This window comes from Paramisgurnus dabryanus, chromosome 19 (assembly GCF_030506205.2).
Source record: "Paramisgurnus dabryanus chromosome 19, PD_genome_1.1, whole genome shotgun sequence".
NCBI lineage: Eukaryota > Metazoa > Chordata > Actinopteri > Cypriniformes > Cobitidae > Paramisgurnus > Paramisgurnus dabryanus.
This window is the reverse complement of record NC_133355.1, coordinates 34858826-34919773: the sequence shown is the minus strand read 5'-3', so window position 1 is coordinate 34919773 and position 60948 is coordinate 34858826. Positions and strand designations below refer to the sequence as shown.

The 60948-nt window shown below is 35.8% G+C and overlaps 4 protein-coding genes across 5 annotated transcripts; 2 read left to right on the top strand and 2 right to left on the bottom strand.

Annotated features, from left to right (window-relative positions):
• The first annotated feature begins 238 nt into the window (after positions 1-238).
• On the top strand, positions 239-8292 carry kdf1b (keratinocyte differentiation factor 1b). 2 transcript variants are annotated; one of them, XM_065268159.2, is made up of 5 exons: positions 239-596; positions 1246-1322; positions 1434-2363; positions 4880-4948; positions 6873-8292. In XM_065268159.2, the coding sequence occupies exons 3-5, from the start codon at positions 1511-1513 to the stop codon at positions 6947-6949; spliced, it is 999 nt and encodes a 332-aa protein (XP_065124231.1). In that variant the 5' UTR covers positions 239-596; positions 1246-1322; positions 1434-1510; the 3' UTR covers positions 6950-8292. The 2 variants fall into 2 exon arrangements, with proteins under 2 accessions (XP_065124231.1, XP_065124229.1); XM_065268157.2 differs by lacking the exon at positions 1246-1322 and having other exon boundaries at positions 244-596.
• Positions 8293-13737: 5445 nt separating this feature from the next.
• On the bottom strand, positions 13738-15255 carry nr0b2b (nuclear receptor subfamily 0, group B, member 2b). Its single transcript, XM_065268177.2, has 2 exons — positions 14751-15255; positions 13738-13973 (listed from the first exon to the last, which is right to left on the bottom strand). Exons 1-2 carry the CDS (start codon positions 15253-15255, stop codon positions 13738-13740), a joined length of 741 nt encoding a protein of 246 aa, XP_065124249.2.
• Positions 15256-16944: 1689 nt separating this feature from the next.
• nudc (nudC nuclear distribution protein) lies at positions 16945-25101 on the top strand. The gene is made up of 9 exons (XM_065290823.2): positions 16945-17143; positions 17589-17666; positions 21047-21256; positions 22150-22224; positions 22882-22995; positions 23217-23411; positions 23735-23818; positions 23990-24108; positions 24593-25101. Exons 1-9 carry the CDS (start codon positions 17072-17074, stop codon positions 24642-24644), a joined length of 999 nt encoding a protein of 332 aa, XP_065146895.1. The 5' UTR covers positions 16945-17071; the 3' UTR covers positions 24645-25101.
• A 10269-nt stretch (positions 25102-35370) lies between these two features.
• Positions 35371-38538, bottom strand: tbxta (T-box transcription factor Ta). The gene is made up of 8 exons (XM_065291002.1): positions 38312-38538; positions 37701-37965; positions 37443-37577; positions 37278-37339; positions 37083-37141; positions 36650-36823; positions 36344-36467; positions 35371-36240 (listed from the first exon to the last, which is right to left on the bottom strand). Exons 1-8 carry the CDS (start codon positions 38494-38496, stop codon positions 35982-35984), a joined length of 1263 nt encoding a protein of 420 aa, XP_065147074.1. The 5' UTR covers positions 38497-38538; the 3' UTR covers positions 35371-35981.
• Positions 38539-60948: the final 22410 nt, after the last annotated feature.

Here is a 60948-nt window from a genome sequence, read left to right as displayed (position 1 = left end):
TTTCTGTTGTGTAGTGTACATTTTCCCAAAAATCGTCCAGATACATGTTGCATACTGCAGAAGGAGCTACAGAATAGTGTTGTAGTATACTATTGTGCATAAGTACACGTTCATGAAACCATAAATGAGATACATTGGCGCCATCTATTGGTTTAATTTGAACAATTGCTGCGTTCATTGACTGAACAATAAAAATATTTTTTTTTTTAAATAAAAAAATCTCTGAGTTGATATTAGTTCGGTTGTGTTTGATATTTAGTCCACGTGCACAAAAATAAAATGTCTTCGGATGTAACAAAACATAAATGAGATCAATGTCTTTGTGAATGGCGTCATCGCTGTCCTCAGTCTACCTGTTGAGTCAGGTGCGTTTCTATGAAAGTGTTCATAAACAAAAGGGCGACGGGGATGAAGATCAGACGACTGTCGGCTCAGTTTTATTTAACCTTCTGCACTTTATACTCGAGACTGTGAAGACTTTTTTGCAATATTCCCGGTATTATAGGGAAATCCTGGATAAATAAACTTTATGAGCTTTCCGGACTTCCAGGAGACCTGAGTGAAGCCGTCAGACTGCGACATTTCCTCCATATGTTGTGAGTAAAGTCAGATTTTACAGAAAGATTGTTCAGTTTTATTAATTTTACCAAAATTAAAATGTCTTCTCAGTAATATTGTAGTAATGTTTATTGCCTATAATCACATACTTCACGTAATGTAACAACGGCGTGTTTGTTTGCGGACAGTGTGCACTTTGTAGCCTGAGTAACTTATGCAAATAAGCAAGGGTTTAGGTATTAAAGACAACGAATAAATAACAATAAATGTTGTTCAAATATCTAAGACGGGTTTTTATGTTTGTCACGTAATTCGAAGTGTTTAGGAAATGTTTACGTTTTTCAGGCTGTTTAAAAATGATTATTTTTTTATAACTATAAACACAGGTTTTAGGTCTCGTGTAGTTTCTGAAATTACATTGATTGTAAAGTGTTACACGTTTATATTGGTTATAGGTAAAAAAAATCCTTTGAGTAGTTATTTATAAACGACATAAATTTGTAATATTTAAAATAATGTAAGTACTAGTGTCGTGTACTGTTTGTTTAGGTTTATATACTGTAAGTAGCTGCCTGTCACTTGTTTTGTACACATCCAATGAATGAATAAATGTAGAAACGGGTTCAAAATAAAAATACTCGTACTTATACATTTCTCTTTGTTTCACCTGCACTTCTTCTGCTGAAGGTTTTACTTTCACTTCTGAATCAACTTATTAATACTGAAAACAGCCAAAGAAAACAAACAGAATTGGCTCTAAAATGGTTTGTTTACATCTCTTAGGAAAATATAACTTTGCACTTTCAAACTGCCTCCATCCCAAAATTACAAAATGAAATGTTTATTCCTATCCCAATTACGTCTCTCTTTAACAGACCTTGAAGTCTCAGGCCAGCAAGAAGTATTTGTAAAAGCAATCGCCAGAGGTCTTTCTGGGCCGAGGGTCGGTCACATGGAGAGCACCTCATCCTGGGCTACTGGTCCCATTGAGGAAGGCCCATACCAAGAACGTTCTGTGGACCCACTGGAAATCCAGGACCTTGTAGTATGCCCCAAGGTGAAACACAAAGATGCCAATGGAAATACCACTGGGCCAGAGACTGTCAGCTTTCTTCCTGCCAAAGAAGAGCCCGTTTCAGGCAATTGCGTGTGTGTGCCTTGCGCATCTGTGACCAGCTGCAGGAGATTGTTTTGTAGCGTATTGACTTGTGGACTGTACCGCGTATGCCAGCGTTTGCCATGTCTGAGTCCAAGCAACAACACAGCTGTCAGCACACAGGTGGAAGATCGATCAAGCACTTCAAACGTTGAGAATGGCTTCTATTCTGACGTCTGTATTCGTGGCGTAAAGGTGGACACCTCCATCATTGAAGAAGATGAGGGGAATGTGTTTGTTTCCAATTCCAAAATGGAGATGGACAGTCCAATTTACTTGAGTAGCTTACCGGAAGACTTTATTGATGGCGACGAGGCAGAGGATGTGGATAAACTCATTACACGTAAGCTTATGGAGGTCTTCTCCGAGTTTGAGATCAACGAGCTGGCTAGGTGCACGTCGGACTCTATGTTCCTCCGGCGTTCACGGGAGATCAGTCAGCTGATCTCGGATATCGTGGAGGAGCACAACATGAAGGAGCAGGAGGCCGAGTGCAGGTTGGTGCGAGAGATCATCCGCATCAGTACGCGTAAGAGCAAGAAGAAGCCGAATATCAGGCCGAAGGAACTGCAGCGAGACAGCGGCAATGATACCTGGAACAGCAAAAGAGCCAGCCAAAAAAGCAGCATCAATTCCATCAACGACGGGAGTGAGTGCCAACCACATTTCTTTCTTTTAATCACTGTACAGTCATGAACCTTTTGAAATGGGCCGAGCCTCATTCTCAGTGGCTTTCTTTTCTTCTGTGGAACACAAATGGTGATTTGATAATAAATGTCCAAGCTGTTCTTTTCCATGCATTGTAGGGCTGCAAGATATACATATATATATATATATATATATATATATATATATATATATATATATATATATATATATATATATATATATATATATATATATATATAAAGAGTTTAGTTCCAAAATGCAATAAATCCATTTTGACAAATTTCGGTAAAAACGTGTTTTCTAAACCACCAAAGTGACAAGATGAAAACCACAATTTTCTGTTACAAACTTTCACATAGCATCTTTAGGTTATTAAAACTAAAAAAATTCAAATCCATAATTACATTTTCTAAGATTTACAATAAAAACTGATTATTTTTTTCGGCAAAATGCAATAAATCCATGATTCATGATCTATTGAATCAATAAATAAATGTTCATTCATCTTTGCCATGTTATATTCATTTAATGGCATTAATGAAAACACTTGCTTTGTCATATTAAGAACACTGTAATTGCTGCTGTTATCCTTGGGACGTCGTCGCTGAACTTTTTTGACAGCGAAGAGCTGTAAAATGTTTTGGTCCTGTTCGATTTTCGTTGACTTCGCGTAAAATCAAGGCTTTGAACTGGTTCACAGAACGAAAACGAAAGCCAGAAACTTTTGATGTTTTGCAAGGAACAGAAATGAAACCAGATGTGGAGCGACTGTTTATGCTGCATCTTCTTCCCGAAGCGCCGTTTGGCATTCGTCCTCCTTCTGTGTGTGTGCGCGTGGTTAAGGGCATACAACAAATCTAGGCAAGTCAGAATTACAGTTATGCCGCTTACATAATGTAGCCTTTTTAATGTTTGATAACAAGATAGAGACTTAAGGAAAATTATGTAGACTAATAATTTAAGTTTAATGTCCTAATGATCAGCCTACTTATTTGTATGCCCCACAGCTGACATGAAACCTTATTAACCGGTTCTGGAACTTTTTTTTTTTGTTCTAACCAGTTCAGGAACGTCAACTTTAGGGTTGAACCGGAAACGTTAAAATACTGTTTGGGTTCGGTACGAACCAACTGGGAAAAATTCTGGTTCAAAGCCCTGCGTAAAATAATCGAAAGTTTTTCATAAGGTCCCCTGTGTTAATGTGTTAGCATGACAGAAGCTTGATGTTGTCGTGTGAGAACAAGCAACAGCCGGCATTTTTCTGTCTCCCGGGTGTCTTTCATGTAAATTATTAGATTTTAATGGCTTACGTTTCTTCTTCACCACAGAAAACCACCACAGGTTTATCAATGCCATCAAAGTATTATTTTGTTTTTGTTTGTTTGTTGATCAGGAAGTACATAGTAGATGATAGGGTGGCCATTCGTGCCAGTTCCGCCGGACACGTCCCGAACATGTTTTCGGGTTCGTTCTCCGGAAGTCACGTTGCTCGACCGCATACGTCATCGAGGTTCTCACATTTCAGTTAAAATATATTAGAAAATTAAGATTTATTTCTTTTAAGACATACAATCATTGTAGATTCATTCTTACCTTGAAATGTAACGGTTGCTTTTCTGAAATTAAACCCAAAATATTAAACCTTGATGACGTATGCGGTTGACCAACGCGACTTCCGGAGAACCAACCCGAAAACATGTTTGGGACGTGTCCGGCGGAACTGGCACGATTGGCCACCCTAGTAGATGAGGAAAACCAGGATTCTGTGTGTATTCAATGCGCCACCATGTTTGTTTACAGTGGGTGGAATGGTGCGCTGTGATTTGTTGAGCGGATTTATTGCATTCTGCAGAGTGACAGAATAACACGGCGGATATTGGATTTTGCGTAAAATTAAGAATGTACTTTTTAATACTGACCTGATACAATACAATAGGGGCGGCAGTGGCCTAGTGGTTCATGTAGGTTGTCTACAAACCGGAAGGTTGGTGGTTCAATCCCCGGCTCCACTGGACCAAGTGTCGAGGTGTCCTTGAGCAAGACACCTAACCCCAGCTTGCTCCCGACGAGCTGGCTGGCGCCTTGCATGGCTGACACCGCCGTCGGTGTATGAATGTGGGAGTGAATGGGTGAATGTGAGGCTAATTGTAAAGCGCTTTGGATGGCCATAGGTCTGTTAAAAGCGCTATATAAATGCAGTCCATTTACCAATACTGATTATGGTGGTAAAAAAAAGGTGTTTATCGCGTTTTGGAAACAAAACTATTCACAATGTTTCGTATTAATTGAATGATTTAATACTTCTAAAAGTTTACAGAGAAAGTAATGCTTTGTTTTTCCCAGAAAGTTAAAATATATATATTATAATGTGATTTGATTTAACAAACGTAAGGCATAATCATATTGCATATTGTAAATCGTATATTAACATGCATGAATGAAATGATGAAAGTTGCTGCTTGGTTAACAAAACAATTCTCTTATTTCTTATTCTAGAGCTGCAAATTTCACTGGAGAGGTCAGACGACATTGAAGCCAGGAAGTTACGCAACAACAGTATACAGGGTATGCTAGCCTTGACATTTTGTTTTAGTTTACATTGTACGCGTAGGTCGTGTATGCGCCCGCAAGAGAATATAATATGTAGCCCACGAGATGCATCGCATTTTAACGCAATGCGCATGCATCCAACACACCTGAAAATCCTAATCAAAGGCTGCAGGTTCATAGATATGTATAATAAAGGCTAGATGTCTCGCCCGCGCTGCCGGCCAATGGAGGTCGACGTCCACACCTGGTGGCCTTCTTGTCTCAGTCAGCTCGCTCACTCATAGCATTGTGTTTTAATTTTGCACGTACTTTTAAATAACCGTAACTTGCTTGATTTTCTACCGATTTTCACACGGTTTGGTTCGTTATAAACGTCAGAGATGTACCTATGACCTTGTATACTTATAAATAATGTTCATGAAACATGTTCAGCATCCAGAATTATAGCCATGTTAATAACATTGTATGAAACCAAACCGTTTGAAAATCGATAGACAATTGAGAAAGTTATGGTTATCTTCAAGTGCATGCACCATTAAAACTCAATGGTACGAGCGAGCTGACTGAGACAAGATGGCCGCCGTTAATGACTCCACCGTAAGACATCTAGCCTTTATTATATATATCTATGTGCAGGATGACTTAGAAATGACTTTCAGGTGTGTTTGATTAGGGTTGAAGCTAAATTTTGCAGGACAGTGACCAATTAGGAACAGGAATGCCCACTCCTGGTCTACACATACGAGTCAATTAAACTATATTTTGCAAGGCTATGTGTTTGACCATACCGAGCGACTTTGTGTGTCTTGATCAGTTGTGACCCTGCCTTTAAAATAAACATGGAGTTATGGTGATAATGCAGGGCAGGCAGCACTTGATGTGACTATTAAACAGTGGATAGTGGAGGTGGCTGAAGTTCAGATGAGAAAACATATGTGATCTGAACCACCAGATATATGTTTACACTTGACCATATTGCGTCATGACATGCATGTGACAGACACCAAGTAAACATTAGAAGGAAACACTGAGTAAACTTTAAATAAGCAGGTGATAAGAAAGACAAACTAAGCACCCATTAATTTTTTCTGCATTCAAAAGTTTCTCATTTCTTTCTCGTAATTGTTTGGTGACATGACGTGTACAAAATGTTTCAAGAGATAAAACTAAACACAGACCTCAGCCTGAGCTCTTGCTAACTTAGCATTCAGTACGTTAGCATAGCAATGCTGTTGGCTGTTCCCTGTGTACATATTAAAGGCTGTTGAGAGCTTGTCACTGCTCTGGAATGAATGAAATGGTTTCTTTTCTTGTTTGTTAGTTTGAGGGGTCCGTGATGTAACCAACCTTATTGTCACAAACAATGCTCTCTTGTCTGCACACCATAAGATCGATTACACTCCTCTGAATTTGAATGTCTTTCTTTTCCTCATCAGTGAAGTTTACCCCTCCCTCTCTGCTTGCTTGATGTTGTTTTCATGCTCTACAATGTTGGCAAGCTACACTTCTATGCTAATAAAAATGACTGCATTCAAAAATGAGTTATGAAGTAAATAGTTTACAAAATAAATCAAACTTTGACTTAAAGCAATAGTTCACAGAAAAATAAAAACTCTTGTCATCATCGTCAAGTTGTAAAAATGTCTTTTTTCAAAATATTTTAATTTGTGTTGAGCAGAACAATTGGAATATCCAAACAGATCTGGGGCACCATTCACCCAGATTTGTTGGTTCTTCAAATTCAGCAAAAAAAGAAATTCATAAGTTTGGAACAATTTGATGGTGAATAAATGATGACAGAGTTTTCCTTTTTCTGTGAACTATCCATTTAAGCTGTTTATGCATTTAAAGGGCTCATGTTATGAGGATTGATGTTTAATTAAGTCTTTTTTATTTATTGCTGCTTCATATTTTATAAATTTTTCTTTCTTTTCCGCAGCTTACTCAAGTTTCAAGGACACAGGTGTGCCGGTCACACCTGATACTCCTTTACTTCACAGCAGCATACAGGCTTGAGTTTTCTCTCCAACCTTACTCTGGACAACAATTTATTTTTCAAACTGTCCATCTTTTGTCAGAGTTTTATCTAAATTCATTTTTAAGTAAATTTAGAAGCTGTAATTTAAGGAGCAGTCATTATGGTCTTTTTTGGTCGAAGACAGAAATGGGATTATGCTTCTATTTACATTTTTCTATCTCTCAAACCATGTTTATTTGCCATGTGTGAGTTATCTTTACATGCACTGTCCAGAAACAACTTATGAGTGAAGAACAGTTGCTTGGAATGAAGAATAATAAACAGCCTGACCTCTATGGGTGAATCTCATCGTAATTGTCATATTTTACCCCAAAAAACATCAACCACTGAAAGTCTACGTTGATGAGGATTCACTTCTCACATGACATATTATAGAGATTGTTAATCTCCAGTAGTTTACTATAAGGCAAAATAGTTTAATTGTACAGCATTTACATTCTGGTAATATGTGTTGTTAGATAACAAAACATCCATTGTGTCAAGACAGTAAAATGTATAGGGGCTGTTTCAGGGACAGGTTTTAGATTAATCTAGGCTTTAGTTATATTAGAAAATTTATGAAGTTTTTACAAACATATCTTACAAAAAATATTGGTGTGCATCTTGAGACAAAACAATTGCACGTTATTTATGTTAGGATATGTCAGTGCAAGATGTTTTTAAATTAAAACGGCTCAAACATGCATTTTAGTTTTGGACTATAGTCCTGTCCTGGAAACCGCCACATAAAGTAATGTCTTAATGCATAAAATCTTTATGTTCCTAAAATAAGGCTTTATTCGTTTTGTGCAAAATGATATAGATTTACATAATTTTCTTTTGATTTTTGTTGTGGATAAACTAGCCAAGATGTTTGGGAAATAGCTAACAGCCAATGTTGGACCAAAACAGTGAAAAGGATTAGTTCATAGTGCTTGAACTCACCTCTGAGTTCTTCCGTGCCTGGTGATGCTAAAAGTCTGAATGTATTAGTCAAATGCTGGAGCTGCAGTCAAAGTGTGTGTGTGTGTGTGTGTGTGTGTGTGTATGTGTGTGTGTGCGTGCGTGCGTGCGTGCGTGCGTGCGTGTGTGTGTGTAGAAGGAAGTCAAAGAAATGCTCTTGAGCCAAAGTGATAGCATAGGCTTTATGGGATAAGCATGCTAGATTGTTTGGATAATTGCCTATGCTATTTAAATGTACATAAAAAGCTACATAAGCACTTCACTTGTCATGAGACTGGACTATGATTGATTTTTTTGTGTAATTGTGAATGCTGTCACTATCTGTAATGGATGAAATGGATTTCAAAGTTTAGAATAAAATGTGTATTTTGCTCAGCGACCTGCAGCCAGCCTACTTTTTTGTTCTACTGAAGTATAAAGTGAGAAAATGACATCAGAGCAAAGTTTTAATGCCCTTCACACTGTATTTGCATGTGGGATAAGCTACGCTCAAAAAAATAAAAAGTTGAATTTATTTAAAAAAAACTTTGTCAAGTGGGTTCCACATAGCTTTGTTAAGTAATGTCAACAAATAAAATGTAAGTTGTATTTACTAATAAAGTTTGTGTAAAATTGACAATTTAAATGTTGCATGGACTAAAGAAATCCTAGTAAAGTCACTATAGACCCCTTCAAGGTTTGTAAACATTGAATGAAGATCGGGTGCGCGCGCAGCATGGGGTCAAACTGTTCATACCATCCAGGCTTTATAATTTAATCTAACAGGGCTGAAAAATGATGACTTACCTCAAATGAAGTGAGCGCTACAAACACAAGCCTCTTTGATATTTGCATTGTCCCAGTCTGCACGTTAATTGCTTGCAGCCGCAGATGTTGTATTTTTTTTTTTTTTGAGATTCTGCAGGAATCGCAAAAACTTAACGGAAGACCTGGTGCGATTTTCAAAGCCCACAACGTAAGTAGGCATTTTTGACGATACCGAATAATACGCAACTCAATCTGCTGTCATGACTTTTCTGACCCCGACATGCGCAGTGGGAACCGCCTGTGATGTGAACCGTGAAGAGGTCTATTACGAAACCTTTAACTGATGACAACAAAATTAAAAATAATGATTTAATAACTCCATAACAACGAATCAATCAATCAAAGTGCAGTTGCTCAATACAACCTTTATTTAATTACAGTTTATCAAACATATCACAAACATATTTGAAATGCAATGTTACATTTCAAACCGTTTGTTGGTTTGTTTTGTTCTAAAATATATCAGAACAAGTTCATTGACTCATACTTGGCCACTTATTACTCATGTACCTATCTAATGGTGCTACACTTCTGCAATTGCCAGAACAATAATTTACCCATAATACACTGCAGCATCATCATCAGCCAATGAGATGCAAGTCTGTATTGGTTTTATTAATCTGTTACTTTTACGCAACAATGTTATATTGGCTGAACAAATAATTTTGAAGTAAAGTCTTTTGCTGAAAATACTAAGTTAACGTAATTATATGCAGTTACTTGTGTTTGTTAAGTAAAGTGAACAAGAAATTATTTAGTAAAACTGACTCTGATTTTATGGCGTAATAGCACTTTTGGGAGTACTTCGACTCGCCTGAAAAGTCCGCTCCCCTTCTCCCTCTCATAATAGGAGAGGGAGGGTGTTACTGCGCCGCGTTATTCCTGGAGGCCCACTGCTCTGCGCATTTTGTATAGCCGTTTCTCAAAACCAAGTACGCCGAACTCGGACTTGTGTCCTTCGTAGTTCGAACTTGCAAGTTCAGACTCGGAAGAATGAACTCCTGACGCGAAATGCATTCTGGGAAACTTCGCTGTCATAAGTCCACACAAGTCTCCTCTGATGCATCCTCGATAAAATGGGCGGATCAAGAACACATCCGGGGATTTTATGTGAACTTGGGCTTGATGCAAACTTTGAATTGGAACAGTACTTGGGCCGCGACTGATGACGTTTCACAAGTCCACAAGAACACAAGTACAAACAAGAACGCATATTGAGAAACGGCTTATGTCTCCCTTATTTAACACACCTGATTCAAATCATTAGCTCATTAGCAGAGATCTCCATGAACTGAACTGAGGCCAGCAGATAAGAGAGACATACAAAATGTGCAGAGCTGTGGGCCTCCAGGAACGGAGTTGAGAAACACTGCTTTAAACCATGATCCACTGCCAAATAAACCCAAACAAATTGATGTCATGCAATCCTGTGGTCAGTTTGGTGGCTGCCTTCTGTATATCTGTCTGTCATCTAAATTGTCTATAAATAATCTAGTCTGTCCGTAGTTTAAAATCCAATCAAATTCAGATGTTAATTTAAGTATAATTAAAAGAAAACCTAATATTTTTATTTGATTTAAGTTATTTTCTCATATGAACAATATAAGTTTTATTCCTCCTTCATGGTTTCAGGGCTCTGTTATGTGAATGAAAGATTAATTAAAGTGATTGAAAAATGTCACTATGTCCAGGAAATCCTTGTTTATGTTTTGTGAATCTTCACAAATGATTCATATTCTCCAAATAGTTTTGTACCATCGAAACTACTAAAGCTTGTCATACCTGATTCAATACATGTTCAATACGGACACCAGTGATTCTGTTTCTATATCTATTTATACCTTTTATAGTATCAATGATTTATGCACATGAATAATCAGATAAAGGCATCTTTGTGCCACACAGCATTGAGATCTAATGCTCAATTCAGATAAAATCTCAGATACAATCAGACCTCTGCGGTAACAGCAAACATTGTCAGCAGGTTTGACAAGTTTTTGTGGAATAACAGTGTCTTTGTATTGTTGGGAAATGTTTGTGCACACAGTGGGAGTTGCTGTTTCCAATTATAATTCATCTTTCAATTTATGGAATTTTTTTCATGTAATATTGCACTGTTTATTATAACCAATTTATCTGTATAAGTTTTTTTTTTATTCTCGTGCCCTCATAAGCTTCAATGAAAATGTGGTGATCATTCTCAGATGACTTCAGTAAGACAGCTTAGGCAGAGCATCCTTTAACTCCGCCCCCATTCACTGTCAGCCTGCTGCCAGTTCTGTCTTTGAATAAAACACCTACTTTTCTATATCTAATCAAAGCACAGTGGAAAAAAACAAGCCAGCTCCACTATTTTCCTCGTGTGATATTCTGTTGTGCTCTGAAATATGTCACAACCCAGAAGTAAAATTGATCGCGATTTCTAGTTCAGGGGGACTTTAAGGACAGCTGTTTCAAATAATCCAAGGCCTAAAAACATCCTCTAGAATCTTAAGTCGCCTCATGATAATCAATTCAAAGACAATAAAATGGAACAACAAATATCATCTTAATCAGTTGGTTCTCATGTTTAATGGGCTACACAACATGACATTAACAGATATTGTGCAACTGGCAACATGACATTAAAGTGATACTTCACCCAAAAATAAAAATGTTGTCATCGTTTACTCACCCTTATGTTATTACAAACCTGTATAAACTTCTTTGTTCTGCTAAATACACAGGAAGATATTTTGAGCAATGTTTGTAACCAAAATGTTTTTAAGCACCATTGACTTCCATAGTATTTTTCTTTCCTACTCTGAAAGTTAATGGTGTTCTGTTCTCTGCTTCATTACAAATATCTTCATTTGTGTTCAGCAGCAAAAAGAAATGCTATAACTTTAACATGGTTGTGCAACTGGCCAAATTGGGTGTTTTGTATTTCATATTTGTTTACACTTTTACTTGCAGAAGCTTTATAGTTATACTTACATCTATTTTGCATTTTGGGTGGCTAGTGAAATGGGCGTAGTAATTATTGTAATTATGGTATCAATACTTCTTGATAAAAAATGTTTTGTCAAAAAATGTTTGACTACCACAATACATTTAAGCATGAAGTCTATGTTTTCAATAAGTATTACTTTCCACATTGATTTTGGGGTGATTCTTATAACAGCAGTCCTTGTACTTGACATTAATTTAAAAAGTTTAACCTTGTAAAAATAAACCATGTTTTTTGGTAGTAACCATGTTTTGTGGTGTATTTTCAAAGACATGGTTTTACTACAGTAACCATGGTTCACCAATTCTTGCACTTCATCTCATTTAATCCCCATCTACCAGGAAAATGACTTTGTCTGTTACTCAGATATTGTCATCATATGTATGAGTTTATATGGGTCAAACTAGTTGTGAGTTATCCACAATACAGATACAGTGATGGAGGTAAAGAACAGTAGGCAGGAGATGAAGTAAAATGAGCAGAATTTGTTGAATAATCTTAGTTGCTCAGCCTGACTAGATACAGATTCATCAGGTGTTGTTATACCAAGCAAAGACAGTGGAAAATTACTGCTTCACAGAATTGCCTTGTGACATGTTAATAACCTTGAGGTGGAGACTATGATCTACTTGTGAAGACAATACAGACACCGGAAAAAAATCTTAGCTGTTGTACATTAAAAAAATGTATGCTGTGCAAGTCATGAACATATTTAACATTTTGAATACACTTGAATTTATCAGTTTAGGTCAAGCAAAACTTGTCTAAGGCCTTGTTTACATTAAAGCATTTTTGTTTTAATTCATTGTTTAAAATGATAACAATCCTCATCTGGCATTTCAGATAAGATTTCGGTCGTTTGTATTAAATTTCATATAATTTTATTTTATTGAATGTCACTGTTGTGAGTTTATGCTGCACGTGAAGGAAGTGGACTGAGCGCACTGCTGGAGGCAACTAAAAACTGAGCAATTATAAGACTATAATCCACTATGATAAAAACTAACTACAAACTTGCCTTGCCAAGTGCACAATTTACAGTGCAAATCTTAGTTTAAAGGGGACATTTCACAATACTTTTTTAATATGTAATATAAATCTTTGGTTTCCCCAGAGTACGTTTGTGAAGTTCTAGCTCAAATAAATAATTCATTATAACAATTATTTTCTCTCTCTTTCTCTCTCTGCACTAAATGTCAGTGCTCTGCTTGGATAGAGCCGATTAAGGGGCGGTATTATTATAATAAGATCCCCCTTTGACATCACAAGGTAACCAAATTTCAATTACCCATTTTTTCACATGCTTGCAGAAATTGGTTTACCAAAAATTAGTTAGTGGGTTGATCTTTTTCATATTTCCTAGATTGATAGAAGCACTGGGGACCCAATTATAGCATTTAAACATGCAAAAAGTCAGATTTTCATGACATGTCCTTATGATATGTCTTTAACATAATGAAATCGCTTTTACTTTAAAAATGATGTACTGTCTCATTATATGCTCACATAAGGGGTGAAAACATGTAGTATATACTTGTTTTGTGCTTGGGTTTTGTGTCATGAATAAACACACAATGTGCTGAAACTTTTTATTTTAGACCGCTGAAACTCTGCAAAGCATGCAGTCACAGTTGTTGCTGCTGGTCATTGTCATCTTTCGGTAGGGATTAGTGTGACTGTGAATAGCAGGCATAACCATAGCAACAGTAATGCATCTTAAAATGAAAATGCAGTTTTGTATCATACATTAAACATTAAAAACTATTCAAAGTTACATGCAACAGCACTGATTTTTGCTCTGTGTACTGTCAAATCAAGACATGACTTGAACGTTTTACAAGCAAATTCTTTCATAGTAATTATAATGTTCTTGTAGCTCATTTGGTAGATCATTAGCAACAGGTTAAGGGTTTGATTTCCGGAAATACCGAAAATTGTATACCTTAAAAAAGTCACTTTGGATAAAAGCGTCTGTCAATGTATGTTAATGAACATAATAAAACAAGATAACGCTGCAATGCTACATTTTTATTGTGAAACATCATTGAAGAGTTGTTGGAGATGAATTTGGCCTGTGATGGGTCTGATAAAGAGTTCTGTCACCAGGCTTTGAGCCTCTGTCTGTAGAGAGCTGGCTGTGGTCAGGATGTCTGTGAATCTGTGCTGATCTCTGGGGTGTCCTGTAACATTAACCGGGAGCAGAGCTCTCTCCAGCTCCTCATGATGTTCTGCTATTACTGCTGAACTCTGCAGCCCGGGAACACCTGAAACATGACAACATTTGCATGTAACAGATTTTTTTAATTGTTAAAATTAAATAAACACCTTTATTAATTATGTACTTTCTACAATTTAAATTATGTTAACAATGTGAATAATGGAATTATTCTCAGTGCCATTAAACTTTCTAAACAATGAAACTTATCTGGTGTAAATCATCTTGAAATAAAGTTTTTCTTTTTGAAATAAATGCTGAGTAATTATTTTCAAGCAGTAAACCAGTTACTGGCAGTTATTGTGAACTCCAAGATAATGGAGTTAATGGAGAACTACAAGAAAAAGATCCTGAACTCGTAGAAAGAATGTGTTAATTTTTTACACATCTTTGTGCGTTAAGCTTTTAACACATTCTGTGTAATTTCAACACATTTTGTCATTTTGTGTTGATTTTGTGTTAAAATATAACACAAGTTGTGTTAAATGTAACAAAAAATGTGTTGTTTCAATAATAAGACAGAGATGGGTGGATTCTGGGACAACGCAATAATGTGTTGTTTTTAACACATTCGTTTTAAAAATATAATGCTTGTTGATAGTTCTTGTTAGTTAATGCATTAACTCAATTTAAATGTGTTTTATTTATTTCTGCAGCAAAAAGGTTGAGACACTGAAATGTCATAATTACAGTTTGGGGTTGTGTGTATCTAGCTATAAGCATAAGCCGTAACTTTAACAAACACCCCCCAACAGGATTATTTATATTTCTAGGATACATTTGTTTGTTATGATTAGTGGTTAGGTACTGAATGACAAAATCTTACCTGGATTGAATAATATGGCACCCTTGATATACACATACTCTTTTATACTCGGGTCTAGGCTCCAGAGTGTCTTTAGGAAAGACTTGAGATTGTTGACTTCTGCCAGGGTGGGTAGGTAGCGGTGGTTTCTCTCTGGGCTATTCAGCAGTATATTTCTGAGGATGCTGGCAGCAAGGAAGTCCTGCACCTCAAAGGAGAAGCCCTCTTGAGCGAGTCCTAGGATGAAGAGTGGTACCCAATGGTTGTGAAGAAGAATGAGGTGATCATTAACCGGCAGATGTTGGAATGAAGGTAAATTCTTCATAAAGTGAAAAGTTTTCATCAGGACCATAAAAGCGGTGGTACAGGTGGTCTCGGGGTCTCTTAAGCACACTAAACGCTCACATTGACAGCTGTGCATCCCTGAATAACTCCTGTGCACTGCATGACGTTTACGTTTTTGGCCTAGGATGCTAAAGAGAATTCCATGTTTCCTGAATTTTGAATTGTTACAGTCTTTTTTCATTTTCACTGATGTAATGCCTATTTTATACAGAATAAAATCTGTTGACTTTTTACTCCACACTAGACTAACTTCAGTTTGAGTCTGCAGTCTTATTTATAGCACCACATATAGACCGTAACTAATCTTCAACCTTGACCTCATTGACTCTTACACATCAGAAAGAAAAACTCTGGACCGTGTACCATTTTCTTTAAAGAAAAACTCGGGCTCAGCATAAGAACTGTGGAGGTTAATGACATTTATGATGTTTAACTGATTAACCTGTACCAGACAGAGTGTCACATTAGTGCTCTGGTTTGTAACGTTTAGTAATCTACTGGATAATACAGATAATATGTATTCATAAGAGATTGAAGTTTTGTAAATCACCGTTGATTTAGGATCAAGATGTCAATGGCTATAATAATTCAATAATATTTTTTTAAATTGATTATTAGTAATTTTATTAATGTTTGTGAAAGGTAATGGTGTTATGTGGGTGATTTAAAATGATTTCTTATCCACAGCTGTCCACACACTCTCGGTCATTTACCTATTATTACACTTATTATCAGCATTCAAGTTCAAAAAGCAGCAGTCTGGCACTATAAGCAGAAGGACGATGATATTAACCTTTCAGGTCTTATATTTGACAAACATTTCATTATAAGCTGTGTGAAATTAGCATTCTACTCCCATGGAAAAAAAATAAGAGACCACTTCAAAATAATTTTTTGTTTTTTTCTAAATGTACTATTTATGTGTTTAAGTAAAATGATAATTTTTGTTTGACTATGCCAACCACCGACAATTTTTTTTAAATATTCATATTAATTGAAAATTGCAATGGACAAAAAAATTGTCAAAATAACAAAGATGCAATATTTTCCGATTTTAAATAAATACTGCAGAGAAAACATGTTCAAATCAGTGCTTCAAATAATGTTTTTTCATTATTACATAATGTATTTTAGGAAAAGTGAATATTTGATTGAATTACTCTGATCTTGGCATGCTTTCAGTCTTTTATATTGCTGTTGAATGACTTTATGTCGCTCCTGAGGTTTGCTATTGTTGAAATTCAACAGACGCTGCACTAAAATTGGTCACAATACATGCGGAAATGATGATTTATTTTCTCTTAATTTTTTCCTCATCTGTATGTTAATTTATCTATTCTATTTGATCAGTCAAAATAATATTACGACCAAACATCTGATTTTGTCACTGAAATCTAAGTCATTTGTGAAAAGAGCATTTCATAATGAGGGAACAGATGTCTTCTGCTATAACAATATTAGTTGTATTATTTATTAAAATCACAAAGTATAGACCTATTTAAGTATATAGTGTGATAGCAGTGATATACACAAGTATGACATGCTTTTAGGGGCTCATAACATATTGAGTACTAATGCCATTCATAAAAATTACACTTTAAAAAAAACAGTAAATTAAAAATAAACTGCTTAAATCAATGAATGGACGCATGGAATATGATACAAATTGTACATTAGTATAAATCTAATATTTATAGCATTTATAGCAAAAAATGTAATGCAAAATCAAACGTGATTTATCATCGTGTCTGTCTGGTCTGTGGTGTCTAGAAGGTTCTGCGCATGCATCTGTTCCTCCGCTAGAGCGTTTGAACGCAGTCATCTGATTGGTTGGTACGTTTGCGCTACAAAGATGTCTGATTTGATAGGCCTTAAGGATCACGTGACCATGATTGTATCTAGGAAGTAGTCACGGCAACGCACCGGCTGTAGTGTGACTCGTAATATCAAATTATATTTATTGTTTGTGTCTTTTATCTGTAACAAAGAGAAAGAAGATGGGTGATGATGAGAAATATGATTCGATGTTGCTGGCGATGGCGCAGCAGCATGAAGGCGGCGTTCAGGAGGTAATGATGACATGTCTAACTCGTGCACGAGCAAGCTAGCAACTGTGCTAACTGACGTGTGTTACCTTAGTCCTTACCTTATATTTACATTAACTACAGTATACTTAACTCTTTATTAATGAGTATAGAACAACACATAATTGTATGAGCTATTTTATAGTTAATAATTTAAGAATGACTATGTGGTTTGGAAGATAGTTCCAGTAAGTTAAGTGGATATTATGATGTTTGTCTCGAAACATAGCAAGATATTTATCTAAAGTACATACCTATATAGCATTTTATCACCCTTTGAAACGTTTAATTTTCCTCTGGTAGTCTTGTAGAATTTAAAGCAGCCCACTGACTAATGTATATTTGTTAATTTGCTTTAATTAAGATTAGATTATCTATGCTATGGCATCATTTCATAATTTCACTGAATCTTCTTTATTATTTTTAACAGTTGGTGAACACATTCTTCAGTTTTCTAAGGAGAAAAACAGATTTCTTCACAGGAGGAGAGTCTGGAGCACCAGAGAAGGTGTGGTGACGTTTATTACTATTAAAAGTGCAGTGTGTACATTTTAGGAGGATCTCTTGACAAAAATGCAATATAAAATAGTTATGTATATTATCAGTGGTGTATAAAGACCTTACATAATGAACAGTATTGTTTTTATCACCGATTTGATCTAAATACACTGCGGGTCACCTTACATGGAGGTCATGATTCTACGGTAGCCCTAAATGGATAAACTGCAGAGTGCGTTTGGTCACTACGACAGCTGTGTCTCATTTCATTTAATTTCGAAGGTTGTATCCTCACGAGGACTCGTCCTCTGAAGAATGTGGTCTACAGAGAGTCCTCAACTAGAATTAAACGAGACGTCCCTTGTAGGATACACAGGCATGAAAGGGAAACAGGAAGTATCACGTTGCTATGCCAACACATTTACGGCATGTCATTAAACTAGATACAATTAACAATTATAGAATTTCTATAGAAATCTGGCTCAATGAACCGGTTCAAAAAGCTGATTAATAGTTTCCTGTTGTCATGCTATGATGCTGCTATGGATATCTTCATTGTATACAGTGAACAATATGAAAGTGACCACGATATGTACAATACCAGAGGGTTAAACCAATGAGTTATTTCTTGCCTTGCAGCAAAGGACTCTTGTAGACTTTTTAAATATCACTAAACACCTAAAACATGCGTACCACACAACTACCAACTGAGATAATACAACTTAAAACAAAAGCAAGCTTGAAACTACTTGGATTTAAACACCAGGGGCCTCATTTATCAAACGTGCGTACGCACAGAAGTGTGCGTAAAGTGTGCGTAGGAACAGTTTTACGCAAAGTGTGGAATTTATCAAATTGCACTTATACGTAGAAATGTGTGTAAAAATACGCACACCTCTGAGTATGCGTACGCACAGCATCTAGTGGTAGAATAGCGATACTACATAGGACCCTATTCCAGTGGTAAAGAAGTGTCTATTTTTTATCCACAAGCAGGTGTTAAAAATTATCAATGTCAGTATGGTAACAGCAAATAAGTATAATGATTTATTTGTGATATGTATCTGTATCTGTGAAAGCTCTACATGTGATTTGTATAAATTAAGTCTCCGACAAATGCTTGACACAGCGCAATGGATTATCTTGCGTTATTGGAAGACTTGGCAAATAATCCATTCCGCCGGTAGCGCGTTTTCAAAGATCGCGGCAATGATGCTGGTTATATATGCTGCTGTCCAAGGTGGAAAGTTGTCTGTCCTCCTCCAGTTGCACTCGTTTCACGTCGGTGTTCTGTGACGCGTTTTTTTTTTTTTTTTTTTTTTTTGCTGTTAATTTAATGTCAAACCACTTTTTTTATTTCTGGAAGTGTTCTCTCCTCATATTCTACGGAATTAAACTCACTGGTAACATGTTCACATGTAGATTTGTTTTCTTTTGTTAGTCATTCCTCCCGCACTAACTACCAAACAGGATGTGTTATTAGGATTTAACCTCATCCACCAGTAACTTAATTTCTATGTCTGTAAAATTCCTCTTTTACGCTCTCTTTGTCATTATTGCGATGAGGGAAAAAGCACAACCACGTGACATATAACGGGAGGTGTTGTCACCATATATGGTTCATTGGAGGCGTTTCGGAATGCAAATGACTATGAACGTGCACGAGCATGGTGCTTAAGAACAAGTGGGATTTATCATCAAGGATTACTTACTGATGTGCATACGAACCACGTGCGCACGTTTGATAAATCCCATTTTTTTTACCTTAGGCACATTCTAAATTTCATTCGTAGGTACAAATATAGAACATTTTCTACGCAATGTTGATAAATGAGGCCCCAGATCTTCATTTGTATGTACATTTGCTGCCGCGGCCATTTTTTTAAAAACGTTGTTGACGTCAACGCAAAGAATTGTGGGCTATCTGCAGCAGCAAAGGATACACCTCATGTATCCTCCGAATTCTTGTGATGAGCGTATTCGAAGGTCACCTTTAGAGAGTCCTAATTACATTTCTCAAATGAGACAGCTTTTATGGCCCTGTCCCAAATGGCACACACCGGATTGTGGACCTCCTCAGAGTCCACACTTTAATGACATCATGTAGTGCAGACCCCAGGGGCCTTGACACGAGTCCAAGAGGGTGCACCGAAATTGTATTTTGGGACAGACTCGAGCGCCATACCGGAAATAGAAAGAGAAGTTGCTCATCAGTGTGAACTCCTCCCTTCCTTCATCTGATTGGTCTGATTTCTCTTTCGCAAGGACTTCTGGGTTGGTAAAGTGTGCGAAGCCTGCTGCAGTGCAGGCTTTCCCAAAGACTGCATCAAGGGTTCAAAGGGGCGCTGTTGAGCACACTTTGCAGCGTTAAAATGACAGATGGGACACCCTACTGACTTGTAGACTAAGCAAGCACGCGCAATTTAAGGCCACGAGAGAGAAAGTCCACATGAAGTAAGCCATTTGGGACAGGGCCAATGACGTATGCAACCTTAGACTGCGATCTAGAGGACACAACCTGTGATACGAGACACGGCTACAGTCTGAGGCCCTGCCCCAAATGGCACACTCCGGAATTGTGGTCCTCCTCAGAGTCCACACTTTGTTTACATCATGTAGTCCAGACTTTAGGGACCCTTGATGCGAGTCCACGTGGGTGCACCGGAGTCGCATTTAGGGACAGACTCGAGCGTCACACCGGAAATAGGTAGAGAAGTTGCCCGGTAGTGTGAACTCCTCCCTTCCGTCGTCTGATTGGTCTGATTGCTCTTTCGCAAGGATTCCTGAGTTGGTAAAGTGCACGAAGCCTGCTGCCGTGTGGGATTTGCTGAGACCGCATCAAGGGGGCAAAGGAGGTGCTGATGAGCACACTTCAAAGCATAAAAATTACAGATGGGACACCCTACGAACTCGTAGACTAAGCGAGCGCGCGCAATTTAAGGCCACGAGACCGAGAGTCCACATGAAGTGCGCCATTTGGGACAGGGCCTCAGACGATGACATGTTTGTCCTGTGGTGGCTACCGTAGCTTCTCTGTGCGTTACTAAAGGGAGAGGTGACCTGTGGTCTGAGCTGGTAGTTGCAATTCACAATCTTACCACTAGATGCCCCAAAAATCCACATATAGCTCCTGTATTCACAATCAGATATTAAAAAAGAATTAGAGATTGTTCTGGTAAGATGATAATGTCCTTAATATTTACAGTAAAATATGTTGGGATATCAGTTAAGTAGTTCCCACATATGTGACACCATTATGTGTGGAAAGAAATATTGTGTATATTATAATATTTCATCTCTTGAAAGAATTCTCTCTTTAATCTCCCTTTACTGCTTTTCATCCTATTAGCATCATTTGACCCAACTAATAATCTGCTGTGTGTTCCTCAGTTGGTTAAAGAGGCCTTTGCTCATCACAATCAGCTCGCTCAGAAAGCCCAGAAAGAGAAACAGTCCAGACAAGAGAAGGAGAAAAAGGAGAAAGTGGAGAGAGCTGCTAAACTAAAGGAAGAGGAGAGAAAAAAACAGACTCCAGAGGAGCCCCGAATCAAAGAACTTACAGATGAAGAAGCTGAGAGACTCCAGTCACAATTAAATCAAGTAAACAAATTATGCATTCATTCAGCCACACACAAGCATTAAAAGTTGATACCGTGGTTAAAAATGAACAAAAATCAGTTATGTTCAAAACCGTGACTTTAACATACCCTAATTCGCAACAGTAAGCTTATAAATGTTTTCAGCAGAAACAACATAAACTAACGACTCATTTTACAGTACTTTATTTCTGATAACAAGGGAAATAAATGACAAGTTAATTACCTTAGTTCATGTATCATATCTAACATGTATCCACTATTACAGAGAGTTAACGTTACTGTATAAAATGAATGTATGTTAGCTACAGGTCCTTGAATTCTTGCCTGGTTTCCAAACCTCTCCCCACAGTTGTGATTCATGCTCGTATTCTCCCTTCTTCTTTAGCAAACCAAAACATTTTATTTGTTTCAGAGATCAGTTTCTAGCCACCAGCTAGACTGATAAATAAATACAGACCAGGGGTCTCATTTATAAAACTGTGCGTAGGATCTTTACTAAAAATCTATGTTCGCACAAAAGCCAAAAAAGCATATGCCCCAAAATATTAAGACTTATAAAACAAAGCAATGTTCCCTTTATAAATCTCCTGCAAGTGTGTGTTCATGAATCATAAGCTTTATCTATGATTTGAACTAAGGTAATCTATTGTTGTTTATTTTGCTTGTTATCAGAAATAAAATTCTCTTAAAGTACTTGGTTAGCGGAATTTCCCAGAAGTTACAGTATGTATGTTCACAAAAGCTGTTTGTTTATATTGATTCTGCTGAAACCGTCTCTAAGAATGATTTAGAAAGTCAGCTGTGAACGTTACATGTACAAATATGTAAAGTAGCCAGCTGTGTTATAATTAACCCGGCATTAAGTTTGTAAATCCATATCTTCTTCCTTTTCAGACAAAACAAGAGGAAAAGAAAGATTCAGAGGTAGCTGAGAAAGATGATTCCTCGGAGAAAGCAGATAAAAAGGGGGTGAGTTTTTTCTGTTTTAAATGTTTAGTTACCCCTTAACATATTTGTTAGTTGCACTTGACCTAAATGACTACAAGTATTTGCATAAAAAAATTATTAACATGAGGAATACTTGACCTTATCTGAGAATGATGCTTTAAGTGAGAAAATATTTACTGAATGACTGCTGACAGGTTTATGTGGTTGACAGCTGTTGTCAGTATGATTATTTTCAAAAGATATGTTAGATTTCACATGCAGACATTGATATGCTTCAGCAGGAATACTAACAGTTGTGTTTCATTGTATTCAATGTGCTGTTTGCAATTTTACATGACAGATATCATGTAAGGTGTCATAGGTGTGCTAAAATATCCAGCTTATCTCTGTGACAGCATTAGATCTTGTCAATTGCAAATAAAATTAGAAATTACTTTTATCTAAAACAATCTCTGGCTGTCAGTCACATACATGAGGCAGCATTCAAATAATACAGAACACTTTAGTGTCCTTACGTAATTCATCCTGAGGGTGGCACTCCAATGTTGATTATATATAGAGAGCTTATACACAATATAATGTAGTATTTGGCTATTTAACAAAAACGGAATATTGCAAGTTCTTTAAATAAAGACAGATATGATGATGTATTTTGCTGAACTGATGTGTTTATCTCAGTCTGACTCAGAGGGAGAGGAAGATGAAAAAGACAAAGACAAGATCAAACCAAATGCTGGAAATGGAGCAGATCTTCCAAACTACAGGTGGACTCAAACTCTCTCTGAAGTGGATGTGAGTTGTATTCTTATTCACAGATTTAAAAGAAGGATTGCACATGGGATTCTTTAGCTGCTGTCAAAAATTATAAATCATCAGATTTGGTGTCTGCAGTCCTGTTTATCTTTTATTCTGAACGTACGGTGTCATATTGAGATAATCAGCTGTTGTCTGTTCTGTAGAGATGAAGATGATAAAAGAAACCTGAACTGGACATCCTGTTGTTTCTCTTACAGCTCTTAGTGCCTTTTGATGTGAACTTCCGTATGAAGGGGAAGGATGTTGTGGTGGACATCCAGCGGCGTTCTCTGAAGGTCGGTCTGAAGGGTCATCCGCCTGTGATTGACGGACAGCTGTACAATGAGGTGAAGGTGGAGGAGAGCTCTTGGCTCATTGAGGATGGAAAAATAGTCACAATCCATTTTGAGAAGGTAATAGTGATGCACAACAAAATGCTGAAAGTGTATTTAAATCTATTTAAAAAGTATATATAAAAACCCATATGGTTGTTTAAACCATGTACTTGTTTACATCTTATACTGTATATTGTCAAATTAGGTGTAACTGGTTAGGTCCTCGGTGTAAGCACAGTGTTTAAGTTTTGTCATAACTTACAGATTTTTTTTCCACAAAAACTTCTATGCCGATACCAATGTTCTGTTATATGGAATGACATCTACAGATACCAATAGTTTGCTTGTACAAAGCGCACAAACTGCAATTCTGTTATCATTAATCCACATGTTTATTTCAGATCAATAAAATGGAGTGGTGGAATAAGTTAGTGACCACAGACCCTGAAATCAACACCAAAAAAATCTGCCCTGAGAACTCCAAGGTAAGCAATCAAACACATGGACTGAGCTGCTTGAGCAACCAATTTCTCAAATCAGGACTGTAAGGTCTTTTAAAGTTTGGTTAAATACACTATTTACATTCTGTGTTGATGACTTTAGTCCTTCTATTAATTATGCACCCTTTGATCTCTCTTTAAATTTAATGTGCTCAGCTGTCTGATTTGGATGGGGAGACACGCAGTATGGTGGAAAAGATGATGTATGACCAGAGGCAGAAGTCCATGGGGTTGCCAACTTCTGAAGAGCAGAAGAAACAGGATATCCTGAAAAAGTGAGAATAGACTAATTCTAGTCTAGAGTCATTTGTGTTTATCTGAGGAAAGAGGTGTGTTTTCTTCAGACGCGAATGGAAGGACATTACTTCACTACATTCGCATATGAAATTCTGACATGAATATGACAAATTTGCTGGTTTTGGCTAGCTTCTTGTTTCGCTCGCTCGCTTTTTTTCTCTTTTTCTCTCCCTCTAAATATATTTAATCAGTAATGTCGTAATCAGCAAGCTCCTTATTGGTTAACGCGACATAAATATTTGCCAATGTTCAGATTTTTCAACTCAAAGGCCTAAAACGCTCAATTTATGTCACATGAATCGCGTCACAGGATGTCTATCGCGTCTTTGCAGTAATATGTATATCACTCACACTTAACGCTTCATTAGCGTCTGGTGTAAACGCACCACAAGTCTCATAAATGGCTAATTCACTTACTTTCTTTTTTTTAATACTTTTAACTATTGTATGATGTGGTTGCAGGTTCATGGCTCAGCATCCTGAGATGGATTTCTCCAAAGCAAAGTTCAGCTGAGGGGTCTGTGACTCTGAAAACATCACTAAACATTGTTCAGATCTCTGCTTCGAATCAGTTTGACACGTTGTCAGGGTAACACTTTACAGTAAGTTTTATTTGTTAATATTAGTTAATTGCATTAGTTAACATGAACTAACAATGAGAGTCATAATTAAATCGTTATTTGAACATTTATTTATCAAAAGTTGTTAAAATGAGTACATGTCCATTGAACTAACGTGGACAAAGGTTAATAAAAGCTGTAAAAACTGATTGCATATTGTTAGTTTGTGTTAGCTAATGTTCATGTTTACTAATGATTTGAATAAATAGGACCTTAATGTATTGTGTTACCCCTTCCAGTTATGACTGTAAGAATAATGTCACTGTTGTGATGATGAAAGTATTATAATGCTTCATGCAGCATGTCTTGCGTTTGTTTTTGTGTTTTTTTTAATAAATAATTTCAACCCAGTTTATGAACTCCTGATTTGAACATCTTTTTTGTTTTATTGTAACCTGATATTAATTTTTTTCTAATTAATCTGCACTCATGACGAAGTGAAAACAGAATTTTAGAACGTTTTGCACATATCATTGAAATATCATTCGCACCAGTATAGACCTTTTGCAACAACACTTGAAGTTTTGCTTTATGCAGGTTCCTCTGTGTTTCTCTACACCTTGATTGGAGTCCACCTATGGTAAAGTAAATTGATTGGAGATGTAAGGCTGCACACATCTATATAACTATACACTCTTTATAAAAGCCCTCAGAGCTGACAATGAATATCAGAGCAAAACCCAAGCCATGAGGTCAAAAGAACTGCCTGCAGAGCTCAGAAACAGGATCGTTACAATGCTAGCAATCTGGTGAGAAGGGCCATAATAAAAAAGGTGAAATTTGCACGAAAGCATCTGAAGGACTCTCAGACTGTGAGGACAAAGATGCTCTGGTCTAATGAAACCAGTATTTTATCTGTTTGGACTCTATTCAGACTGTTATGTCTGGAGGAAACCAAGCACCACTTGTCATCTGCCTGTCCAAAGAGTTAACCAGCATCATGGTGGTGGCAGCATCATGTTGTGAGGGCGTTTCAACAGCAGGGACTGGGACACTGGTCAGGGTTGAGGGAAAGTTCAACGGAGCAAAGTACAGAGATATCCTGAAACTGGAATAAAGGTTCACCTTCAAACGTGACCCTAAACACACAACCTGTACAACACAGAAGTGGCTTAGGGACAACTTTATGAGTGGAGGTTTCCCGGACTAAAATGTATGTTTGGCATCAGGTTTAGTGTATTAAAAATTTGGCTTTTCAACACTCTGAGAAATGGAAGGAAATGCAAAAAGTGTTTCCAGTGTTCCCACTCTTCCCCCTTTTTAATATATGGTACATTGTCAAAAACAAACAAGGTACAAAACTACCTTTTCTGGAATGTTGCATCTTTTGGGGTAGGCTACAATATCATACCCTATGTTGTCCTAGGAACTATGTTGTACCTGTTAAATTTTAGGGGTACAAAACAGTTAACTGCCCAACATAATCGATTCTTAAGATGTATGTATAGTTAAGTATACCTGTAAAGTTACACAACAGAACCTTATAAGGGTACCCGAGCGCCCAAAAGGTACATGTTTGTTTGTCCTACATTTTTCTTTACGTTTGTAATGTAAAATCCGCTTTGCAACGCTGCACACAAATTGTGAGAAATTAAATTGAATTGAGGTTCACTTATTGAACGTTGTGTTTGCTGTCTCATCAAGTGCCTACATTCATTTTATTATTTAGAAGATATGTGTTTGACTTAAATAATTTATTTACAGATTATTTGCACAATTTAATGCATGGTTAACAGTTGTTGTTATTATTGTAAATTGTCTTATCTGTTCGAGAAAATGTTCGCTCCAATAATAAAACGCATTATAAACACAAGAGGGCAGTGTCGGCGTTTGTTGTTTTGTTCTCAAACGAGCAGCTGTCATCAGTCCTGCCATTGCAAGTAGATTTATTATTATTATATATAAATATATTATATATTTTAATAGTAATTAAAAACCATGGTAAACCATAGTTTCCTGATAGTGATCAATACACCAAAAAAAGAAAAAAAAAACATGGTTACTACACTTTTACCACAATAAAACCTAAGGCTGTCACAATAATCCCACCGGTCACAATTGTGACCGTGTCTTTTTCTTATTTCTGAAAACTCTAAAAGTGTTGATGTTGGCTCTGGGCAAGAAATTAAACTTTTAAATGAAAAAATAAATTGTCTTGATTAAAATGTATTAATGTCATGTGACTACCGTGAAAGGTCACATGACCAGATCAGTTTACTTCCTTAAAATTTCCTAAAAATTTGGGATTAAACGGGTTAATACATTTGGCAGATTCTTACGGTTAGGCCCAGAGCCTATCTAGGCTACTTTTCTTTGAACTATCTAAACTAATTACACCAACATTATTTGAATTTTAACCTCCTTCTTTACCACAATGTAAGTGCCACTGAGATGTATATGTGTGCATTTCTGTAATCTACCTGTATTGTTCTTAATGGTAAGTCAATTATTTTTACAGTATGAATCATATTATATGTATAATATATATTTATTATGTATGCAAACATTACATTTTTAAAACAACCAGTAAAGGAAAAAAGAAAATTACAGGCTATATTTGAAAAGAAATACCCTAATAGAAAACTGTCAAATGTATGAACTATTTAATAAATTGTATTATAAAATACATTATATTTTTGCATTTTAGTATAACCAATTCAAATCTTTAATCTTTCTAAATGTAACGTGATGAAAACGCTATAAAAACACTACACTAAAGGGAAACATAGGGGGAACTGAGTTCGACACAACACCTGACAGTATAGTACATTTACTTGAGTACAGTGCTTAAGTACAATTTTGAGGGATCTGTATTTTACACGAGTATCATTTTGGGGGAGTACTCATGACTTTACTCAAGTACATTTGAGAGGCAAATATTGTCCTCTTTACTCCACTAAATTTCCACTCATAACCGTAAGTGCCAGTTAATTCGAAAAAAAAGGGAATTGGATTGTGCAGGTGCCACTGATTGTGACAGCCTATAAGCAATCACCTTCAGCTTTCCGCCAAAGTCACCATAGTCAGATGAAACAATGGATGAAGAAGACACAGCAGGTCCATCCCGGCAATGTGCCAACCCGTACGTGGCCCCACCTCGCCAGACTATTTCAATTTTCTGAAGTTAATGATAGTTTTTACTTCAAGTGTTTGCTGTGTTTAACAAAACAAAACTTACTCATCGCCTACAAAAATTCAACCCCTTGAGAGCAGCAGTGATCACTGGTGAGCCCAGAATATTGTTGTTCAAAATTATACTCGTCAAAACATGACACTCTTACTTGATCTGGACAAACTCAGCATCACAAGACAGCTTTGATAGGTGACCACTGTTTATGATTTAACTGGTTTGCAGTGACATTAATTTCTTAATTTATGCCAGGAGTCCAAAATAATTAATCTGTAACGTTCATTATTTTGAATAGAAATCATCACTCATAAAAGATTAATTCTCGTCTTCTCCGGTTTATTTGTGTTCAAATACATAAACTATACAGGTTATTAGTACAATGGTGCACATATTTGGAGAAATAATGATTGATTTTCACATGTTAGAAAAATATTTAGTTATACAGAATAACATTTCTATTAATTTTCCACTGAATTATGCGATCTGAAGAGCTCAAAGAGCGAACGGAGCGAGATGTGTGTCTCCTCTTCCTGATTTGACCTCAGAGCTTTATCGTTTGCTGTACAGCTGTCAATCATCTCACGTGGTTCAATGTGCACTGTGGCAGTAGTAATGCAATATTTAAAAATGTACTCTTGATACTCAAGTACTTTTAAAAACAAGTACTTCAGTACTTTTACTTGTACTTGAGTAAAATTTAGCAAGTGGTATCTGTACTTTTACTCAAGTAATGAAGCCGTGTACTCTGTCCGCCTCTGGTAGTACCCTGCTGACAAAAACAGCGTAATCCAGTGGCTGGTTTTAGCTGATCTCTGTGCCTAGTTTTAGCTGGTGAAGCAGGTTGGCTTTAGATGGATTTTTGAACACTTAGTTGGTCAGGCTATAAGACCAGCCAACCACCTTAGCCAATCTAGGCAAGCCTTCAGCCTGGTCAAGCTGGTTATAGGTGGTGAACCAGGTGGTCGTTCAGCATGAGACTAGCTTGGCCAACTAAAAAATGGTAAAATCCCTCTAAAAAAACAGCTAAAACCAGTCAGTTTATTTTAGCAGGGTTTGGACTAAGATGTGCATATTAGTTCCTCAAAGGTACAGTAGATATCTGTAGGTAAATGCTAGATAAAAGGAAAGGGTACTGCACCAATGACAGCTTTTGTACTTTTAAATTCATAATCTTCCTATCAAAAATCACTGATTTAAGAGCCATTTATTTGGATTTTATAGCTGGATTCTTCAAGAGCTTAAACAAAAGACATTTTTCAAAGACGACTTTTTCATCATTTTATCTTATCCTAAGACATCCACATATCCCCTTTGTAGAGTTTATTCCTCACCCATGCTTGATTGCATGTTTTGTATCACTGTTAATGGTTTGAAGCTATCTGTACAGTTTGTTAACAACTCTTCTGGACATGGTGAGACTGTCTATAGCTTTACTCAACATCTCTCATCATGATGGTGTAAGTGTCAGGAAGCGTTTTACTCAAGCCTGTCAGTTGCACTAGCTCGTGCGAACTTGCAAGTGTTTGTTGTATGTGAAATGGCACATATGTTTCCTAAAACTTAATAGTAACTTTGCTTCTTGTAAGCAACTAATTTGCCACAACGGTACAGGATAAAGGACTAATGATAAAAGACTGTTAATGAGTTCTTAAATATAAATATTAGGTATCGATTTTGTCTCAGGGGTTTTACAACAAATTAAACGATTGAGTAAAACTAAATGTATAGTCTGTTAAAAATCTTATAAGAGGTCTTTTGTATCCTTAAGTCTTTGCTCAGAAGAAACATCTTTGAATACAGTTTTTTATAAGTAGCTGTACCCAACATGAATTATTTTGAAAGTAGACGTAATCATTTTAAATTCCCATCTTACGAGATGTAATATGGTAGATATTTTTCCAGCCGTTTCTGCATGACACTGGCAGCTTCTGATGGGCGTATAGCGGAGGAAGCTCTGGCTGCCCTGTGGATGAGCTGGCCCAGGGTGAAGAGTTTGGAGAGAAAGCTGGAGGTTGCTCAGCTGAGAGCTATGTCTCACCCAGCTACCAGAATTTCTTCATTAACGAAGGCACACAGACATCAGAGGGTAACGGGGGTTTGTGTGGGGGTGAAGGGGAGGAGAGATGATGGGCAAACAGAGCATCACGATGACCGCTCCAGACTTGATGACTTGTTTTTGGCAGCAGACTCCCATAACTCACCCACGAGCCCTTGCACTCAGACTCACCATTATAACTGCTGTGTTTACACAGTCACCGCACTGATACTGAAAATGTGGATGATGAAATTGTTGATGGAAAATGAGGCATCGCTTTCCTTCCCTATGTATAAAGTTCTGAGACACATTTATTTCTTTTATGTGACACCTTTTTTTAAACATGAACTGATATGTATAACCAGGATTACATGTAATCTGGATTACGTAATCAGATTCCAAAAATCAAGTACTTGTAATTAGATTAACCTACATTTTAAAATACTCGTAATCAGACTACTGTTACTTTTTTATGGATTACATGATTACATATTATTCACACTATGGCAGTATGATGTTCACAATTTTGTAAATCTCTTTTTTGTACATTTTTCATAATAAATTTACCTACCGCTTATGTTAGACAAGATGAAAAATGAAACAGCACTAAGTGTTTGATCACTGGATGCAAAGGCATTGATTTGAGTAGGGACGCTGGGACTCTGAAGGTCCCTTCTACCAATATCCAGGGAACACTGAATTGTCCCTAGCAATAATTTTGACCAAACAATGAGTCTATATCCACATATAACCACTGATGTCCGTCTGTTTTTTACATATTACTTATTTTATTTAAAATAAAGCCGATCTGGAGGAAATATTTTGTTTCAGTTTTTAACTTGCCATGCCAGAATTTTTACTGGCATCACAAAAAAGTTACAATTAACCAAAAATAATAAATAAAATAGAATGATTGTATATTTGTTGTTTTTGGCCTGTAACCATTATAATAAATAAGATTACGATAACAAAAATAGTAATTTAACTATTGTTTAAATAAACAGCAATAAACCTTTGCGACAATGCGGCTCTGAAGACAATTTTATTTATTTCCCCACCAATGTCAAAATGGACACCGTTTCATTTTACATGGTTTAAAGAAACACTTCAGTTTTATTTGTGAGGTGAAATTTTAGACCTAGCAGTGTTGTTGCAGTGAATTTTGTAAAATTCAATATTGTTTTTTGCATTGTAGCAGTTTTTGTTTTTATTTACTTAAAATTAAGTAAATATGTTTAAAAATTAATAAAAAGTGATTTTTTTGTTATTCAGTGTGTTACTAATAGTTGACACTAATTGCAAAGTAAATCAGTGTTAGTAGTATTGTGAAGTATTAACTGTCCATACGTTGCACTTTAAAATGAGTTTTTAAGGCTCTTGCTGGTGAAATAGAATTTTTTTCCACCTTTATATATTTGAAATCAAATAAGATGTCAAAAGTAATCTAAATGTAATCCAAAAGTAGTCAGATTACGTTACCAACGATGTGTAATCTAACAGATTATATTACTGACTACACTTTTTGTCATGGATTTCATAATCAGTAACGCATTACAATTCATAAGTAATCAATATTGTGACATTGAGATTTATACACCATCTGAAATTTAAGCTTTCCATTATCATATGGTTTGTTAGGATTGGACAATATTTGGCAGTGACACAAATATGTAACATTCTGGAATCTGAGGCCACAAAAAAATCTAAATATTGGGAGAATCATCTATAAAGATGTCAAAATAAATTCCTTAGCAACTGCGTCCACTCACAAAAATAAGTTTTGATATATTTATAGTAGGGATTTCACACTATATTTTCATAGAACATGATCTTTTAGCACCATAAATTGATCATTTTGAGCCACAAAATGTATTTTTGGCTATTGCTTCATTGTAAAAAAAAAAAAAAAAACGTTAAAACAACTGGGTTTTCCATGTCATTTCAACCTACTATTTTAGGTTTTGACCTGTTATAAGTTAACAATAGCATACAAAATTAAGTTAAAGATATTGACAAAAATGCTGGATTTTTTTAAAATATAAACATATACCCGTGCTACCTAAGTTTTGAGGCCCAGGGTCACAAATGTACAAGTATGTACAATTTCCTGATTGTCTTTAGTTAATTAACATCAGTCCACATTGCCTAATATTTGAAAGGAAGTCAATCTGGAAAAACCTACCAAGTCTCAACACTTCATTGGCCATATTCTACTTGTCCCCATTATACATTTTCAAAGATCATCAGCGGTCGAACTGAATGACCAGTGTCTAATGTATGATAAACACATCATTCTCAATACCACTTTCTCAGTAACACGTGATGTTAACAGTGTTAACATGAATGGTGGGCTCCATATGGATGTAGTGGGCACCGATGACAAATAACAAATAGCACACTTCAGAACACAATAATCTCATTTGTCTTCACAGTGAGGGGTCTTATAAGCCTTCCTTTCCTCACCTGTGTGCCGAGCACACTCTCTAGAGCGTATTTAAAAGCCACACTTGCTGGAAGACAAAGACAAAGTCCCAATGAAGCTTCTTTCCTTTTTTAAACAGGATCAACACAGGCAGGCTGCCATGTGTGTTTGTGTGTGTATAAGATGTTATGAGGGCAAACTCTCTCTCACTTTATAGACAAAGAGTGCAGTCAGTGAGTTAGCAGAGCGTTATATATATATATATATATATATATATATATATATATATATATATATATATATATATATATACAGTATATATACATGTTCCAGAATGTTGACTGATATCTTTTACAAAAGGCTTTTGAGAGCTCCGCTTAATTCTTTAAACCCATCTAAACTGTACAGACAGAGGGGCATTTAGACAGGCAAACTTTCATAGGCAATTCCCTCTTTACTGTGGGAATCATTCTTGGGTCTACCAGCTGGCTGTCACATTGCTCCTTCATTATTGTTTGCCTGTGGCCTTGTGACCCTACGGGCTTCATTTACGCCAAAGTGTTGAGTGCTCAATCACTGCCCTCAGACCATCCAGCTCCAGTGCTGTCAAAGAGCAGTGACATCAGCAACACATCAGCTTATACATCAAGCTTTAGGATGTGTAAGGATAATGTTCATTAAGCTGGTTGTTATCGCAAAATAAGCACAGACAGAGTGATCTGGAGGACGAAGCAAAGATGTGTGTTGTAGCTGGATGTACATCGTCCCAATTATTACATGATTGGAAATATTAATTTGAAATATCTTATTATCGGCAACAAATTCAAACTCTTGTGTGAGAAAAGAGAGTAACACATTAAGCATTGAAGTAGACGTGGTAAAGAGTTGTGTGGTTTAGTGGTGCTTAACAGACCCTGGAATGTTACAATCAATTATACCATGGACCTGTTGAATGCTTTATTCTGATTGGTTGAGAAATGTTCCACAGGTGTTGATTATTTTTCTGTAAACCGCACACCTGACCTGTCAAATGTCTTAAAATAACCACCAGAGCAATGTTTGTGGTAATTGTGTATAATTGACCTCGGTCCTTTGAGTATTTTGAAAATAATGCATATAATACGTATAATGAAATTAATATTTTCTTATAATTCAACAGCTCGTCGTCAATTATTTCTTACATATTCTTACTCTAAGAAGCATGCCATAAGTTAAAAGTATTTCCTTTGTGTAATAAATCATATTTTGCTTGAGCAGGTAAAAAACAAAATTGAATAAAACTTTAAAAAGTAAATAAAATGTAAAAGAGTGACAGAACTAATGAATACTCATTTGTTGACACGTATGAGAAATTAGTTTTCTCCTATTTCAATATATTAATAATTTAGAGTCTATTGGGAGTAATTTGAAAAGTATTAAAGAGATAGTTCACCCAAAGTGAAAATTCTGTCATAATTTTCTCACTTTTATGTTGTTACAAACCTGTATACATTTCTTTGTTCTGATATACACTAATGAAGATATTTGAGAAATGTTATTAACCAAACAGATGAGCCCCATTTATTTCCATAGTATTCTTTTTTCTACTATGAACGTGAATGGGGCTCATGAATGGTTTGGTTACAAACATTTCTCAAAATATCTTCATTTAAGTTTATTAAAACAAAGAAATTTAAACAGGTTTGTTACAACATGAGAGAAAGAAAATTATGACAGAATTTTCATTTTTGGGTGAACTATCTATTTAATTATTGTACTGTTCCAATAATAATTTAAAAAAAGGTTTGTTTAACAATTATTTTGAAGCATAAGTCAATATAAGTTTTTTTTTTTAAAGATACCTTCTGTTGTAAATCTAAGTCGTAAACATAAAAGAAGAGACAAAAAAAATTTGCAAAAATAAAAGTTTGAGTTTAAACTGAATTATTCTCTGTTTGACTAAGTTGACGTATGTGCGTCTTCCACAAAACCACTATGTTTTGTGTTTTTATTTCATTTTAATTTTCCCACTGGTGCTACTTGGCAAAGATGGTTAACAATTTAATATTCATTATTTTTGAGTGAATTGTTAAATGTGAGGACCGTGTGTCACACAGATCTGTATATTCTAACAAAGCTCTGTGAAGAAGTGTGAATATCGTACTCTGAACTTCTGCTTCACATCTCTCTATTACAGCATGAGCCCAGATTTCAGTTAACACACACCTGCTGGAATATTATCTGCTTCATCATCATCAAAAGTCTGAAACCATCCTCTGAATTTAAAGATTGTAGATCATTATGCAGCTAAAATGCCTGAAACTACCAGTTTTAGATTCGGCTTGAAAAAAGCAAATAACAGAGCTTAAAGAAGATGACTTGTGCTTTCACAGGGGGTAAGAGGTCTACAATTGTTTTGTGTAAAGTTATCTGTCCTGAACCAAAAAAAATTCATCTAGTTTCAGTAAATTCAGCTAAGGTCAGTAATAGAAGATTAATATAATTTTACCTGAAGAGTTAGTTCATCATTTTAAAAAGGAGCATCAGTTTACCATTTAGTTTTTAAACCCTTGCATGTTTATAATGGCTATCAATACTGTAATGTAAAAATGCTTTGTAGGGAACTGAAATCAACAATAAAAGATGTTTTGCAGTTAGTCATTTTTGTGATTCATTGTTTTCTACATATAACATAAAGAACATTTGGTGAAAATATAATTTTGATATCTTTAATATTGACTGAGTAAGGTCAAGTCAAAGATTAAAATCAATGTCAAATCAAACCTTTATGCTCATCATCTCATTATGAGACTTTAAATTGTTGCATAATTATTATAAAAGTATTACATAACCTGTTAGAAAAGTTTTGCTAAATTGTGAATTACTTGACCTGTGTGCATAAATGTACTTCAAGATGTGCACATACAATCCTTAAACTATTAAAGGGAAACATGAGTTAGAGGAATAAAGACTGACAAATTGTTTTGACAGAAAAAATGCAATTTAATTTATTATTAAAATGACATAAATAAAACTCACAATGAGTCCAACAAATACAAATAGATAGATATGTACATATGATTTTCTCAGCGGATGGACTGCAGACATAACTACAGGGACACATTTGAAATGTTTTTACCATTTCAGACTTAATGTTTCTCTTGTAGCTGCAGAGCCAGAAGAAAGCCCAGCTGTCACTTTTACTACAGTAAGCAGAGTAGCTGTTATGTAAGATGACAATCGAAGTGAATGTTAATTTCTATTTATTTACACACATATACATTTTAGTCAGTCATCAGCACATTTTGGTCTTATTATTTCTCTTTTTTTTTTAGATAATACTATAAAGAACAAACACCATCATTGGCCCCATATTTTTTTATGATGGAATTAGCAAATATAGCTACGAGTGATTGTCTGTCTCTAGGTTTTGATTGTCTACAATGTTACATGCCAAAAGATTGCATACAGATATGAATCAGAGAAAAGTTTCTCTGGAAGTTGGCATCAGAAATAAATAATCTATACGCTCAAAGTCTCTGTAGGATCTTCACCTCTGATTCAGTCCCTTCAGTCTCTTGAATCTTTGCACAGAGTAACCTCAGTTTGAAGACAGCATTGATTCAACACATGCTCAAAAAACAGGAAGGTGGTTGGCATGGATCTCAGTAACTTTGTGCGACAGGTGCCCACGAGGCTGTAAGCCTGGCGATAGAGCTCTCGAACTGGGCGTCTCCAACCTCGCTCAGGCCTGGATCGTACATAGAGGAGGGAGAGGACACAGGCAGAGATGAAGTCAGCCCAGAGTAGGACACTGAAGATCCGCGCAGAAACTGAGATGTCAGCCCGCCTGTGATGGACCCCGACGTTGACCCAGAGGGGGTGAGGGTTGTACCCGCAACAGACCACAAGCTCGGGTACTGGCTGTAGGGATAGCACAGAAAATGCAAAGTTAGTCCATGAATTAATGAGTCAGGTGGTAAAATACAGCATTCATTGAAAAGCATAAAGACACCACGGTACAAACCTGGTGTTAGAGGTAGTGTTGGTGGTGTGGGCCAGGGTGCCCATCCCACTCGAATTGGGTATCTGCAGAGCTGACCAGCTATCATGAGAGCTGAGACTTCCTGAAGAATTGTCCATGTAGTTATCTAAAAGCCATGACATGCAATAATTAAATATCAATGCACAGATCTTGAATGTAAACCGATAAATAAGGAAATAAATAACACTACAAAAATAATTTTTAATGACATCATGCTTACTGACTGCCACAGTGCCCGTAGTCAGGTTTTGACTCAAATGTGGAAAGGTTATAATAATTTGTGCTTACTGGTAGTAGTGCTGCGATGGGGGTAATGGCTGGGGTATGGAGCAGCTCTGTGGTTCCGCAAGCTAGAATATCGCTCACAGTAGGACCCAGAGGAGTGACCAGGAGCACCACTGAATTGAGGAGGGCTGCTGCTGGGGCCCATAGGGCCATTACTGGGCAAGAACCAGCCACCAACTGTTAAAAGAAAACAGACATTTAAAAAAATGCTTTAAGACAGAAATGCAAGTTTAAGTTGGAAACTTAACGTTGTATAGGCAAAATGTATGTGCATAAAATTACATAGTTGTATTATTACTGTATGCCTTCTTACATGCTTCTTTAATTTTCAACATGTGTATTTGTGAGTATATATATATTTGAGGCAATGCAGGGCCTGGTTTATTTCCATGCCAGAACAGCTTTCTGAATTTTAAAACTTTTAAAAGGTACTTACGTTGCGAGTATCCAGACTGATTGTCAACATTATGGTCTGGGACTTCCTTGTGGTCACTTCTGTTGACATGAAAACACAGTAATGTTCAGTTTGATCTTATCAATTGGTCCATAAAAACTTTTAAAATCAAAATATCTAGCTGAATTAGTTCCTTTTAGGAGAAAATGTATTCTTGATTATGCATTTTGATTTTACCTCTCTTTGGCATCAAGGAAAGCTTTAGCGAATGGATTGTGTTTGATCTTCAGAGCTGTGATCTGGTAAAAATGAACAATTAGACAAATGAGACAAAAGTTTAAAAAACAATATGTTTCTTAAATGCACAACTCTGGGATATAAAAACATTATAAAAGTCCTCACCTCTTCATTCTGATAAGCCGTGACAGCAATAAACTGTGTCTCAGGAAAAGACTGACTGCTGATCATTTTCTGAATCCCTCCAACCTTCACTATGTGAATCCTGGGTTCATATTTGTGCAAAGAGTTCAACATTATCTGAAAAAAGCAAACGTTTGTTAAGTAATTTAGCCTGGTTCATATTAATGCTAAGAAAACTAAAATCATTTAAAGCAAAATAGCAGGGGAGAACAATAAGAAAAGCAGCAAATATATTTTTACCTGTCCTCCACCATTGAGTTTATTGGAGAGTTTGACTTTGCTGAAGGAAACTGACGCTTTCATCCAGTGCGCGCCAAAGTTGGGTGAGTCTGGATGAATGTAGACGCAGCTCGGGCTCTGAGGTTCGGGTTTCCCGCCCGGCACCCATTCGCCATTCACGTATTTCCACCGGTTATTATCAGCCGCCACGAAGTCCAGCAGTACGGAGTACATTGCATTGGGGTCAAGGCCGGAGACATTGGCTCTGAGCACGGGAAACATTCGTCTAGAACGAAGAACAAAATTTGTCAAAAACGTTTTCTTTTGTATGATAGATGGGTGGACGAATTGTCACCATCTAAACTTCAACCTTTTAATCAGCTGTAAATGATCGTGTATCCATAGCAACGCTTCAGAAACGTCTTAGCGATAAATGTATGACAATGCCTTGCACTAACTCTAAGCCTATGTGTGACTTTGAAAGTGATTTTTTTTGTGAATTAAGTGAGTAATTTTCAGTATTATTTAGTTCACTACAAACCGCACAGGAAATATTTTCATTTATTTTTAAAAACGTTCTAGTTCTTTTTAGCCTAGAAATGTTTTTTTTTTTTTTTTTTAACTAATCATACCTTCCAGTCTTGGTGACAATCATTTCATTGGTGAGCTCTTTAAATTTGGTCCATAATTCCGCATCCTCAAGGGAAAGTTTAATATCCCGCTCGGACGCGTCGCCTTTTTCGCTGCCCTTCTGAAATTCGCTTTCCACGGCGCTCAGGAGGTGATCCAGGCGCTGGTCTGGACTGGAGGAAGTCATATTTGGATCAAATAAATCTTGAGTTAAGTCCGATATCGATGCTTTGACAGAGCGCCACGATCTGCCCTTTAAACGCTTCCCGAGCATTTTTAAAGGCCCGATACGTACCGCATGCTGATACGGGGCGTGACCCCAAAGCGCTAGACCACGCCCATCGCGCCCTAATAGCGCTCAATAATTTGACGCCACTAAACAGAAAGTATTCTTTAAATATAAAGTGGGCCATTAAAAAGTGCGGAGAGTTACCCAAACACCTTTAAGACGCAGGTCTTTGTGTAAAAAATATAATAAGTTACTAAAAATAAATAACAAACAAGCTAGCCTAAAACATAATTTTATATAATGAATTATTATAGAAATTACGAATGAATTTTTTTTTAAAGTATATGTATTATTTATATTAAATATTATATAGGCTTACAGCTTTAGTCACCCTTCATATAGGGTTGTTCGTCGCCTATAGTTTTTTTTCTATTGGTATTAAATCATAAATAGGTTATTTCAATTTATTAGAACATAGTTTATTGTGTAAAAATTGTTTCGGAAAACGCTAATTTTAGCATGGAGGTTTGCACTTCAATAGGTTTGTGAAATGAATCCAAACTTATTTTTCCTAGTCGCAAGCTCGTCTTTGAAACATAAAGGGACGAGAGACGGTGTCTGTTCCCTCGGTGCCTTTGAACTCGGTTGTATATTTGCGAATAATGCTAATCTTTTGTTGTCCCAGATACACATGTGAGAAAGCTCGTGTTTACTGGGGACGGGCCATTAGGATCCAGCCATTGACTCGAGCTGCGTGCTGCTAATGCGCGTCTGAAGTGTGGATGGCCCACAGGTGATATGTGAATTTCCTTAATTCAGAAGACTCCAGCAAGTAAATGTCCCAAAACAATATGTAGCATTGCTTTCCGCTAATTTTACTCTGAATTACGTCTATATATTTTATGCGCAAAACATGCTCATTAATTTAAACAGTGTTTATTAAAATGAATTAGCTACTAAAAACGAAAATAATATTTAAATACACATATTAAAATATAGACAATAATTTTAAAGGAACCACTGTTTTTATTTAAAGAATGTAAACGTGTAATTTAACTTTCAGGTTTCATTTAATATTACCTTTCAAGCTTTTAACGTAACTTCAATTATCCCTGTTAATACTACATCGCACTTGCCAGCTTATTAGTTGGAAATTATATGGATAGTTAAAACGTGAAATATATGTGAACAGATATTTTATTTTTAAATGAATGTAAAGCCAGTGTTTTAACTTTAATATGGTCTGTCTTTTTTTGATGCACTTGGAGTTGAGTGGACCTCTGTTCTGCTCGAGGGCTGTAAATGTGAAGGGCCATCACACCTTTCTACTGTCTGATTTACAGAACAACAAACAGTCATCAGTCACATCCCTTTCCTATCTTTAGCTTCTGTTTCAGCCTTTCATTTCAGACTGGAATAAATGACCCAAAGGCTAAAACATTACATGAAGACAAAATATGTTTTAAGCTATACACATTTACTTAAACATTATGGGTTTAGATTGAATCAAAATATTAAATAGAGCTATTTTACTGAATTTTTACTGGTGTAACCCAGTGCTTTCAGCTAGTTTGATTTGAATAAATAGTCAATTTAGATGCTTACCAAAAAGATACATTGTTCAAATTACATACTTCACTTATGTATAGTTACATCAATTTGACAACATGACAGTCCCTTCTAAAAAAAAGTTTATTTTTATTCTTAAAGAGAGTTTCACTTTTCAAACTTAAAATAGCACATAAAATATCCTTTCCTGTTACGTTACCAGGCCAGCAATGAGACCATGTTTACTGTTTCTGTGTGTGTGGATGAAGGTTTGTTTAAAGGGTTAAGAGACGCTGCCTCTCTCTGGCATAAGAACACTCTCACCTCAGTGAGAAATATTACAGAGGCCTGGTGCTCCACAAAAGGACAGTTATAAGAGAAGATGCATATTTTCCACATTTCTTCTCTCCGGCCTAAACCAGTAAACAGAAGAGCTGGATGAGTCAGCTCCTGGAAAATGAAAGACACAAGATAGACACCTCCTCAACACAAACACGATATAGAAGAAATAATACGGCTCATCTGTTAAGTCAATTGTTTCATTTAATCCATAAAAATATCTCTGACCCAAGATTTTCTTCAAAGTAAGGATTCTCCTACTTAAATATGATCATATATGTTATAAATAACCTTATTCTGTTATATAAAGAGGATTGACAAAGCATTATTACACACACAGACACATGCGTGAAAGGTCCCAGAATATGAATAAAAAAATCTGCTTAGTTTAAAACTAACTAGATTTGTTTTGAATTGCGCTGTTGTCATTGTATTTTAATCTCAGTTTATAACTGTAGATTTATAAGAGTATAGAAGGGTGTTGCCTGAAACAGTGAAGTGCATGTGTATGTAGAGAGAGACACCCCTCACCCCCCTCAACCAGATGTGGATTGAGGCCTGAGATCGTCTGTCACTGCTGCGTTTCCACATCAAGTTCAGGAAATCTAAACTTTCCTCTGCTAATCACCCGGCCCTTTGAAAGGGATAAAAAAGACTTGAGGGGCAGTAATTGTTCCCCCCTCCCTCCCTCTCTTTCTCCCTCCTTCTCTCTTTCTTTCTGCCCCCCTCCCCACAGTCGACATCAAACCTTTTGGATGTTAATGAGAGAGAGAAAAGTTTTGATGAACTTTGTCCTGTAGAGAAACAGTAATGTAAGAGCTGCAGAAACATACATACAGACAGACAGACAGACAGACAGACAGACAGTGAGTGAACATCTAATGCTTTTTTTTTTACAGAAAATCTTACTTAATGGGATTTTATTTAATAATAACATTACAAAAAAATATTAATAATCTCTTGATAATGTCATCAACCTGCCACCACTATAATGCACTTGAGTACATTTCAGAGTTCGCACAAATAATAGCATAAAAAATTACACGAGTTTGCTCAATATGTTTTTTAGAAGAAAACAAAACAGCATAGTTTGCTCCTGATAAGTATTTTTCCAACTATATTAGTGTAATTTGTACACCATGGACTGAGTCAACCATCTTCCAAATAATTTATGACAAACTTTAATAATAACAGCAATAATATTAACAATAAATTGTTAACATTCTTATTTTGTATGTGAAGCACAAAACATCAAAATGATTCCATGATCAAAATGATGTCATTTTTATATACAATTGCAATCTTTTAAATGTATTGCAATACAAACAGATACAAAAATTGGTTTGAAAGTGTAGGCAGGGCAAAGTTTCATATAAATATGTGATCACTAATAAACCAGTATATTTTTTATGATTGTGTTTTGTATATTCTCTAACTGATGCAGTTTGTGAGGTTTATCAACAGGTATGTAGGTTCTTCTCTGATTGTAACTTCACACTTTCTTGTGCTATTGCAGGACATATAGATATCATCTCTCAATATTCTCTTAACTGCCAGAACATTATCACAATATCAATTTCTCTATGAACTCATAAATTTTAATGAAGCAGAGCAGTTTAATCTAATATTAGAATAAAATGTGCTGTCTTAGATACAACTGTACATCTCATGTCAGTGTGAAATTTGGTTGCTGCACACAGGTCAGGTGGAGAGAGTGACAACGCACTGATTTACAGTCTTCTAAGGTCAGGTTGCCCAGCAACAAAGACACAGTGATACAAACTCATTACATCACATGTTTCTTTTGAAAGTCTGACATGTTTTTATTGTTGTTTTTATTGCATATACAAACTAACAGAAGATATAGATGAAACAGACTGAAACAATGCATGTCTTAAAGCACAGACAATTAATCTAAGATTTACATTTCATTTAATGAGAAGCTATATAACACCTGTTAAACTTTATCAAATGTCTGCTAATGTGTGTTTTAAATGGATGAGAAATGTACTGAATATCATTTAATATTCAAATTCCTTTCAATGTAAAACATTTATTCTTGGAATATATCCAACAAACTTTATACAAACATTAAGACGGATTAAACGTGTAGACTTTGGTCTCCTTCAAGCCAAAAAAGATATTGCAGGAAGAGTGTGGATGCTCCATGCATGAAAATTAAAGGCTAAGGGAAGATGGAAAGACTTTGATCAACTATAGGAGTCAAACATAAATAACATGTAAAATCACCATGTAGACCTTACTGAAAAACATTGAAAAAGACATTGCTCATTACACTGTAACAAATTTTCCTTTGCTACATTTATCTACTTATTTATAATTTATTTATTCATGTATTTATTATTAATTTTAAATCTTTATTATTATCTTGATTATTAATGTTTTTGTAAATTAAATATGTGAGATGATGTATATTTGTTCTGATATTTCATGTACTATTTTGTTATAATGTATAATGCCCTAGTTGATGTATGATTATACAATAAGAAAACATTTGAATGAAGTAGTTTTCTAATAATAATTATGTTTTTGTCTGCAAAAGTTATTTCAAAAAGTTATTTTGAACAGTTATCTTTAGACTCAAAGATTTTTAAGATCACAAAAACATTTCCATTAATCATTTATTATAGGGTATAAGGTTTCATGTACATTAAAGAAGAGAACATTTGTTTTCTTCAATGAGCCATTTTGTTAAAATTTTTTTAGATAAAAATGGTGTTTGTCCAAATGAAAATAATATGATCTAAACTCATCAATATGTTTAAACTTAAATTACTCTCTGTACAGATCTGTTGTGTAAATATGTCTCATTCAGGTTATCTTTTAATAGTAAAATGTTTAAGCTATGAAAAAGTTTCAGTGACCCTTTATTAAAATATTTCCCCTCCATCGGATTGATGCTTGAATGTAGATTTGAGGTCATTTGAATGACAAGTGATGTTCTGCTTGAAAAATACATTGTATGTAGACACAATGTATGTTTCCTATTTGCCTCTGGAAACAATGGTGTCATATTAAAGCAGCTTGTAGCTACAGGCTAAATACTTGCACAAACCTGTTAACACCGAAAGGGAGTTTAATGCTGAAAGTATTATATTCTGTTGGCATGCGTGACACAAAGGATGTTGGAGGAAGTCTTTTTAGTGTATTCTTCATTGTATGTCAATGAGGCGGTTGATGCGTGATGCTAGACACTTTATATCTATGACATATTTGAGCCCATTTTAACTAGATATATCAAACATCAAATCATCATATATTCGGTATTATAAACAACAATATTATTTGTATATATGCATCAGATTTATTTTAGGTAAACTGGAGTTTTAAGTTGAAAGCCAACATGCAGGTATAACTGTAACTGTTACATCAATTATATCATTTCAAAAACACATTATTGGGAAATGCCTGCAGTGTGTCTCTTAAAAAAATGTAAACACTTTTTTTTCTAGTCATCCATAACAAATGGGGAGGGGGGGGGGCGACTCTGCTTTATGACAGATATGGTACAGTAGCTCATCCTGCTGTCATTTATAGAAGCCTGAGCCCTGCATCTGTCTATGTAGTCTGGACTCCTTACAGGAGCTGGGGGCCAGTGAACCATAAAACCAGGGCAAACAAAGGGGGCAGGGCCCTTAGCACGGCTCTTTTTACAGCATTCCCACGCCAGCAACAGTGGCTCACTGAGAAGTGTTACCTGCACGATGCTGGATATCCCCTATAACCCCCTATCCACATCATCTACAGCCCCCACCCACCCACCAGCAGTGTTAGCCACCCTGAGCCAGACCTACTGAAGGGCTGCAGTGACCCAGGTGTACAAACACTAAACTCTGTGCCCAGATCAAAGCCACTCATTAAAGGACAATAGATACAGCCCCCTAATCCCACATCTTTTACCAAAGCTGTGGGCCGGAGTGTCCCGCCTCTCTTCAGACACCTAAAGCGTTGCCCTCTACAGGTCAGTTTTGCTCTAGCAAATGAGGGTTGTCAGTTCTGATGTCCACAGCTCATGCTTTACTTTGAGTAAAATAAATAAGGTATAAATTCAATAAAATTTTATTTATATAGCGCTTTCACAATTATTTAATTGTTCCAAAGCAGCTTTACATGAATAAAAACAAGATAAAACAGAAAAAATCATTGGATAACCAAGTTGCAAAGTACATCTGCTGAGATTAAACCTTACTAGTAAGCAAAGTAATATTGTAACGTATGTAACGTAACCTAGTTCTAAGTTAAGCTAAAGTCAGCTGACTACCTAGGCATTGAGGAAAAAAAGTCCTTGAAAGTGAACCAGACATAGCGGATCCTATAGAAGATATACTATATATTGAGTACTAAATTATAAAAAATTATGATAATTAAAAGTTTTAATAATTTTACTTAAAAAAGGAAGTGGTTGGTTGTCGCTGGGCAGACTTAGGCAATCCAGAAAAAAATATAAGATTTATTAAGAAACAAAAAAGCAGGAATAAAGGGAAGCAGTGGTCAGACATCGGCTGGGCATCACAATGATGGGATAAAGAGAAATGAATTAAACAAGTCACATTTATTTGTGTAGTGAATAAGACATTCGTCACCTACAACATAGATGTTTACTATTTTGTGTTGTACATTGTTGTGCATTGCTTTAGTATAAATTGTGAATTTATATGTATAATATCTATTTTGTGTGTAATGCATGCTGTGTTTATTGTGTAACAAGTACTTGTTTACTGTGTCCTGTAAAGTGAACCCCAAGGTAAATTGGAAATGTAAATTCTCTACAAAGAATTAATAAAAACTAAAGATTAATAACATCAATGGATCTTTTCTTGTAGTTCTCTTCCGTAAATCGTTTTAAGTTGTGAAAACTACTACAAAAATACATTTGAGTTGAATTATTTACACTCAAGTGTCTTATCGTATGTAAAGTATACATTGTCATTGTGACTCTGCATGGATTCAGTAGCTTATTATTTTATATTTAAGTATTTAAGAGTTTGTCATTTAAGAGTTTGTCAAACACATGGTTAATGAGAAAAACAAAAAAAATCTTGGTTTCATCAACTTATTCAAATTCTGATTTGAAGAAAATTCTTTATTTTAAGGAGTTTAATAATAAAGACAAATCTGTCTTTCTTAAACTGTCAGTGTTGAGGTGCTCTGGTGTGGCTGTAGCGTCTTTGATGAACGCTGGCTCTTTGTAGTTGGCGTGGAGATGTCTTGTTAGTCAGTAAAAGTGAGGGCTAAATGGCTCCATGACAGGAAGCTGTTTACATGGGGACGCTCGACTCGCTCGCAGCCCCCATTGTCTGCTGGCCTCTCTTCTACTTCATTAGCATTTCCATAAGAAAGGGCCAGTAATTACTCCTTTTCTTCTGACGTCCCTTCATCTCTGAAAGCTTCTCTCAATCTCTCTCTCATTCTGCAATGTTTCTGGCTCACCGTCCTGTGCTGCTGGGAAGCGCACAATCACAAGGAGTGGAAAATGAAACAATATTGTTTTCCTTGTGGAGGGTGGACCATTAAAGAAATTAGTCTTCATAGTGTGTAATATATTCAGATTAACACAATGTCGAGACCCACAATGTTGCTGCTTACATTCCTTTAGAGAAAAAAAGACAAACAACCGACACAAAAGTGGTGACAACTATAAAGCTCAACAGCAAATATAGACAGCATTGCTCTGATCAGCTCTATGGTAAACTGGATGAGAAATGTTTCATGTGCAAATGCCAAATATAGTATCTTGATCAATCTGTGCAGAGTTTGAAAATGTCTATAACTGAAGAGGAGACACGTGTAAGATTATAAATAAAAATAAAGGTGCTTCACAATGACATTGAATAACTTTTTTGTTGTTTCCATAAAGAAAATGATTCATCTATGGCATCGCTGTGAAGGACCTTTAAAACACCTTTATTTTTAAAAGTGCAGTTGACAACATCAGGAGATTTCTGCTTCAGCTTCCTCTTTATCTATTCATACGTTGCCATTAAGGTATTTTAAGTGAATATGTGAATATGTAAGAGTACATGAAACAATCTGCTAGGACATTTTCTATAAGTGGGTTAACATTGATCATACAACGCAACCATAAACACAGCTTCTTCCTGTCTACTGTCTGGCTGTACATGTTTCTGTTTTGCTTACAATGACCTTTTCTTGACAGAGAGCTAGTTAACCTGTCTGTTCAGGTCTACATGACTGTTCAAAGGTTAAATATATTTCAATATTATATTCATTTACATACACTGTCAAATAAATGCAGCATGACGTAAAAACAACTTTGTTTGCAAGTCGTTCAATCTACACTGTAAAAAGTCAGTATTTTTTTACAGAAAATAGTGTGTGTGTGTGTGTATTACAGTTTCTTTCTGTTTTTATGGAAAACAGAATGTTTTGATAATAGTACAGAACTGTACTGTGGAATTAGATGTGTGATATAAAATAACAGGGAAACTTGTTACTGAAAATAATAATTTCCATTTTTTTATATAGAAAATGTCATTTCATATTAAAACACTGTTAAAATACAGAGACCCCCCAAAAAAATATTATATTTACAGTTTTGGAGTGTTTTCTCTGTTTTTTTACATGACAAAATAAGCACAAGAATATACTTCTTTTTAAAATGTGTAACATGACAGATTCTAAATGACAATTAAAATCAACAACAACAACATAAAAATACAGTTTTAATTATGGCCTGTTAGCAAGTGAAATATTGTAATTTTATGTCAAATACTGTCACCTTATGTCAATTTCTGACACAACTTAGCATGTCACAGATGATCAGAAATCTGTTAAAAAGTAACTACTGTAAAGTAGTATTTTTTAATATAGTTTCTTTAGTTTTTCTTTTCATTACCTACTACGTGACTTTATTGTGAGCCTTGTGTTTTCAATAAAGTAAATTAGACTTACTATTTTAAGTTTTGGCTTGTGATGAGTTGACATTCAAGACAAGACACAACAAGAAATTCAAGTTGAAATTTTTTTACAGTTTAACTTTCTTTTCAAATGTTATAAATAAAAATACAAAATCGATTGTAGGACTAAAACAAATTCAGCCAAGTGTTGAGAGGAAGATCAATGGTTAAAACATACCTTTTGTTGTAAAATATATTCAGTGTTATAATGAATATCACAAATCACTATATGAATAATATCACATATTAGGGATGGGACGATTACCGGTTTCACGATTAACCACGGTAAAATGTCTTGACGGTTAGTATTATCGTTTAAAATTTAATTATCATTGCAACCGTGTTTGATTACCGTGATTTTGAACATTCGCGGTAAATCCTGTCCAGCCAGGATCAGTTTGACGCAGGCGCGCACATGCAACATAGTTTTTTGCACAAGAAGGCATTTAAGGGATAGTTTATTGTATTCATTCATGGTAAACTTATTAGACAGATGTATTTATTTTTTTATCACAGAAATAATTTCAGGGACATTAAATATTAAATTGTGATTTTAAAAAATAAAACTTGTTCAAATGTTTTCAGTGTGTGTATCAGTTCTTATTAAACATTTCCATCTCATTTTAACAAAACCATGATAATATTGATAACCGTGATAACTTTGGTCACTATAATCATGATATGAAATTTTCATACCGTCCCACCCCTATCACATATTTATAATATGACATTTTAGGGATTATTGTCTAAAATAGCATTGGATGTGACTACCTTTTATTTTTAAATAACCCCTGATATGACTGAATTAACCTGGCTACGTTAGGTTACATGAATCAAAATTATGATGTGACCAACAGTTTTATGGTTAAAAATGTCTGTATATATGACAGGATTACTGGCAGCTGTTTCCCTATAACTTACTGTAGATTTAAATTGATCTTTTTTAGTGGCAACAGTTTATTTAAAGTAAACATACTGGCCCAAAGCATTGAAATCAATTTAAATCTGCATTAAGTTACTGGCAAACAGCTGCATAACTACAGCAATTTTTTACAGTAAACTGTACAGTGAACCTAGGTATACATCATGTAATGTTACTGCTTTTTAGAAAACAGAGTTACTGTCAAAATAATTTATACATTATTGTAGATCATAGTTTAAAGTTGGCTTTCAAGAGTTTAACGTTCAAACCAAATCTTTTTTTAAGAATTTAAATGTAATGCGACTGATCGATACATTGGTGTACACCAACATCATGGGACATAGAGAACATCTTTTAAATAAAATGACTACATAAGGACACATCAACAGAAGTAATGTTGAAAGAGTCAGATCAGGTAGAAACATCTCTTGAACATAACACTTTTAACTGTGTGACCTGTGGTGTCAACTTAACAAGACGTTCTTTAACTTAAGATATCTCCCAAGATTAACCAAATCAGTGGATTAATCCTTTAACCTGTAAAACTGAGAGTAGATATAGTGCCTCTGATGGGTGTTCATTAAGAGATAAGACATGTTAAGATCAGTAGATAACACTGCTAGGAAGAGGGCAGGAAGCCGGCGATCACTTCCCCTCCCCTCCAACGCCTGCCTCTCTTTCTCTTTGAACTGTGAGCGTGAGAAGGGTCGAGCGGAGAGGATGTTGGGCCTGGCGCTATGCGGAGAGAACGACCAGCCACCTCTTAATCTCGTCAGGTTCACCGCATGCACACATGCAAACACACATCCAGCCTGAACACACTAGGTCACGTGCACCCTAGGGTACCTGCCACCCGACCTGATGGGCAAACATGACCCCATCACACCCTGACGAGGCTTCTTTCATGTTAGGGGGATTTCCTCTGTTTATTATTTTGATTGGTGTTAACTATAATGTCGTTGTGTTCATTCGGTTATGATATTGATAAAATATATATATTTGAAACTTTAGAACACAAAGCAGGCCATGACAGGCTAAGGATGCCTACACCAGAATCACTGTCAGATTCATTGTATTAAACTACTGTGCCGGTAAAGGTAGCAGTTAAACTGCTTTATAACCCAGATTCTTTATTAGGACGTACACCAGCATTTCCATCATTTCCTTTTAACCGCTGTCTCCACGTCTCTGCTGATGCGTTGTGTTTGTTTGTGTGTGTGTATGAGTGCATAGGACCCCCCAGAGAGAGTTTAGCTGTCATACCTATTACCCCTGGCCCCATGTGGACGGGTACAATAGCTGCAGGCTAGAGGCCACGTCTCCTCTATTGTTGCCGAGGGAGCCAGAGGGACTGAGACTGGCTGAGCTCAATGCACTGGACTCCACCCACCATCATCATCATCTCTCTGTTTGCTCTGCTGATGGGATCTTGTTATATGATGCTGGTGGCCACCATGTAGTGTTACAGGTGATTCTGATCTTACATTATTGACATCTGGTAAAGAGATTATACTAGATGATCATTTCAGATGCTGTAAGATAAAGACTTCTTTTAGTCTTTTTCAGATTAGATTTATTGTCTGGACAAAATTTGTGATCGGAGAAAGAATTATGAAGTCAACTAGCAATATTAATAAACATGAGCAGAATAAGTTCATGTAATAAATCATGTAATAAAATCTTTATTACACCAATAGCTGCAATAAATTCAGCTAGGACAGTTCAAATTTTATTTTTTCTGAAACAGAAAAGTTTTTTACACACAACACTGTCCATATATACATGGTTCCTCAAAAATAACTAAGAATGCACCGTGCGCCTGCAAACATGCGTATAAAAAAAGATAAATACCAATAATTGAAACAGCGAAAGCATCGAGCAGTTTTATTTGAGCGAAAGATGAGGTCGATTTTTACTGGATCATAAAGCGATTTTGACCCTGGATCATAAAGCGGCAAAATTAAGTACACTTCGTTGGAGAAGCGTTAATAAACTCAGTATTTTGAGTAGCACAAACCCAGTCCTGTAGGCCACTATTGTTGTTATGGTTGTCAAGTTTTTGCACCTGCCACCATTTTCACAGATTTGCGTTTATCAATCCCATGACCTTTTGTGCTACTAACGCAATGCTCTACCACTGAGCTATACAGCAACATTACAGGTGCAAAACCTGTTAACTGAGTCCGGCATGATTTCTTGTAATTATCTTTTTATCAGAGGTTTCGGCTTTACAAAATGCATATTATGAGGGCGGGTTTAAGCAGATTTGACACAAAAGTATTTGATGAACGTATACATCTCAAGACCATTTTGTTATAATCATTGTCTCATTTTTGAGGATGCTTTTGCATCTAAACTCTTCATATTTAGACAGATCATTTATTCTGCTCATGTTTCGTGAAAAAAAATGCATTCTAGAACTCAGAATAAGGACATACTCGAGTACATTTGACCCCCAAAGTCTGATTTGTTTGATTAGTGTGATCTCTTCACACCAGTGGCTTGAGTACACAGAGTATGCATGTGCAAGGGTCCAGGCAGATTAGGCAATCCCAAATCTCTCTTTCACCTGACCTCAACTCTCTCTTCCAGCCGTAGTTTCTGAAGTTTGAAATAAACATGTTTTCTTACAAAAACCCATAGATTCACCTGAGAAGACATTTAATAACTGTATGAATTCATTTTTGATGGATGGATGCAGCTTTCATAGCTTTAAAATGGGGCACTATAACAATGGCTGTATAAAGCTGAAAGAGCCAGGATTTTATTTATTATGGCTCTAACCCTTATCTAAAGAAGAAAGCCTTATACGTCTAGGATGGCTTGAGAGTAAGTAAAATACATGCTGAATGCTGAATGATGTTAACTAAATGCTCTGGACACATATTATACGTTCTTCAAATAGGCTCACTTCAAATCTACTTAATCCTGGCCTCAGACCATTCAGAAATATCGCTTTGTTGGCGGAATCTGTTAAAATTTTCATTAATATTTTTAGCAAAGTCCTCTAAGTGCAACTGGATGAATTTAGTTTTTTAAATGAGTTAAAGGAGGTTTACTAAATATATTAGGATATCAACCAACTTGTAAAGGCAATTTATAGTTCCACATAGGATATATGGCCATAGCTATGTCGTAGGCTGTGCGTATAGCTCTGTGTAAACTGACGCACATCTTTCACAAAATGTAACAACATGTCAGTTCTACGCGGACCGCAAGCATTGTTATTAGTCTGCTAAAACAGTGGTTCTCAAACTTTTTCAGCATGCGGTCCCCCTTATGTATGGTGCGTTCCTTTGCGGCCCCCCCCCCCCCAAAAGAAAATGTATGACAAATTTGTTCTAAAACATAACATTTTTTAGAATAACAAAACATTAAATTATACAAAGTAGTGCTGTTGGTAAGTAGCCTTATTTTTTTTTAGGTTTATTTACACAGAATTCATGATAAATTAATGGATTTTATAAAATGTCATAAAACTGGGGCCCCCCTGGCAACATCTCGCGTCAATATAGTGCCCCAGGGATGATGCATATTTTTAGGTAACTTGGAAGTTAGCGGGACATGGGTTCCTTTGCAATAAAGGCCATTCATTATTTCCATAGACTTTTGGATTAATCCAAAAACACAGGGCTGGTTCTAGATATTTGGAGGCCCCTCACACCCCTCTAATTTTCAGAATAATCTGAGAAAGTGTTTTTTTATACCCTGTAAGAAATAATTTAAGCACTTCACTGATTAAACAAGCTTTCCCCATTACTTTTCTGATTAATTAAGTTAATAAATTGAAATTAAAAATATATGTTAAAATTGAATTAGAAATTATGCAAAACCACATGTGTAAATATTTTTAAGGCAGGTCAAATTTGTTGTTGTTGTTGTTGATGCAGTAATATATTTAAAACACCGGGATGACGAAAAAACTCTCCTTGAAACTTTATTTATTAGTGACTGTCAGACTAGGGCACATGAATTTAGCAGTTACGGAAGCCCCCCTCCAAGCTTGAGGCCCTATAGGCATTTGCCTACTCTGACTAAAGGTAACACTGGCCCTGCAAAAACATAAGCATCATTTTTTTAACAAAAGTTTGAACACAACTTCAAAATTCAGCTTTTTATATCTTTAATAAATGCATTTAGACGTAAGTGACTATGAAGATTAACTTGTTGGACAAAACGTGTAAGTGTCATAAACTTTTGTTAAACACAGAGCTTTCTTTGCCATAATTCAAAACCGCCATGTCCGCTAACTTCCGGGCTTAGCCTACAAAAATATCCCTGCGGCACTCCATTAACCTCCATCACTGCTGATTCTTCTCCAGCAACATATACAACAAGCTGCTTCTTCTTTGGCTTTTGCTTTGATAACATGACCGTGGACCTACTCAGTTTAATGTGTAATTGCACGTTGAAGGTACGAAACAGAAATATAAATGAAAACTGATGCATATCCTATGGTGTTAAGGGCGTAGGTCTTACGCAGAACTATAATGCAACCTTGAGCCTTTTAGCTTTATTCAGAAAGCACAGTGAGCAGTGATTCAAATTTTCTTTATATATATGGAGATTTTTGCATGCATTTTTTGGAGGAAAATATAAATTTGTTAAATACCAATGAAATTACTATAGCAACATTTGTGAAAATGAAGGCTTTTCAATTAATGAATAATGACCTTTTTATTGCAATTCAAGTGAAATTAAATGCCTGATTAAAAATTTTTAATTTACAAGAAAACATGTCAGATGTTACAGTGTTTTGCATCTAAGCTCTTCATTTGTTTTTTTTTTTAATTGAATTGCTGTAATTTATAAAAAACGTTAAAATAGGTTAACATACGTCATAATCTGATAATCTAAGATAAGATAAAGTCAAAGTGTAAAATAACATAAATGACTTGCACAGTCAATTAGATAAAAAACATTTTTTAAAACAGCTGATAATTTTTTTCAGTGTGTTTGTATAAAGGCTACTCATAGTGTAAATATATAATACATCAGGTAGAAATTGGTTGACAAACACTGGAGATGGAGGTATGAATGACAGAAAACACTTACACCCCTCTGATTCTTGATTTCAGATACGCAGCTGTGGATCTGTTCATGGTTGGGTGACACCTCTATAGATCCCTCCTGCTTGCCCTGTTCAAACTGTCCCCCTGTCTTTATAACAGCAAAAGCCTGCCGTGCACATCTGTACAAATGGGAAAGAGATTAAAGGTTTTAATGGGCTTAGACTTCTATGAATCTGGACTAAATCTAAGAAGTAATGTGTGTACGCACTCTTGGGGACAAATAAAATTGAATTGAGTTGTGTTAGGGCTTTGAAGCCTTTGTTGAACATCTAAAGCAGATTTTTAAACCTTCTCTTTGAAGGCTTTACAGTGTGAAGAGTAAATAAAGCACAATGCTTTACTGATTTGTGAGTTTATAGCATTTATTAATTTATTTATTTATTATCACCTTCTTTTGTAATAAACAAGGGTATGTGCTTACATTATTAGTATTTACGTATGCTTATTCCAAAAAAGCTATATATAAGTGGCCATCACCACCAGCTTTGTTGTTGTATTTTTCAGAATACACCAAATAAAAACAAACAATTTTCAGAACTAAATATCTTTTCATGCATCAGTTATTTAGTTTGATATATATGTTATGTAAATTTTTCTTTCTTATTTTTTCTGTCTGTCTGTTTTTCCATTACTTCAATGAAGAGTTTCCTGTTAGTTTAGTAGATGTTGGAGCAACAATTACTACATAGTATTGTTTTGGACAAATAAAGCACTAGCTACCTCTGCTGGACAAGTAGTGCTAATGCAAGTCCAAGGAGTGTTTAGAGATAAGCTTTTTTTAGATCTTATAAGTATTAGTAGTATTTTATTTAATTCTTAAGTTTATTATGATTATTTTGCACATCAATTTCATTTAAAGTGTTGTTTAAGAGCTACTAATAAGTTTCATAACAGAGAGGCTTTTAATGAGTATACAAGAATTTTGTAAAGGCATTACATACCAAAATTATTGTCACCCTTGGTAAATACAAGCAAAGAAAGCTATACAAAATAATCTACAATGTTTCTTTTAAGCTTCAATTAAAAAAGAAATAAAAAACAACTGAAAGTGTGTGTGTGGGGGGGTTACATTATGAAATAAATGTTTTTCTCTAATACAAACTGGACACAGCTCTAGAATTATTGGCAGTCCTAGAAATTTTTAGTATATTAACATTTTCTTGGTGAGTAGAAAGATGATGTTGTCCAGTCATGACTTCCTGTTTTACAAGAAAATAAATATTAAGTAACATAAACCCCAAGTCCCCTTAATCATTCATCACAGTGGATAAAACCAAAGACTACAGTTCTGATGTGCAGCAAAAGATTGTTGAGCTACACAAAAACGAAAAGGAAATAGTTAAACCATAGAAACATCTATTTCCACAATCAGGGAAATAATGAACATGTTATAATTGACTGTGTATGTTGCAAATCTGAAAGAGAATGTGTGTCTATATCATCTTAATGCTCAGCAAGGAGAATAATTTGAAAGACTTTCCAAGGATCACAGATGGAGAACTTCAGAAATCAGTTGAATCTTGGGGTCAAAATCTTAAAAAAAAACAAAGGACAACAGCACCTCCATAACCACAAGTTGTGTGGGAAACAGTTTAAGAAATCCACACCTTTAATGCAAAACAAACTCCAGTATATTAATTTGCCGAACTGGATCTTTGAACTGGACTGAGTTCTGCGGTCATATGAAACATAAAATAGTTTTTTGGCAGCAGGAACATAAGATGGCTTTGGTGCACACAGGGATTAAAACGTGCTCTGTGTCTACAGTAATATACCACCGGACCTTAAGTGTTTTGAACCTAATTTCATAGAGGTCCAGGGCATCTTATTCAGATACATGGCTTCATGGATTATATCAAACCAACAGACAGAAAAGTAAAAACCTGACTTGCTCTGCTGGGAAGCTTATAATGGGTTGTGATTCAATCTTTCTTCAAGACATTGGTTCAAAACCAACATCAAAATCAACAAAAAACAAATGGGTCACCAAGCACAAAATCAAAGTTCTGCCACAGCCATCACAGTTCCCTGACCTGAACCATACATCACTGAAGAGGTGAACAGCAACATATAAAGGGTCATGAAAAAATCTGTATGGAGGAATAATCTAAGATCCCATTAATTAATGCCATTAATTCTTCAACATCATCAGACATTATAAGAGAAGACTCTGAACTGTTGGAGGTGTCAAAGAGGATTTAATAAAGCGGTGCCAATAATTGTGTTCAGTGTGTATGAGAGAAAATTATTTACTTCATAATGTCATTTCCCCCTCACTTTCAATTGTTTAACTTCAATGAAACGTCATATTTTTGTGATTTTTTTTTTAATTAAAGCTTAAAAGAAGAAACATTGTAGATTCTTTTTTTCTTTGCTCATATTTACCAAGGGTGCCAATACTTTTGGCCACCATGTATCGTAGATGCTTTGGTGCATTTCTGAACTGAAATTCTAAAAACTATTTGTTGTATAATTATTGCTTCTTTTAATTTCTATTTACTAATGCTTTGGTTCATTCATGTTATTGATCATGTACAATTGTCTTCCTATGTTAACAGCAGCTGATCATATTCGTTCTCTGTTGAATAGTCTTCCTACCCCAAACATCCAGACATTATTTGATGCATAAATCAAAAGGTTGAATGTTTTTAATAGGCTAGAGTTAGAGTTTAAAGTTTTTGTAAATTGATAAACTGAATGTCTGAAAAAAGTGAATCTTATCTGGTAACACTTTACACTAACGTTGTATATCTTAAAAATGAGTTAATGTATTACATAAACTAACAATGAACAAGACTTCTACAGCATTTATTCAATTTAGTTTAAGTTAATTTGTTTACTTACTAATACATTTATACAAGTGTTGTAATTGTTGTAAAAACATTCATTATTGTTACATTAATTAACAAGAATAATGTATTGACCTTAACTAACATTAACAAGACTTAATACTGTACATGTTGAAAACGATATTATTCATTGTTTGTTTATGTTAGTTAAAGTATTTACTAATACAGCCTTATTGTAAAGGGTTTCCTCTTGTCTTTTAAAACAATGACACTGTATGGAAATGTGTTAACAGACTAATAGTTAAATTGAAGCTATACAGAAAAAGTGTCACTCGTTTTTCCATCATTGTCATCAGAAACCAGTGGCGGTTCGTGACTGCTCATCCGAGGGGCGCAAAATCAAAATAAGTGTTCGGAGTGCCATGTGTGTTGATTGCGTTTTCAAAATATGTGTTTGTTACATCATGTGAACCATGTGCATCACGTGTTTTGTCAAAGTAAGTGCCTGCTGAACAGGCGTCAAAACCGTTTATGATAAAAGAGACGCTCACGTTCACAAAATACACGCAAGACACTCCCTTAACTGTAAACTCTGACCCATGAGATTATGCGAGTTTTATCATAAACCCTTTAGACGCATCTGCAGCAGGCACTTATTTTGACAAGACACGTGATGCACACAGGATATACCTCGATGCGCTGAACACATATTCTGAAATTAGGAACCACACACATGACGAGCTACATACAGTACATGTTTAGACGAACTTCGCATCGAGTGCCATCGAAAAAAGTCACCACTGTCAGAAACACAGCCACAGTTTACATCAGGAAATACTGACTTGTTTGACACAATGACTTATCATGTTGAAGGGAATGAAATGACAAAAATATTTCCTTTTGAGAGATAATCTTCAGCCATTTATATTGACTATTATAAGTGAGCCCCTAGTGTAAGTTTATATTGAACTTGACACAGCGCACTGCTGCAGTTAGCTCAAAACAAAGCACGTATAACACTACACTACCCATCAGGATACATATAACGCTTATAACACTACACTATCCATCAGGAGACATATGCTTATGATCTGAATAGTTGATGGCACTAAGTGCACTTTTAAACATAACCATAAAACCAAACCAATCATGAGCCCCATTCACTTCCATAGTAGGAAAAACGAATACTAGGGAAATGAATGGGGCTCATGATGATTCCTCAAAATTTCTTCAATTGTGTTCATCAGAAAAAAAATCATTCATACATTGTTTGTAACAACACGAGGGTGGGTAAATGATGATAAAATGTTCATTTTTCGGTGAACTATCTCTTTAAATACTAAATACCAGAATTGTTGATCCATGTCAGGGCCTTCATGTCAGGATCTGTCTTCCCATTCTCGCTTGACTGACAATGTCATCCCCTCCACCTCTCCATTACTTCATCTCTTGTCATCTGCTCTCAATCAAAAGTGCCTCCATTCTTCATGGTGCGTTCAGTCGCTCAGACGCATGACAAATGTGCAAATTAGCAGCTAATTAGGGAGATCAGGGAAGGAGAGTCTTATGAGGTGGCCAGGCGTGGCTTTTCAAATGAAAGCGCCTGTAATTTGCATAAGAAGTAATTGAATTGCCTGCAGTGAGATGTGAAGGGAGTGTGGGGTGAGGTTTGGGGGGATCTTTGGCTATGTGTAATAATATTCCTAAATAAGCCCCTTTGGGTTGTGCTTCTGACTTTTACTTGAGATATTGAGCGTATCACCTCTATTAAACCATAACAAACAAGCAATGTATCTTATTGGGTACCACTTGGTGAACACTTTCATTTTGCACAGTGTGGCTTATATTGCATTTGGATAAGTTGAATGGTTATCCACGTGTGTGGTTTTCTCCTCAGCTATGTTAGAAATGGAATACACACATATACATTTTGGACAGTGAATTTGAATTGTGGTGATTGGCCAGCGGTCAGACATTAATAACAAAGAATGACTAAACTGCAAATCACATATTTGTCATATTGGACCAGGGGTGGGCATTCCTGGCCCTGAAGGGCCAATGTCCAGCAAAGTTTAGCTCCAACCTTAATCAAACACAGCTGCCCTCCAGGACCAGGAATGCCCACCCCTATATTAGACCAAGTGGTGACATCACCACCTGCTGATCGAGAGATGCTGTGGATAAGCTAGTATCACTCGCATACAACTACTCAAATCTCTTCAAGCTCTTTTTCACTACTAAAAGAAATAATCACTAGTTATCGCCCACATCATTCTCTTTTATTGTGTTGGCTGCAAAACTGTCACCTCTATTAGCACAGATCAAAAGTAAACGAACAACTCATATTTAGTGTGCATGTAGTGTTATCAGTTTTATGTTTTCTCGTCTGTCAATCAAAATTCTGGGTAGAAATCTCGACCGGTGCAGTTTAATACTCAAAATAAATCTAATATAAATATTTATTAATAATAATAGGTATATTATTGATTTTATTTACAAAAAATGACTAAACCAAATGCATGTTTAACTTTTGGACTTTGAACGTAGCCTTGGCTTAAAGCCGCTAGTAACCGTTTTACAGGGTTGTAGATTCGAGTCAGGTGGCTTGGGCTTGACTCTGACTCGAGTCGCACATTTGACTTGTGACACGACATGGCATTATTAAAGAAGACTTGTGATTTGACTTAGACAACAATGACTTGTGACTTGACAATGACTATGAATTGGCAAGTCTTTATACCTTTTTAAATCTAACATAAGCGATGTGATCATGTAAAGCTCTTTACACACTGACCACGTATATTTGGCGCAAATGTTCAACGTGCTAGAACAAAAACAATTGATGCTGTGATGCACATCAGCCGAACACAGGGCGGCAAACTCAAAATCAGTGTTGGTAAAGAAAACATCCCGCGTAGGAGCTCATATGAAGGCATCATCTGTGATGTTTTGACTTTTTGCTAGACTGCAAAAATGCATTAAATGTCCATCATATTTATAAAATTTGCCATTTTACCTAACAGTAGGTATCCTGTTAAATTTAAGATTACTTGCTTAAGCTTTGCAAGATAATAAAGTTTTAGTTGACCATAACTGACATGTTTCTTGCATACAAAATCTATTTATGCCAGGCGTTGTTAATTTCCGATGAGATGGGGGAGCCTTTGTGGCGCCCTAAGCAGAATTTTATTTGGGGGCCCCTTGGTGCCTTTATAAAGCTAACAGTAATATAGCTATGATGGTTAACAAAAATGTCAATGTTTTCTTATGTGCATTGTAAAAATTGACATTGACAGTGGTATTCATAATACCTGCGTTTAATCTACACAAATAAAATTAATTGTTTGCTTCCAAAACCAGATAACTCATGTCAAAACATGTTTATTATTATGTTATCGTGTATTGATGTGTTTTATTGTGCTACTGTGCTGTATCTTTTAGTTATGAAGACTTCAATCAAAACAAACCAACTGCAGTTTGATTAATGTTAATTGGAGTGCACAATCAAAAAACAAAATAAAATAAAACATTTATCTCGTTATCTCAAGATCTCATTTTGGAAACAAACTCTTCATAATTACTCATGTGGCAAGTAGCCATGTAAGTGAATTACCTACAGCTAGCCAGTTGTTATTGTTTTCTTTGGTCCTGATCACCCTTTAATTCTGCGATAACCACTGGCTAGCTAAACCTGTATGTTATCAGATAGTGCCTGACAGATAATTCACCCCATAACACTCATTTCTGCTTAGCTGAATGTTAGTTCACACAAATCTAACTAACAAACTGGAGAAAAATGGTGGGAACTGAGGCAGTGTGACAAAAAGTGTGTGTGTGTGGGGGGGCGTGTCCTTTCAGTCCCCTGCAGTAGCTATGTCCCTGATGCTATTATGCTTACTATTTCTACAGTATATGTACATCATGCACATTATGCTTTTTACATAGAATTCCTTTAAAGACCGACTACATTTTTCAAATGGTTTTTGATATGACAGCTAAAAATTAAGACATTTTTACACCAAATTAAAAATACAATATTTTGGTGTACTGCTCTGTATACTGCCTATTCTTTGTGGAGCAGTATGCAACAATAAATATTTTAAATGTTAGTATGCTGTAAGAACAAGTCAAATGGACTTTAGGGTACAGTATTTCATATAAAGCTGTGTGCTGTTTTATGCACAGTGTATAGGCATTTATTCTGCAAAAACAGTAGTAGGTACTTAGCATGCTATTTTTAATGTAGCCTTATTTGTGTGAGCAAACTAAATGTCACAACCAAAATGATGGCAAGCGCTTTGAAAGCTTGTCGGTTTGCATATAAGATGAATGCATGTAAGAATGTTCAAACCTTATTTGACCTCTTCAAGAGGTTGTATTTTTTTAGTAAAATAAAGTAAACGATTACGAGTCAAAAACACCCTTCCCTGCCGAGCACACTTTATTGCAAATAAGGGCGATTACACCTTAAACATTAACAATTATATCATGGCAAATTAGAAAGAATCTTCTGAATTAGCAAGATAATTGTTCACAGTCTCTTTTAGTGTGTCTGTAAATGATTACACACCGCCTCTGCCAATCAGATCTCAGTGCCACAGGAGAGCGAGAGGAAGGAGGGGCGTGATAAAATGAACATGTCAATCATGTTAATTTCAATGAGTAAATTAAAGAGAGTAGCTCATTGTCAGCATGAATAAATCTTGATGTGTTAGCCGTGACCTGAAGCTGTAATGGGATGATAAAAGATGAATGCAAATATTCAAATCAGAGTGAGAGGGAAAGACAGAGAGAGAGAGAGA

Excerpts from the sequence above, each read along its gene's own strand:
- kdf1b (XM_065268159.2), top strand. The coding sequence starts at position 1,511 with ATGGAGAGCACCTCATCCTGGGCTACTGGTCCCATTGAGGAAGGCCCA. Across the intron at positions 2,364-4,879 it reads CAATTCCATCAACGACGGGA|AGCTGCAAATTTCACTGGAG; the intron begins GTGAGTGCCAAC and ends TTCTTATTCTAG. Across the intron at positions 4,949-6,872 it reads ACGCAACAACAGTATACAGG|CTTACTCAAGTTTCAAGGAC; the intron begins GTATGCTAGCCT and ends TCTTTTCCGCAG.
- nr0b2b (XM_065268177.2), bottom strand. The coding sequence starts at position 15,255 with ATGAAAAAAGACTGTAACAATTCAAAATTCAGGAAACATGGAATTCTC. Across the intron at positions 13,974-14,750 it reads TGCCATATTATTCAATCCAG|GTGTTCCCGGGCTGCAGAGT; the intron begins GTAAGATTTTGT and ends GTCATGTTTCAG.
- nudc (XM_065290823.2), top strand. The coding sequence starts at position 17,072 with ATGGGTGATGATGAGAAATATGATTCGATGTTGCTGGCGATGGCGCAG. Across the intron at positions 21,257-22,149 it reads TCCAGTCACAATTAAATCAA|ACAAAACAAGAGGAAAAGAA; the intron begins GTAAACAAATTA and ends CTTCCTTTTCAG. Across the intron at positions 22,225-22,881 it reads AGAAAGCAGATAAAAAGGGG|TCTGACTCAGAGGGAGAGGA; the intron begins GTGAGTTTTTTC and ends TGTTTATCTCAG.
- tbxta (XM_065291002.1), bottom strand. The coding sequence starts at position 38,496 with ATGACTTCCTCCAGTCCAGACCAGCGCCTGGATCACCTCCTGAGCGCC. Across the intron at positions 36,824-37,082 it reads TCAGTCTGGATACTCGCAAC|TTGGTGGCTGGTTCTTGCCC; the intron begins GTAAGTACCTTT and ends TTCTTTTAACAG. Across the intron at positions 36,468-36,649 it reads CCATCGCAGCACTACTACCA|ATAACTACATGGACAATTCT; the intron begins GTAAGCACAAAT and ends CATGGCTTTTAG.